The sequence below is a fragment of the Schistocerca serialis genome, chromosome 1 (genome assembly GCF_023864345.2).
Source record: "Schistocerca serialis cubense isolate TAMUIC-IGC-003099 chromosome 1, iqSchSeri2.2, whole genome shotgun sequence".
NCBI lineage: Eukaryota > Metazoa > Arthropoda > Insecta > Orthoptera > Acrididae > Schistocerca > Schistocerca serialis.
In genome coordinates, this window is record NC_064638.1 from 967,161,688 (window position 1) to 967,233,776 (window position 72,089).

Below are 72,089 nucleotides of genomic sequence, written 5' to 3' on the forward strand. Positions count from 1 at the left end.
ATTGTCATATCTCGCGACTCTCCCATGACCTGGGTTCGTGATGCTGCTTGTAGAGTCACCGAGGCAAAGAGCAGCGAGTGGAGTGCTTGGGGAAATCGGATCTGATCAGCTTCCCTGGACTTCTTATTACTATTTACTGCGTTCAGATTGCTACAATTTGTTTTTCCTGCCTGGTGGCTGCTAACGCCCTAGTTACCTGCCCTGGGGGTTATTGTATGTAACAGCAGTGTACGTTTCCTCGTCTTGCTGCTATTGTCCAGTAAGGCGTGTAGTTTTGATGGCTTTCTTGATTGTAGGCCGTTTGTGAGTCTTCTACTCTGGTGGTAGCGATTCCTTTCTCGTTTCAGGCGCTCTAAGCGCAGTATTCTGGGGGCATAGTGCAGTCCGCCGGTTCCGACTTAGGCGTATTTTTGCATATTGGCATTTGGTTTATTGGACATCAGATAGCCTCAGCAAGATTATCATTAGTTATCCGTTAGACTGCCACTTGTCTGACCGTCTTAAAAAGTAAATGCAACTCTTGGCTGCCTATCTCATCACTCATGAAAGTGTTTTCTTGCCAGACTTACTCAGAGATCGATTCATGGTGCACCGTCTGTGACTGTCCCTTGTGTTTTATTATTGTATTTGCTGTTTTTTTGTACGTTTCTAAATTTTCTACATAATTGCCAATCTTGGTGTTACAGCGGGTTTAAATGATTGTGCTACCAAGTTTACCATCTTTTGTCTCACTTGTTTGGTGATCAGTGGCCTCTCTTTTTAAATTAAATGATTGTGCTACCAAGTTTACCATCTTTTGTCTCACTTGTTTGGTGATCAATGGCCTCTCTTATTAAATTAACGTTTGCTGTTGCATTGCTGTTTTACAGTACGTTTGCTAAATTTTTTTTATAATCGTCATTCTTTGCCTTAAAGGCCTTCAGCCGTGACTGTGGTCACTTGCCTATAAATTCTAATTAGGATCACATTGGCTTGTTTTTAAAACATTATTTGCTGTGTCTGTATTTTATGCTCATTTGGAAAATTGTAATACAGTGAAAGCACTATTATGTACATAGTTGTTTGTTCTCTCATTAATAATGTGTGACATATTTATTTATTGCTGAGTCAGGAATTAACGTTTTCAAATAAATGTGTGTAATTGCAAAAGGGAACCAATAGTAACTGATTAAGGCCCCTTCCACAATCATAATCGAATCCTGCCTTCCTTGACTACAAGGTTTCAACTCATAAGTGTTGCTAAGTTGAGAGATGAAACCTTGGAGTAAATTTTCACAAAAGTTTCATTTGTAGTGAGGGATATTTTGTATATAACTTCTATAGACTGCATTCTATCGACCCTCACTGTGGGCATCAAATTAACAGAATGATTATACATTGACGGAAGAAAATCACAAAACCGAAAAATAGTTAATGGAGCAATTAAATTTCAGAAATACATTTTACTATGTATCATATTTAATTGATTAACATTTCAAGATCACTGGTTAATGTAAGCACGAGATGAACCATTCGAAATTTCAGACGCTGGTACATTAATAACCGGTGTAAACGCCAGTATATTGAATGCAATCATGCAGATGTGCATGCATTGTATTGTAGAGATGCTGATGTCAGTTTGTGCGATGGAGTTTCATTCCTGTTGCATTTGGTCGGTCAGTATAAGGACAGTTATTGCTGTTTGTGGATGACGCTAGAGCTGTAACCCGATGACGTCATATACGTGTTCGATTGGAGACAGATCTGATGATCGAGCAAGCCAAGGCAACATGTTGACACACTGTGGAGCATGTTGAGTTACAACTGTGTTGGGCGAGCGAGAGTTATCCTTTCGAAACGCCCCCTGGAATGCTGTTCATGAATGGCAGCTCAAAAAGTCAAATCACCAGGCGGACGTACAAATTTTCAGTCAGGATGCGTGGATAACCATGAGATTGCTCCTGCTGCCATACAACATCGCTCCATAACTCTAGGTATAGCTACAGCGTGCTTAGCACACGGACAGGTTGGTTGTAGGCCCTCAGCTGACCTCCTTCTCACCAAAATGCGGCTATCACTGGCACCGAGGTAGAACCAGCTTTCATCAGAAGCCACAACATACCTCCAGCCTGCCCTCCAATCAGCTCTCACGTGACAACACTGAAGTGGCCAATGGCGGTGGTTTGGGGTCAGCGTAATGCACTCTCCAGGCCATCTGGTTAGGAGCTGTCCTTGAAGTAACCGATTGTTAACAGATCCCTGCGTCACTGTGGTGCGAAATGCTGCTCATTCTGTCATTCTGCTGCTGCAGACGCAGTACGATGCACCAGAACTAAATGCCGAACACGAAGATCTTCCCTCTCGATAGTGCCACGGGGCCACCCGGGGTCTGGTCATCTTGCGACCACATATTCTCGTGACAACCGCTGCCAGCAATCATGTACAGTGGCTACATTCCTGCTGACTCTTTCAGAAGGAACAGCCACTCCTCGTAGCCCTATCACACGACCCCTTTCAAAGCCAGTGAGGTGTTTATAACGGTGTCTTTGTTACCTTAAAGACATTTTTGACCAATATGAGCTCACCACGTCCAATCACAAAGGTAACTAACCCTGACGACTGTTACAGTGTTTTAGAAGCAAACTCTTCCAATCTCAAATTTAACTGAGGCTCACAACCGTTACAGCGCTTATTTAAAGCAAACATGATTGGCGTCCTCACAGTAACGCTACCAGCCCTTCTCTTATGCGACTGGCATGATATTTGAATATATATGTCATCATCTATCATATGTAGAAACACACCTGCCACGTTTTATTTATGTCTCACAACTCATTATTGGTGCTGTGATTTCTTTTCCCATCAGTGTATGTTTAGTGCATCACAAATTGCAAATGGTCCTAACTAAACAGTGTAGAAGTTCAACTGTATCTTAATTCTTGACATGCTACTTCAATAAGTGATTAAATCCTTTACACGTTTCACTGTATCTTAATTCTTGATATGTTACACAAAGGATTAAACTCTCAATACGTTTCAGTGTATCCTAACACTTGATAAACTATATCAACAATTAATTAAACGCTCACTACGGTCGCAGGTTCGAATCCTGCCTCGAGCATGGATGTGTGTCATGTCCTTAGGTTAGTTAGGTTTAAGTAGTTCTAAGTTCTAGGGGACTGATGACCTCAGAAGCTAAGTCCCATAGTGCTCAGAGCCATTTGAACCTATAAAACGCTCAACACGTATACCGCGAAAATAAATTAACTGGCCCTACAGAATACACACTGATGAGCGAAAACATTATGACCGACGCCGACAACGAGACAGAACACCATCTGTTAGAGCTGCTGGAACGTTGTTCGGTAAGGATCGTATATACGTGGTGCAGAGATGAATGAGGAAACATTCTCGCGACGGTACGGGCTGCAAATGGGAAAATTCACCGACTGAAACAACTTTTAGAAAAGGTTGATTGTTACGGTCTGGCTCGTGGTAACTAGCTTTCGAAATCAGCGTAGCTGGTCGGCAGCTCACGTTCTGTTGTCGTGAGAATCTACAGGAAGTGGTGGGAGGACGATGAAACCCCAGTAGGTGACAAGTTCTGGACGTCCAAACGTCATCATATTACGTTGAGATCAGGCGGCACCTGTGGGAGATCTAACGACAGAGTGCAGTGCTGATGCTCTCACAATTATTTCGGAGCGCACCGTTAAGGAAGCGTTGTTGAGCAAGAGTAGACGCGGAGACGACCGCTAAGTGATCCCGCTTTGACCCAGTGACATCGTGAGTAGTGAGTAAAGTGGAAAATGGATCGCTATACGACCAAGGATGGAGGAAAAGGTGTTGCACTAGGACGGTGGTCGTGTTATGTTGGGATATGTCAGGCTAACGGCTGCTCGAAACAGTCACCGTGCCATAGGCTATTGAGGCAGTATTATAATATGGGGGACATCCTCCTGGTCTTATCGGGGCCTTATAGTATGTATCAACAAAAGACACATTACAACTGACTACTTAATCATTTTTGCAGCCAAAGGAATCGCTTCATTCTTGAAATCTTCCCCGAAGGCGATTGCATCTTGTAGCAATTCAACAATCTGTGACACAACAGCTGAATCGTATTGCTGTGGGTTGAGGCGTTTGCTAATGAAATCATGTTGATGACTCTACCACCAAATTCGAGTGGTCTGAAGCCGATCTTACACATCTTAGGTGCTATTGGTCGCCATCTCCGCCCCTCAAACTATATGGTTAATGAGTTTGCTACTGAACTAACGTTCATACTCTGCAACCATATTCGCGAGGTTTGAGGCCGATCTAACACACTGTGGTGCTATTTGGCACCAACTTCGCACTCACAAACCATTCGCCTGTAATATACGGTTATCTCGTCACATAGGCGTAGACATCTGGTGCAATAAACCTACCATGGACTTGCCGAAATCACACCACGCACAATCGGTACTGTTCCATGTTCCAAGTGTGGACGAACACATTAAGCACAAGGTCAAAATGGTCTGGCTCACTTGGGTATTTCACGAACATCTTAGCTGTGATTCACATACCCTGTGCGTCCCTTTTCTTATGCTGCGTGAATTAAAATGTGAGTTAGTATGGATAACTTCTTGAATGCTTGCTTCCCCAGATCTGTGATCTGTTTCCTTCGTAATTTTGAAACGCTGGGAATTTATATTCTTTGGATCACTCCTAAATTTCATGAGTTGTTCCCCCGTCGTGACATCCTTTTGAAATGCAAAGCACTTTTTGTCATCAACATGTCATCAGTGAAGACTACTTCGGAACTCAGGTGTAATGTAAAAATGGTTTGATACTGAATACCAGTTTCTCAGTTACGTTCTCGATACGGTCTGCAAGGACGTATACCAAGATAAAGGACAACAGTAGTACGTTCTAAAGAAAGGAATAGGAAACTTACTGAATATCACTCGTTAGTTAGCAATCCTTATAACAAAGCTCTTTACTAATACATTACAAGGTACAAGCATGAATGGCTCTTTTCTTTAGAACGGTAAAAGCCTTTAAAGAATCCGAAGCATAAATGTCTCTTTCATTTAGAACACCATAAACGTTAAAGAACATCATAACCAAATTCACCCCCGTAATGTGCTCGGTGATCCATCTGTATCTCTTCCCTCAGATTCACGGATCTCGAGGACAGCGCCGCAACGGCAGACACCTTCCACATCATGGTATGGGCCTCAGGTGGTGGACGCGTAGGGGTACGACCGGAAGTCTGACGTCCGGTGCAGCCACAGCTTCCGGTCCATCAGAGCGTCCACGTTCCTGCTCCCCTCCCCACCCCTCGGCACCCACTTTGTCGTGCTCTATATTCGACGACCGCACGCCGCTTTGGGTGGAAGGAGGGGGAGGCGGGGGATGTTACGGCGTAAAGTCAGCGCCGACATGCTAGTCGATAGTCGGGAACGACAGAGAAGACACGGCTGTAAGAAGAGGTCAGCCAGTTGCACGCTAACCAGCCTCCCTGGAAGAAGACAACGCCGCAGCAGCAGCCCCTATGTGAAATGTACATAAGCGCCACGCCTGACTGTGGCGGCCCATTTCGATAGCAGCATCAATGTTAGCCACTTCGGTAGCTGACGCATCGTAGTCTCTATCAGTCGCTATCTCTATGTAGCACAGACTTGCATCAGTCTATTCTGAAGAAGACTGATAGTTTTGTATGTCGTCCTTTGCTTGCGACACATCTATCAAAGCTACATATTTGTAATTGTCTTACTGTAGTAAAACTCATTAATACGAATTGTGTGATTGTTTGTCTAGCGAACATGGTAGTCAAGATTCATAGACAAAACAATTTAAAAGTCTTTTCTTTAGAACCAACAAATTTTAACGAATACTATTTTACTCGAGCCTCAGAGTAATGTTTACCCATACATCACGATTTTCTGGTCACAAGAAGGATGTATATCTAACAAGAATTTATTACAAAGGGTTAAGCCGACGTTGCATCGATGTACAAACCCGCAGGTGGCACAATAGACTCAGAGGAAGACCTAGGGCACTGCTTCCTGGCCCCAACGTGACGAATACAGTAGTGGTGTAACTGCAGAACACATAGCTAAGCTCTCTTACTATGCGAGGACATAATAGTAAACCAAATCGCCTTAACAAATTAACTCTGGGCTTCATAAAATAGCTTCCACAAGCCACTTTCCACCTTAACCGGCGCTAAATGAACGGTTCTAGGTTAACAGGATACTCTAGAGAAACTTTAGGCACATCAGTTACCTTTAGAAAACAGCTGCTGGAACTATCAACCAGAAATGTAGCAGGTGTTAAGACTTTCGGAGCGTTAAACAGAATCTATTATTTGGCCGTTCTGCAAGGTGGCTGTGGCACCTTAAAACACACATTATGCTACTACGCACAAACAGAATGACTGCCACAAGGCACAGTGGACCTTTCTTCTTAATACAACATAATTGTAAGATAAGATCCCACTACTGCAGAGCCCAGCTCCCGAGGCCTTAAAATAAAAACACATGTCACAGTCATTAAATCTTAATTTAAAACAGTGCGCCCATAGTTTTAGTAATAGGAACGGACTCGAATAGGTAAATCAATTGCTCTACTGGGGAGAGTTGGCCACGTGTTAGCGATTCGTTTGGTTAATAACCAATCGATCATCGTGCGGTCGTATGTCTATTAACATCTAACCACGTGGAGAGGGAGGCACTAACCTCCTCCAACACAACGAGCCGTCAAGGACCGAGGTGAGTTTTTCGAGAAGTAAGTGGTAACATTCTCGCTGCTCTATTCCCGAGCAGGGAACCCAAGGAAGACGCAGGTCTGATGCAGCGGGACATCAGTCGCACTGGCAAGAACGTCGCGACAGCAGCCACACCGCTCCATCCTGCAAGGCCGGCTCGAAGCACTCCATCACGCTTCCCGAAATGGATATTCCATAAGGCTTTGGCCTCCCGTCGGGTAGACCGTTCACCTGGTGCAAGTCTTTCGAGTTGACGCCACTTCGGTGACTTGCTTGTCGATGGGGATGAAATGATGATGGTAAGGACAACGCAATACCCAGTCCCTGGGCGGAGAAAATCTCAGACCCAGCCAGAAATCGAACCCGAGCCGTTAGGCATGACAATCCGTCGCGCTGACCACTCAGATACCGGGAGTGGACACGCCTCCAGAAGGAACAAGCACATTGTCCCTTCCTCGTCCGCGTACATCGACCGCTGAGCTTCGACTCCACTCCCCTCCCACACACCCCATCTCCAGTCAATCAATCAAAGATCAAGGCATGAGCTAAGACCGTACAACTCAACGGGCACGAGGTATCCTCCACATCCACATGTAAGTAACAGTAAGCTACCAGGCTGTTTTCAACACTGTCAGCGGCAATCAGTAAGCGGTAGCCGATTTGCAACACTGACCGAAACGCCGAAGAATTTTCCATATCCACACCACAGAATGATAAACTTTATTGACATCAAAATTCGGGTTGCAGTCTCTTCTAAAAGAAACAAAATTTATTCACGAGGGAGCATGTGATACCGTATTATAAAATCACTCCAAAATTTGTTTTATAGTCCCAACACAACGGCCGTCTATCACTTGAGCGATGCGAATATGAACATTTCTCCTTACTTGGACAAAAGCTCTTATGCTAGGTAATGACAACGATTCATCATCCACGAAATTTAAGAATACGTATGTTAGGACTGCTCGAGAACGATACATTGTAATGGGGAATTATTAGATCTACATCTGATTCTACATAGATACTCAGCTAGTCACCGTACGATGTGAGCATTAATTTCTCGTATCTTAATTTCGTGGTCCTTGCGCGCAATATACACTCCTGGAAATTGAAATAAGAACACCGTGAATTCATTGTCCCAGGAAGGGGAAACTTTATTGACACATTCCTGGGGTCAGATACATCACATGATCACACTGACAGAACCACAGGCACATAGACACAGGCAACAGAGCACGCACAATGTCGGCACTAGTACAGTGTATATCCACCTTTCGCGGCAATGCAGGCTGCTATTCTCCCATGGAGACGATCGTAGAGATGCTGGATGTAGTACTGTGGAACGGCTTGCCATGCCATTTCCACCTGGCGCCTCAGTTGGACCAGCGTTCGTGCTGGACGTGCAGACAGCGTGAGACGACACTTCATCCAGTCCCAAACATGCTCAATGGGGGACAGATCCGGAGATCTTGCTGGCCAGGGTAGTTGACTTACACCTTCTAGAGCACGTTGGGTGGCACGGGATACATGCGGACGTGCATTGTCCTGTTGGAACAGCAAGTTCCCTTGCCGGTCTAGGAATGGTAGAACGATGGGTTCGATGACGGTTTGGATGTACCGTGCACTATTCAGTGTCCCCTCGACGATCACCAGTGGTGTACGGCCAGTGTAGGAGATCGCTCCCCACACCATGATGCCGGGTGTTGGCCCTGTGTGCCTCGGTCGTATGCAGTCCTGATTGTGGCGCTCACCTGCACGGCGCCAAACACGCATACGACCATCATTGGCACCAAGGCAGAAGCGACTCTCATCGCTGAAGACGACACGTCTCCATTCGTCCCTCCATTCACGCCTGTCGCGACACCACTGGAGGCGGGCTGCACGATGTTGGGGCGTGAGCGGAAGACGGCCTAACGGTGTGCGGGACCGTAGCCCTGCTTCATGGAGACGGTTGCGAATGGTCCTCGCCGATACCCCAGGAGCAACAGTGTCCCTAATTTGCTGGGAAGTGGCGGTGCGGTCCCCTATGGCACTGCGTAGGATCCTACGGTCTTGGCGTGCATCCGTGCGTCGCTGCGGTCCGGTCCCAGGTCGACGGGCACGTGCACCTTCCGCCGACCACTGGCGACAACATCGATGTACTGTGGAGACCTCATGCCCCACGTGTTGAGCAATTCGGCGGTACGTCCACCCGGCCTCCCGCATGCCCACTATACGCCCTCGCTCAAAGTCCGTCAACTGCACATACGGTTCACGTCCACGCTGTCGCGGCATGCTACCAGTGTTAAAGACTGCGATGGAGCTCCGTATGCCACGGCAAACTGGCTGACACTGACGGCGGCGGTGCACAAATGCTGCGCAGCTAGCGCCATTCGACGGCCAACACCGCGGTTCCTGGTGTGTCCGCTGTGCCGTGCGTGTGATCATTGCTTGTACAGCCCTCTCGCAGTGTCCGGAGCAAGTATGGTGGGTCTGACACACCGGTGTCAATGTGTTCTTTTTTCCATTTCCAGGAGTGTATGTAGGCGGCAGCAGAATACTTTGTCTGTCAGCTTCAAATGACTGTTCTCTAAATTTTCTTGACAATGTTTCGCGAAAAGGACGTATACTTCCCTCTAGGGATTCGCATTTGAGTTTTCGAACCATCTCCGTAATACTTGCACCGTTGTTCGAACCTAGCGGTAAAACGTCGAGCACTCTCTCTCTAAATTGCTTCGATTAACCTCGAACCTTCAACAGTAACGCGCTTGGGGTCAAATACATAAATCCGTGGAGGTGGCTATTACACAGTTAATATCCTGAAACAGTTTTGGAGCTACGATATCGAAAAGCAGTAATTCATATATCGTAATACTGTTTGATAAGCACCGATGTTAAGCATTACACGAAACTTCATTAAGAGACAGTCGTAAATTATCATATTCACCATCCGCATTAATGTGATAATAGAATCTGTAACTATTTGATGTCACTTATATAGATCATGGTCGATCAAACGACATGCATGAGATAATAGCTTACTATCATTACGCTAAAACGAATGTTCGCTAAAAAGAATAAGCCTATTAAGGAGTAAAAGGAAAATCAAGTACATGGCCCCATTGGAAAGTTTCACGAAGGCAGCACAGTACTCTTTCTTTAAAGGTTCATATTCCATAAAATATATATTTCCACTTTGCAGGTAAAAAGTGTTTTAATGGTATTACGCGAAACGTAGTTGACAGCAGTCACAAAAAATATAATTTCTGTCGGTTCTGGGCGCACAGTCCAGAAGTGTGAGACTACTACGGTCGCAGGTTCGAATCCTGCCCCGGGCATGGATGTGTGTGTGATGTCCTTAGGTTAGTTAGGTTTAAGTAATTCTAAGTTCTAGGGGACTGATGACCATAGATGTTAAGTCCCATAGTGCTCAGAGCCATTTGAACCATTTTTGTTGTTCAGTGTAGTCACGTAATACAAGTTACCTCTGTCTGTTTTGTGATCAACGCTCGGCCTAAGGCAAAATTATAGAGCCAAGCGGGTACCAGAATACCAGCTCTGGGCAATGAAATCATTCAAGTTCGCCTTCTCAAAACGAAATATGAAAACTTTAAATTCCATGTGGCAAAAGAAATTCGCTTTATATGTCTTGTTAGTTAGGTATCCTAAGCAAATAAAAGTTACCATCCTCGTTAACTGCATGCTACTCAAACACAATTCGCAGTGTGACACCACGTGAGAAAATGCAGTGATACTTAAGCAACAAGAAATTTTACTTAGTCTTGAAACCTCAGTGTAGTGGAAGGACTACGTCGGATTAGCTAAAGCAGCACAAAACGTTAATTCTTCTGAGAATAAATACCAGTTGGAAACTCTACTTTCACTACAGCAGCACCACAGTAAAACATTTTCTAAAACGTAATTATTTCGAAAAGAAATCTTGTGTTACTAACCACCTTTGATAAGTCACAGTTAATTTAATGAAGTTTCCACGAAAAATGTTTTCTTATCCCTTCATGATGAAGCAGACAAGGGTTTTAATCCTCCTGTAAATATTATGACAAATTTTATAGAGAACCGACAAGTTACGCCAATGGACGTGTTATTCCATGGACTCTCGCTCTTATATGCATGAACTATCTTTCCTTTGTCATTCGCTTATCTTATCTTCTTGGATTCGGACCTAAGAGGACTTTCTTGTGTAAAGCTCATCTCCTGTACCAGCTAATAATGTAAGTTGTACATAAGACCAGAAAAATGTAATGGTTATTTTGTCAAAAGAATTTGTGTATGCAATCAAACAATTTGTAATCTGATACCTGATTTGTCCTAAGTAGATATAGGCCTTAACAAACAATTTTCATTGTTAGGCGCCATCTTAGAAAGTCTATAACGTTTTTCTTTTACCTCATCTACGAGACGTGCCTTCGGTTATTGCAATTAGCTTTCTCCAAAATCCTACGAGCCCGGCAGCCGCTGATAATAATTTAACAATTTTTACTTACATCGTTTCTTTATACAGGGTGAAAAGTATTTAAACCGACAAACTATGGGGCGTTGTAGGGGACGTCAGAACAAATATTTTTCCCTAATGTCATTTTCTCCTGTGAGGAGTATCTAAACCGGTAGAGGAAGATTTCTCTGACGGCAAATTAATTAAACCAACAAAAACTTTTCCATTTTTTTATGACCAAGACACAACACAACCCAATTCCAGTTACAACAGATTTTCAGAAATTCCTTCACTGACACGTAAACAAAGGCTGCACCGTCGGATCATGTTCTGTCTGACACGGGTAAAAGCCCCAGGAGTATCCTAAATTGTTTCTGTTGCTGCTAATATCCGGGCAACCAGATCCTCTTCTGATGCAACAGGAGTTACGTAAACAATGTTGCGCATCTCTCCCCACACAAAAAAGTCCAGAGGGGACATATCTGGGGATCGAGCAGGCCATGGTACAGGACCACCTCTGCCAATCCACTTTTCTGGGAACCGTCGGTCCAAGAATCGACGCACACGACGAGTGAGCGACTGAAATGTGCCGGCGCCCCGTCATGTTGGAACCACATGCTTTGTCTTATAGGGAGAGTGACGTCTTTCAGCAATTCTGGAAATGCTCTGGCGAGAAAATTGTAATAGTGCCTGCCATTTAATGGCCTAGGTAGCAGATACGGCCCAGTTAAACAGTCCCCAACAACACCGACACAAACATTAACGAAGAACCGCACTTGATTAGCGCTAGTAACTGTGGCATGTGGGTTATCCTCACTCCAAACTTGAAGACCCCATCACGCCCGAATGTTGCTTCATCGGTAAACAACACAGAGGGTGAATTTCACACTGTTCCAGGTACCACTACGAAAACTGTGCTCTGAGTGAATAATCAACTGGTTCCAGTTTGTGGACACGCTGTAAGTGAAATGGACGTAATATTTGCTCTCGAAGGACTGTTCTTACATTCGTCTGATTCGTCCGCAGGTTACGTGCAATTGCACGAGTGCTGATTGAAGGATCCCGCTCCACATGCTGTGAGACAGCTACCTTAAATTGCAGAGTTCTTACCCTGCGACGGCGTCCCTGTCCAGGTAATCTGCTAAATGACCCGGTCTCACGAAGACGTTGGTACGCAGCAGTAAAGGACGTATGATGCGGAATACGATGATTAGGATATTGTTGTTGATAAATCAGCTGTGCAGCTCGTCCGTTGTCGTGCGCTAAGTAGTACGCACCAACCATATCAGTGTACTCACCCTGGATGTATCGCTCCATTTGTAAACAGAGACAATGCACTACTACACTAGTGGACAGCAGTTGCCTACAACTGAAGAGCATAATACACCCTCTAACAACTGATGACCGTAATACGGTCTCGACCGGTTTAAATAATCCTCATAGGAAAAAATAACTTTGGGGAAAAATACAACCTCCCAGAGTTTGTCGGCTTAAACACTTTTCACCCTGTATAACGAGATAACATCCCAGGCAGAAAAGGTCTTGTCACTGGATTCGAGTTCCGATATAGGATTTCATTTGTAAATGCAACTCTTGTTATCTTGTATTGGGGAATCGAGACGAAACCACGATATTAAGTTACGTATTGCAGGAGTTTACATCGAAAAGACTTGTGAAACATTTTCTGATGCAATACGCACACAATTCCTCACGAGCCTGGAGTAATATCTGTGGTGTTGGGTAGAGAAGGAAAGGACATTTAACCATCGACGACCCTGAGAACTGAGCTAGTTAAAAAATGTAGCGGGACTTTGAATTTCGCCGCGCTACACTCGTTCCCTCAGATAAAAAATATCCCGTCGCAGCGGTATGAGCGCTCGACGGCAGAGAAACTACTAAAATTGTAACTCTTATTTTGTTTTCTACCCGTTTCAATTGTCTCTTGATAGCCGAAGCTTAAGGCACACGTGATCTGATTAAGACGAAAAAACTTATTAATGTGTAGACATTGTGGAAGTTGTTATGAAATTCGGAGGATGAAAAGAAGCAACTAAAATAAATTGCATTTAATATCAAGACGGTTTTTGTGTACATTAGAAATTCCTGGACAATGAAACTTATTGCAAGATTTCGGAGCCGACTTTTCGCGCAGAAATGAAGGAGATTTTTGAAGACCTGCACGCCGCACGAAAGAAGACAAGTTAACCTGGTAAAGGATGATTTATCTACGCCACTTACCCCTGTCAGTTACGTTTTGTTATTCTCTGTTTCTTTTCACTAAGTTTTGTAGTGCAAATTGGTTTAACTTTTTCTCAAAAACGCCACAAGGACCACCCCAACAATTGCTTTTCCGAATAACGAAGTCCTATCTGCATTTCTTTCTTTCTTTCCCTTTTTTTCACGGTCATTAACGATTTTGAAAAAACCATTTTTATTCACGATTTCTTCCACATTTTCAACCTTTTCTTCTCTTCTTATTTTTCTTTTTGTTATTAACCACTACAACTGGCTCCCGCGACAGGACGCAATTTTCGGATGTGTCGTTTTTGAGCAAATTTAAAACTTTAATTTGTATTTTTTCCCAACAGAGAATTTCAAAAAATCCTGAACTTTAAACGGTAACTAAAACTCCTACTTTATTGTACCTAAGCAAATGATTATACCACAATATTGTAAAGAATTTTTGTAACTAATTCAATCTGTTTTTCTTTGCATGGCATATGTTGATGCAAAACTGTTATTTTGAGGACCTTTGGTGATTATCCGATGGAGATGTATTAAGAAAATCCATATTTTGACGAATACGATTTACGGAGAAGTGTTTGACCAGCCGCTGCAGGACAGAAAATTTAATGGTGAGTCACACAATTATGTTTCATTCAAGCATTCAATAGCCAACTGCAGAATCAATTTTTCCCTTTCCACACATCCTGTAGTTTTCTTCCAGATTTTTCCAAAATTATCAATCTCTATTGTAGTTTGAGGTAATTATAGTATTGTTGTAGCATATGAAGATCGTGAATTTGACCGCCAAACAGTCATTTGTTACGAAAAATTTTGTCCGCCCAGCTGCAGCTTTCTCAATCATTGTTTGCAATAGAGCAATCATTTACATTGACGAGAAAATATTTCAAACTAAATTTGAGTCAAATTTTTATTAATCAGACTTATATTATTCCCTTTTTGACTTACGATTATACATTCTATTACAATGTAACGCGGTTTCGGCAGATGAGTTATGTGAAGTAGATTCATCTTTCAACCAACAAGAAAGTCCGCGTTTCCCTCCATGGACCAGTTCACAGATCAATGCAATGATTTTGCCTCAAACTCGCAACATTTGTGATAATACACAGATGGCGACTCTAAGTGACGAAATGTGGAATGGACGCGAGACTAGACCGTCAGCGCCATTGTTAACATCAATGTCAGAACCGAATATGAGACAAATTCACCAATGTGGCACAAATCGGACACAAGAGACTGACAAACTGGACCGACTATTAGAGTTATTTGCAGACATGAAGCGAGACGTTAGTCAGAAAATTGACGCAAAGCTGGACGCACTTGGTCAGGACTTTAAACAAAGGCTAGATAAAAGTGACGAAAAATTTGACGTATTAAACCGTACTATGACCGAAAATTTTGAACGAACGACAAAACAGATGACAGAATTAAATAACACCACTCAACAGCTCAGCCAGCGATTTGAGACATTGTCCGACCGAGTAACTAAACAGGAAGAAACTTTGGTTACATTCACACATGAAACAAAAAAACGATATCTCACGATGTGAGAATCAGTTAACTCAAATAGTTAATGTGCAGCAGGAAGTGAACACCCGTGTGGAAGAGTTAGCTCAGGCCCACACTTCAGCTAGCTCCACCAAAGAAAAGCTGACTGAAGAAGTGGGAAATATTACCCAACAGCTCACAATGGTAGTTCTTGAACAAACCCACCCCAATGAAAAGATAGAAAAATTAGAAGATCGAGCGGACCTTGCGTCACTAAACAACGACACCAACATGGCCGAAAGAATTGTACACGAATGTAAATTGTGTGATGACTATCTGGACAAAAAACTTGAAACAATTACAAAAGACATACTTTCAAAAAGAAAGACACATGTTAATGACGAGACAAAACACATAGAAGACGAAGTGACAAAATTACGAGACAATGTTGTGCCGTGTTTGGCGATTGGTTGAAACGCATCGCTAGGAAACGACAAAGCAGCTAAAACCGTGGCTAATGACACAGACAGAACACCTATTGTGAAATCACCTATTTCAAATCAAAATTACAATGTGCCGCTTTCTTTTCCACCGAACGAGCAATATTACGGTACCACACCTAAAGTAGCAACTGACCTAAATCACATCAATACAGTTATGCCAACCGGCATGGCCGAGGACGCGTTTGTAAGACATGGGTATTTCCAGACACTTTCCAGTGAGGACAAGCACAAAGTCCACCCTATTGTGTTTATTAGATCATTTGACGGTGTTTTTCCACGTAGTTGGTCAGAAGTCGATAAAATCAGATACGTCACCAATCTCATGAGAGGATGAGCAGCTAAGTGGGGTGCCGCTATGAAACGGTGGTGCCTTACTTTTGAACAGTTCGAACAAGCCTTCTTGGACGAATTCTGGTCCGAGAATGAGCAACAGAGTCTAAGGAGAGTAGTGTGCAACCCCGAGACCTATGACCCTAAAAAAGAGACATTAAGACAATACTTTGAGAGGTACCTAGACAAGACACTGTACTGGTCCAAACCATCCGACTTGCCAGCTATAATTGACACTTTAAAGAGCCACTTACCCTTTCCATACCGAGACAGATTAATAGGAGTACCGGAGAATGACGTCTAGACTTTCTTAAACTTCTTAGATCAAATGGACGTAGTTTACAGAGGCGATTCACGCCATTCAAATTTTACGCATATTAATAAACAAAATCAGTACCCACCCCAAAGGAATCGTAGTGACGGTGGTTGGTGGAACCATCCGTCCGCGCCGCGACACAATACGATGCCTGCGCGCGAAACATACTCAAGTGGAAACGTGTATGACGGTAGGAACAACCGCAGAAATTCGTGGAATAATAATAACAAAAATAATTATCACCCATATCAAAATGGTAACTACATGCAAAATGAAAATCACAGACAGTACAACAACAACAGCAATAGGAGACGTGAGAAGAACCGGTACAATCCGGGCTACTTTGACAGGAACATGACATATAACAGACATAATTACCACCAAAACAATAACAATCCCAACAATCACCGACAGAATATGTGGAACACACAACATTCACGAATGACAAATCATAACCCTCCACGGAAACCGCCGCCGTTTCCCAATATAGTTATGCACTCCCCACCGGGAAGTAGCAATAACAATTGCGGCGCGCCATCAGCTGACGCGTGGGCGCCAACCGGCCGGAATGTAAACATAGTGGAGCTTGTCAATGAACCCGGCCAAACACAGCAGACGACGGAAACAGTCGACGACCGAGCTAAGCGCTCGTGCTTCGGTCGTGAGGTGTTGTAAGAGCACAACGGCTGAGACGGTTTGTTTCCTCAGGTACGACCACAAAATGACAGCTATTAAATTCAGGTCCTTTCAGAATAGCAAGCATACCTCACCCAGGTTGTTACTCCCTAGAATATCCGTTATCTCACAAGCCGAGGGGGCTGCATCCCCACAGAAATTTGAAATACTTTGTGCACTAAAACAACATAATATAATGACAACTAATTTGAACATGAGCAAGCTTCTGTGAAAACGAAATCATAAATATTTGTATTGAATACACGAACATTAAGTTGTACAGCCTAAGAACACAAACATTCATTTATGGAAATTATGTACTGCAGTTACACTTGTACACATAATTATGAAGAGAATGTAAACCCAGGTGATTACACTTACTAAATGAGAAAAGATATTCATGTAGGAATGATATCTACACAGGTTACATTTGTTGTTAATTGTAAATTATAAGGTGAATCAACAATTAGTTAGTTATTTCAAGGCACTCCAATGACAGGAGATAATAGCTGTTGAAATCAGTAATGACATAGGTGTGTAGCAGAATGAATGAGGACGTAAGAATGAATGATCAGTATGAATGAGTTAATATTTAGGTTAATATAAGAAGGTAAGTTACTGTGAAGTAGTTGATGGAGACCGATTATTTGAGGAAAATATTATTGGAGTTTTATGAGAATGGATGTGCCAAATGGCCCCACGTATGTGATATATTAATGTTTGATGAGGAATACGTTTAATGTATGTATATATATATATATATATATATATATATATATATATATATAATGATGAATATATGAGTAAGGAATGAGTGAGAATGTTTTGGAAATATTGTGCTACCTAGAGAAGTGAGTAAATAGACTACATCTTTTGATTACATAAGGATTTCAGTTTGAAAGAAAACATTTGTGATGAGTTAGAACACATGAGTACAAGACACTAAATGTGAATCTATTTTCTGTGCCCTTGAAAATGAACGAATGCAAGAAAAGCAGAGTGAACATAATGATGATTACAGCTGTGGAAATAAGTGTGATAAGAATGTAGCTTGGAAACACATTAGCTTTAATTTATGGCAGAAGTGTAACTTGGTAACCTTTTATTAAGTTTTTTTAAGCCACTGTGTGGAAGAAAACATTTATAGTTTGTGTTCAGACAGGAGAATGATATTTTAAGGAACTTAAGTTGAAATATAGTTTTTACACAGCCCTCATGTGAATAAATTTGTATAGAAAAAAATTATTTTTACACAAGACAGAAAACCCTGAGGAAGCAAAAGATAGAGTTATTAAGGCCGTTTTGCGATTCGTACAACACCTCCACTTAAGCGGACAGATGACAAAATTACATCTACGTTGAAGAAATCTGACTTTTCAGGCTATGCAAGGTAAGTGCAAAGGAGCAGTGAGCACCCGTGCAGCCGACGTCGAGCAACGGACACTGAGAAAAAGACATTTTACTGTCAATTATAATACTATGTTCTTTATTTATGTTTTATAGAAAGAAGTGATATATATACACCACATACATGTTGTTTAACCTTCACTGAAGTAGAAGAAAGTTCATGGTTGAACTCTTGAGAGGAAATTTGATATGTTATTATATAATACACATTATGAGAGAGACAATATCTGTGAGATATATTTTCCATTTGTATAGACGGTATCCACAAGAAGTGGAGATATCGAGGAAGTGCTGAGCAGTGATTTACTCATGCAAGGATTTGTTAATGTATAATACATTTAGTCATATGAACAGTCAGAACCCAAACAGAGACTCTGTCATGATGTTACACTACACAGACTTGACCTAAGGACACTTACATTTACCTATGATTTGGTAAATGGTTAGCACTTCCTTTCACACACCCCTTGAAGGTGATGCAAATGTTATAATGTATTATGTTCTCTTTGTATGTAGTAGCTGTAGGATTTGATAGTTTATAGGTAGTGAATAGTTTCTTCCATTCTATCTTTTTTTTTTTCTTTCTCCATTATCCTACCACCTCCTGCAGCTGGGTATTGTTTGTTTATGGAATGTAAGAATATATTGTGTGACAGTAAACTTTCAGGTATGAATAAAAAGACATGAAGAAAACTGAATGTTGATGGCATCACAAGCCTGGTCAACCACTAGCCAGCCAAGATATGGAATCAAAAGAAAGAAAGAAATAATAAATGAAGGAAAGCCCGAGCTTTAAGTATTAAGTCTGATATCCCATGGCCCGCCCAAACCGGAATAAAAAAAATATATAATAATAAATAAAAATAAAAAAAATTAATACCCCAATAAAAGAAAGCCAATGGGACTTAGTATAATTTTATTTTAGTGTAAATATTTCACATGCATATTCTTCTAAATTTATATGTATTTGTATATGTGTTAAACTTTGCATATTGTCAACATATTTTGAAATGTGACCACGAAATGTAAGCTTTCATAATTAACTATGTAAGCATGCTGGGACACCGTGAACTTTGCTAAAATGTAAATGTGGCAAAAGGTGTTGCAAAATGTTTAAAATAATGAACGTTATAAACGACGAATTTTGTGTTGTTTGTGAAACATATGGTGCATAAACCAAATAACTGTTTGTAAAGCGATATAAACTGCAATTTACTTCGACGATAATGAGGATTTCCACACTGCAAATGAACGTTTGTTGGCGAGTGTAAACAATGTGGTGAAACACCTACCTTTGCGAACATCGACGCCGTTGTTCCTGGCCGGCCTTCAGATGCTTCGAGACAATAAACTCAGCACCTGTCGTAGGCGATGTGGAGGCTAAAAACTACATCGACCATATATGCCCCGGGAACAATAGTCATGAAAACGCACAAGGACCTGGAGTGTTGTGTCGTAACAGAAGACACGGACGTTGCTTCAGATAACGCACACGCTCAATCTTATGGTGTCACCGAACTTAACACGCCGTTTATGCTGGAATAACAACTTGTAATGAACACTATGTGAAAGTGAATACTGTGCAAGATTGTCATAACACAGCGATTTTGAAACTGCCGCACGCGAAATTCAGTGATGCTATTGCGCATGCGCAAATACTACATGCTGCCAGAGATGCATTGGGAAACCAACGCTGGAAGCCAACGATTGCTTGAAGCGCTCAACATTAACTGCGCTGGTGAGCAGCTTGCTCAAACACACACTATGTAAGCATATATATATTAATTGTCTAAAAAGGATCAAAACTGCAACAGGTGTATGTAGTATATAGATTTAGAAACCAAGTAGTGACAAAGATAATCCTCTAAGTATGCACGTGGCGTTTCCTGGGAAAATATGTATAATAGACATTTAGGTATATCTATTCTATTGTTTGCTAGCCTGCCACGCTAAATGTCTTAGCGCGACAGTCGAGGGGGCGATGTAGCGGGACTTTGAATTTCGCCGCGCTACACTCGTTCCCTCAGATAAAAAATATCCCGTCGCAGCGGTTTTCTACCCGTTTCAATTGTCTCTTGATAGCCGAAGCTTAAGGCAGACGTGATCTGATTAAGACGAAAAAACTTATTAATGTGTAGACATTGTGGAAGTTGTTATGAAATTCGGAGGATGGAGAGAAGCAACTAAAATAAATTGCATTTAATATCAAGACGGTTTTTGTGTACATTAGAAATTCCTGGACAATGAAACTTATTGCAAGATTTCGGAGCCGACTTTTCACGCAGAAATGAAGGAGATTTTTGAAGACCTGGACGCCGCACGAAAGAAGACAAGTTAACCTGGTAAAGGATGATTTATCTACGCCACTTACCCCTGTCAGTTACGTTTTGTTATTCTCTGTTTCTTTTCATTAAGTTTTGTAATGGAAATTGGTTTAACTTTTTCTCAAAGACGCCACAAGGACCACCCCAACAATAGCTTTTCCGAATCACGAAGTCCGATAGCTTTTCCGTAATACTAAGTCCGATTTCCATTTCATTCTTTCCCTTTTTTACGGTCTCTCCTCTCCATTTATTTTTTTAGTAACCACTACAAAAATATTGCACTATTGAGAATATTCTTGTGAGTAATTTTCAGAAAAGTGTTTTCAACCACTACTATAGAGTCATTAATAATACGATTAAATGGTTCAAATGGCTCTGAGCACTATGGGACTTAACATCTGTGATCATCAGTCCCCTAGAACTTAGAACTACTTAAACCTTACTAACCTAAGGACATCACACACATCCATGCCCGAGGCAGGATTCCAACCTGCGACTGTAGCAGTCGCGCGGTTCCGGACTGATCGCCTAGAACCGCTAGACCACCCCGGCCGGCCAAGAATACGATTACATTGGCAGATTGCCGTATATATTTTTTTTTTTCGTATCACTGTATTCATATTTTTACATTACAAAGCATACTTCAAAAGTAGATGCAAAGTACTTGTTTGTATGTTATTAATGTGAGTGCGGACCTCTCCTTTACAATTCAATTCCTATAGGATTTAGGCCATCAAAAGAGTAATGGAATAAAGCTGGAAAAAGTCCGCAACATTAATTTATGCGTACTCCCATTACGTCACGTTGAAACAAAAATAAAAATCTCTAACAGGAAAAAGAAATAGGGATGATAGAATACTAATTACGGATGTTAACAAATATATCACTTTAGTTCCCCTCAAAGTGGAGAAACAGTGTAAATTTTAAAAAAAGGCTCCACTCAGCGTCGATTACATTTATAAGACTTTCCTTGTTTATAAAACCTCATATCGTCTCACGTTAATGGATTTATTGCATTACTATTATGATTTCTGCATCACAGGTAAACCCCTAAGACCACGCTGCCACTGCTCTGTATAAACAACGTTTAGCAGCCTGGAAGTGCATTAAGGTAAGCTTAATCTTTGATATTACTGTGAGGCATGCTAACTGCGGAATGCATAATTCGTAGCTCTGCGACTGTATGTGGCACTGTATTACACACAGAAGCTTTTAGAAGGTTCCAGTCCTGGTGAGAACTTTTATCGACCTTGAAATTTCATACTTCCCCCCCCCCCCTCTTATAGCTCAAAAAGAGCTATAAGAAAAAATGATAAAGAGCCATTTCAGTGACATGTTTTGTTTGTAGCATTGCGTTTGTAGTTCCAAAACTACCGGTTAGTGGTTGCAAAATAATACACTTTTCCGGATGCCGATTCTCTAACTGATGCAATCCTACACTTCTAAACTTAATTTGGATGTTAAAAATTAATGGCAATGATATAAAATTCTCATGCTACCAATGCATCTTTATTTGAAGCTGTAATGACTCAAAGCAGTTGAAAACAAAACGACGTAGAATGTAAAGTAACAGGAGGAGGTGGTCTTTCAAAGTTAATAGGGAAAAACAGACAGACTAGGTGAGACCTGCTCCAGATCTCTTTTGTTGTTGGATTAGAAATGGGTTAGAGACACGTAGTGCTCGTCACTGGTAGCAAGCCTCACTGGAATAGTAACATATAGGACAGTATTCGCCGTCCGGTGCTGCCAAGCGGTTCTAGGCGCTTCAGTCTGGAAGCACGCAACCGCTACGGTCGCAGGTTCGAATTCTGCCTCGGGCATGGATGTGTGTGATGTCCTTAGGTTGGTTAGGTTTAATTAGTTCTGTGTTCTAGGGGACTGATGACCTTAGATGTTAAGTCCCATAGTGCTCAGAGCCATTTGAACCATTTGGACAGTATTCGCGTAGAAAGACATCTCCGTAGGCAGCAGTGAGCCAAGTGCCATCTGGCAAGAGCCCAGGAAAATTACCATACGTCAAGAGCGTTGGGCAGGACAGATACACACGGGAGTACAGGCGGACTACTAAGGACAATCATCGTCCAACACCAACGTAACTATGACTTCAGCAATTTGTCGTTACGACCGTTTAGCATTCAAAGGGAGGGCATATGCACGTCGATTAATTACAAACCAATTTGTGCTAATGCGTGTATTAGAATCTGTGCCTATTCATAATTACGACCGACAGTCCTTAGGTTAATGAAAGCAACAGTACCTTCATGCTCACTTATTTGCCTATACAATAAGGCTAACAAACTTTGTCTTAAATTTCAATTGAATCAGTGACACTCTTTTAAACTGATTATGTTTCCTATTAATTTTTCAGGACGAATATTTTCATTTATTTTGGCACAATATTGTTGATGGTAGGATTTAATAGGATTTGCCTTTTTGTGGCCTAGTATGCAGTTTTCGGCGTAGAATTGCCATTCTAGGTGCAACATTATTTCATCCATTATACAGAAACGTTACTTTATCAGTTTTGGTTAGATAAGGTATTGTAATGTAGAAATTGGATGTATAATTGTATCGTAACGAGTTAGTATTGTCGCGTGTTACAGTAATTACAGTTACAGTAATTACAGTCACATTAATTAGGCAACAAATTATAGAATTAGACTTCTTCAAAATTTTGCAGTAAATCTGTGTCTATATGATTAAGTGCCTCGCAGAGGGTTTATCGAACCACCTTCAACTGATTTCTCTGCCGTTCTACTCTAGAACGGCGTGCGTGTAAAACGAACCTGACTTCGTGAGAGATTTGATTTCTCTTACTTTATTACGATGGTCATTTCCCGCTATGTGGGTGGGCGACAATAAAATATTTTTGCGTTCGAAGGAGAAATTTGATGACTGCAATTTCATGATAAGGTCCTGCCGCAGCGGAAAATGTCTATGTTTTAATGACTGCAGCCCCAATTCACACATCAAATCCGTGGCACTCTCTCACCTATTTCGCGATAATACAAAATGATTAGCCCTTCTTCGAACTTTTTCAGTGTCCTGCCTCAGTTCTATCTTACGTAGATCCTAGACCACAGAGCAGATGTGGTCGAACAAGCGTTGTGCAGGCAGTCTCTTTAGTAGAGCTGTGGTATTTCCTAAGTGATATGCCGACAAACCGCCGTCTTTGGTTCTCTTTCTCCATATTATGTGATCGATCCACTTTATCATCATCATCATCATCATCATCATTTAAGACTGATTATGCTTTTCAGCGTTCAGTCTAGAGCATAGTCCACCCTATAAAATTCCTCCATGATCCCCTATTCAGTGCTAACATTGGTGCCTCTTCTGATGTTAAGCCTATTACTTCAAAATCATTCTTAACCGAATCCCGGTACCTTCTCCTTGGTCTGCCCCGACTCCTACCCTCTACTGCTGAACCCATGACTCTATTGGGTAAACTTGCTTCTCCCATGTAACATGACCCGACCATCTAAGCCTGTTCGCCCTGACTGCTACATCTATAGAGTTCATTCCCAGTTTTTCTTTGATTTCCTCATTGTGGACACCCTCCTGCCATTGTTTCCATCTACTAGTACCTGCAAGCATCCTAGCTACTTTCATGTCCGTAACCTCAACCTCGTTGATAAGGTAACCTGAATCCACCAGCTTTCGCTCCCATACAACAAAGTTAGTCGAAAGATAGAACGGTGCACAGGTAACTTAGTCTTGGTACTGACTTCCTTCTTGGAGAAGAGAGTAGATCGTAGCTGAGCGCTCACTGCATTAGCTTTTCTACACCTCGCTTCCAGTTCTTTCACTATGTTGCCATCCTGTGAGACTATGCATCCTAAGTACTTGAAACCGTCCACCTGTTCTAACTTTGTTCCTCCTATTTAGCACTCAATCCGTTTATATCTCTTTCCCAATGACATTGCTTTCGTTTTGGAGATGCTAATCTTCATACCATAGTCCTTACATTTCTGATGTAGCTCTGAAATATTACTTTGCAAACTTTCAATCGAATCTGCCATCACAACTAAGTCATCCGCATATGCTAGACTGCTTATTTTGTGTTAACATATCTTCATCTCACCCAGCCAGTCTATTGTTTTCAACATATGATCCATAAATAATATGAACAACAGTGGAGACAGGTTGCAGCCTTGTCTTACCCCTGAAACTACTCTGAACCATGAACTCAATTTACCGTCAACTCTAACTGCTGCCTGGCTATCTATGTAAAGACCTTTAATTGCTTGCAAAAGTTTGCCTCCTATTCCATAATCTCGTAGAACAGACAATAACTTCCTTCTAGGAAGATCTATAAAGCATAGATACAATTTTTTTAATGCATTATTGTAATCCCGAAGTAGTTAGGTGAATTCACAGCCGTTAGATTTGTCTGATATATTAAGTAACCGAACTTTAGCGGATTCCGTTTAAACACTCATGTGTATGAGTTCACACTTTCCATCCTTTAGAGTGAATTGCCACTTTTCACCCCATATAAGTATCTCGTCTACATCATTTTGCAATTGCTTTTGATTATCTGATGACTTTTGCATGACGGTAAATGACAGCATCAACTGCGAAGAATCTAAGGGGACTGCTCAGATTGTCTCATAAATTATTCATGTGGATTAGGAACAGCAAAGGGCCAAGAACACATCATTAGAGAAGGCCAGATATTACGTCTGTTTTACTCCAGGACTTCCAGGCAGTTACTACGAAATGTGACACTTCTGACAGGATATCACGGATCCAGACGATACTCCGAAGACACACAATTTCATTGGACGTCACTCCTGATGAATGGTGTCAAAATCCTTTTGGAAATCTAAAAACCTTGAATCAATTGGACGTCCGTTTCGATAGTACTCATAATTTAGTAAGGATACATAGTTGTGTTTCACAAGAATGATATTTTCCTAATCCGTGTGGGATATTTGTCAAGAAATCTTTTCCTTCGTAGTAATCCGTAATATTAGAACATATTATATGGTGCAAAATTCTACTGCAAATCGACTTTAGTGATATGGGTCTATGAATCAGCTGATTGCTTCTGTACTTTTCTTCGGTATTGGTGTAACTTGTGCGTCTTCCCATTCCTTTAGGTACAGATCTTTCGACGAGCGAGGGGCTGTGCACGATTGCTAAATGTAGAGCTCTTGTATTAGCATTCTCTGAAAGGAACCTGTCTCTTATACATCTACGTTATCTACTACGTCTAAGTTATTTATGTTGGAAGCTGTTCTTCATTTGGATTGTCAAAAATTTACTTCATCTTCTATGACAAATACATCGCGGAAAATCGTGTTTAGTAACATTGCGCAGGTGGCACTGTCATCAGCAACATTACCATGCTATCACGCAGTGAAGATATACTTTAGATGCGACCAGAAGCTCTTCGGATTTTCTGCCAGATTACGGGACAGAGTTTCGTTGGGGAAACTAGTAAAAGCATGTCACGTCGAGTTTCGGCTTAAATTTCGAACGTCTGTAGGACTTTACCATTGTTAAGCATATGTGTCCTTTTAAACTTGGCAGGCTTTCTTCGTTGCCTCTGGAAAAGTGTTCTGACCTATTTTGCGTTCCAGGGGGGGGGGGGGGGGGGGAGGATCAGTAGCATATGTTATTAATTTATTTAGTATATATCTCTCAACTGCCGTTGATACTATTTCTTTGAATACAAGCCACATCTGGTCTACTCTTAAATGTTAAGTTCGGAAGCAGATGAGGGGTTCTCTTAGGAAGGTATAAGTGAATTTTCATTTACCTTTTTAAGCAGATATATTTGGCATTAGCATCTGATGGGTTTCCATGCTACGTTAATCACTCTCTCTACTATGATCTTTTACTCACTAGTCCCTATATCCGTCTTGTTGGTACCTAATTGCTCAGTATTGTTCGCTTCTGAGAGTTCAACTAACTAATTGTTCAAAACAATTTTCTGAAAGAAGATTCAGTACGATTTAGCACGACGTTACGTGGTTACCACTGAGTTTAAATACAGGGTTATTACAAATGATTGAAGCGATTTCACAGCTCTACAATAACTTTATTATTTGAGATATTTTCACAGTGCTTTGCACACACATACGAAAACTCAAGAAGGTTTTTTAGGCATTCACAAATGTTCGATATGTGCCCCTTTAGTGATTCGGTAGACATCAAGCCGATAAACAAGTTCCTCCCACACTCGGCGCAGCATGTCCCCATCAATGAGTTCGAAAGCATCGTTGATGCGAGCTCGCAGTTCTGGCACGTTTCTTGGTAGAGGAGGTTTAAACACTGAATCTTTCACATAACCCCACAGAAAGAAATCGCCTGGGGTTAAGTCGGGAGACCGTGGAGGCCATGACATGGATTGCTGATCATGATCTCCACCACGACCGATCCATCGGTTTTCGAATCTCCTGTTTAAGAAATGCCGAACATCATGATGGAAGTGCGGTGGAGCACCATCCTGTTGAAAGATGAAGTCGGCGCTGTAGATCTCCAGTTGTGGCATGAGCCAATTTTCCAGCATGTCTAGATACACGTCTCCTGTAACGTTTTTTTCGCAGAAGAAGAAGGGGCCGTAAACTTTAAACCGTGAGATTGCACAAAACACGTTAACTTTTGGTGAATTGCGAATTTGCTGCACGAATGCGTGAGGATTCTCTACCGCCCAGATTCACACATTGTGCCTGTTCGCTTCACCATTAAGAAAAAATGTTGCTTCATCACTGAAAACAAGTTACGCACTGAACGCATCCTCTTGCATGAGCTGTTGCAACCGCGCCGAAAATTGAAAGCGTTTTACTTTGTCATCGGGTGTCAGGGCTTGTAGCAATTGTAAACGGTAAGGCTTCTGCTTTAGCCTTTTCCGTAAGATTTTCCAAACTGTCGGCTTTGGTACGTTTAGCTCCCTGCTTGTTTATTCGTCGACTTCCGCGGGCTACGCGTGAAACTTGCCCGCACGCGTTCAACCGTTTCTTCGCTCACTGCAGGCCGACCCGTTGATTTCCGCTTACAGAGGCATCCAGAAGCTTTAAACTGCGCATACCATCGCCGAATGGAGTTAGCAGTTGGTGGATCTTTGTTGAACTTCGTCCTGAAGTGTCGTTGCACTGTTATGACTGACTGATGTGAGTGCATTTCAAACACGACATACGCTTTCTCGGCTCCTGTCGCCATTTTGTCTCAGTGCGCTCTCGAGCGCTCTGGCGGCAGAAACCTGATGTGCGGCTTCAGCCGAACAAAACTTTATGAGTTTTTCTACGTATCTGTAGTGTGTCGTGACCATATGTCAATGAATGGAGCTACAGTGAATTTATGAAATCGCTTCAATCATTTGTAATAGCCCTGTATATGTTTTCACCAACAAAATGGCTCAAATGGATCTGAGCACTATGGGACTTAACATCTGAGGTCGTCAGTCCCCTAGAACTTAGAACTACTTAAACCTAACTAACCTAAGGACATTACACACATCCATGCCCGAGGCTGTATTCGAATCTGCGACCTAGCAGTCGCGCGGTTCTGTACTTAGCGCCTAGAACCGCTCGGTCACTGCGGCCGGTTTTCACAAACACATCGACAATAGATCGAAGCTACCACCGACTATAATTTTCCTAGTGGAGTACTTTTTAGGAATGAGAGTTAAGTTTACTTTGCACTGTACAGCAGTTGTGCCATCTGAGTCGGAGGGACAGGTAAAAGGAACCAATTATGAATGTGTTCCGGTAGTGATGTACAACTTCTACCCATACCGACTCACAGGAGCTACTTACATCAATTTCGCTACACAATAAATTACTTCTGAAAGCAATTAACACGCCCTCGCCAACTGCATGTACTGCATCCCTTCTGAAAACGGCTAGGTTCATTATAAAACGTTTGGCTCAACGTATTTCGGGTTTAGCCAGCTTTCGAACCTGTAGTGATTGCGCGCTTCAGTACTTTCTATTTGCGCTTGTAGCTCTGATTCCACCCCTACATAGCTACGACAGTTGACAGGTACAATACGGATTGTTTGAAGGTCTGCCCTCGTCCTGCTTTTGCCTGTTTCACTGACGTCCTTTTAAGCTGAACCCGGAAACCCACCACCCTGTGGCGCAAGTCGATCAAACTGTAGCCGACACGGTCTCAGAACCGTCTGAGACTCTGATTCACACACTACAATCGGTTCTGTATCAGAGACCCACAGTCGATGCTGCAGATGGTGAGCTCCGCCTTCGTCCCGCAAGAAAAAACCGGCACTCTTTATTTCAGCTGGCCACCAGAAATCAGATAGAATCTCTTCCGATACAAAGCTCCACATATCGTAGATACCGACATGATCCACCACCTACAGTTGGCTGCAGTCTTCCTCTTCAAGGCATCTGGGAGGATAAGTTCCACACCGGGAATTACTCCTACCGGTATGCACATAGAGTTCACCCTGGATTCCACAAAATGTGTTTCTTTAAACAAAGTAACGTAATTTCGAATCACATAGGGAAATTTTTCTTGATTTTCGAAGGAAATACGAATTAATTAATACTAATTAATTACGAAATGGAATTCTCAGTGGTAGACTGCCTTACGTCTTCTTTCGGTAATAAATACGTCATTCCTTCGGTTCAGTGAACAGTTAGTACTTCCACCATTTCAGACTGATAGTCATCTACACTACATTTATCAAAAATGTTACCTATCTGTACCAGAAAATGAGTAGCAGAAAGGACCGCCTAATTCGAAAATAGATATCCAGTTTCCCATCTCGTGTCAGTTTGTTTTGGAACCATTCACCTTGTTTCCGAATTGACTGACTCGTGGTCAGACACTCGTTGTAATTTAATCGATCGGAGGGCGGGGATGTTTCAATGAGACTGATCTGTTCTAAAGTAGAGAGTTACTATTACTTTCTGGACGCCAGCTACTTGTTAGCATCTGACAGAGGGTTCGAAAACGAGAAAATGCTCGTGGGAATGTGTTTTGTCCTTCCATTCAGCGATCCGCAAAAGAGTAGCTTTCTGCTATCGCTTTAACCCTGCGAATAAACCGAGGACTACCCTCGCAAAAAGGACACGAGAGTAAAAGCGCTTTTGGAAATAACTCCTGACAGCTGCTGAGCCTCTGGAAAATTGTTTTACGTGCTAATTGTAAGTTAGTAACAACAAACAATTCCGAAGGTAAAGCGAAATGAAAAACTTTCCGTTTGTACGTTTCGCGAACACAAAGGAAATGAAAACATAAACAACATGTGATGCTTTCATATTCCTTTACGTTTTGAAAAGCCGACGATTTTATGGGTGTGAACCTAATACACAATGATTGAGAAGCTCGGAAGCTTTATTTTGTTCTTATTTAAGAAAAGCCGTGTGTCTGTGTACAGAACATTTCCAATGAGGATTTCCCGTCGCTTCAAGAAGTTCGATTTACGGTGTTCGACAAGGTGCCTTTAAATAAATGAATGAAGCCTCCGCAAATATTGTATTCAAAACTTAGTTATACGACTCAGGCGTCGTTGCCGAACGGAAAAATTTGTGAATGAGATCTTGTTGAAAGTAACTGACAACGACGGCAGTCGAGGAGCTGGAAGTGGTAAGATACCAGGTCACACAAAACATAACATACCACTCAGAAAAGATAAACTAATTTCATTGAAAAAGTTAGCAAAAGTTATTACGAATTTTTTAACATATGAAATTTGAGAAACTCAGATGAATACAGTTATTCATAAAGATCCAAGAAAATCAACGATACAGGTACAGTATTTGAAATTTGATCAATTTTAATTTGAAATTTCAAATCATGTCATTGCGTAGAGTTTCAGTTAGTTCTGTTGTTTCTGTTCCAAAATAAATTCAGTAAAATACAGTATGAGCTCACATACTACTTGAAAACAAAGAAACACATCTGAATTAAGAACTGTACCAGAATAACAGATCAACATCAATAAAAATTTTGCTTAACTCGTGAGTTATCATCTGCTGGCGCACCAGATCACAACAGGCAATGTGTAGGCCTAACTATAAAAACAATATGAAATGTGAACTTCACGTAAATCAGGGGAATATGATTTGAGCTCGGATATATAACTATCGGTTCTCCAATTAAAGAGCCCAACATTAGGAACAAATAACCAAAGATGGAATTAGGCAGAAAACAGATCTCAGGCAGGAGTGACTATGCCAATGCATGTAGCTCGATTTCCAGTTTTTCGTACTCAGGCTATTTCTATTAAAGCAAATATTAATAAAATTTAACCAGGAACGCCCACACTACGCATACTAAAACGCCAAATAGTAAAAATGAATTTACATTAATCCTGAGTTCAAAATAAATTACACAAAACAAGAACATACAACATACATAATTTACCAACAGGGCTCAAATATAATAAATGGGAACCAGAAGACCTGCCCAGAATAGATATGACATAAACAATTTCAGCGATGTAAGATAGCCAAGTTATAACCAATAATATCTTTAAATAAAGTCGGTTTTTTTCTAAAATAGTATAACACATATACTTTAAGGAACCCTACAGATGGCGGTTAGTTCCAAATAACAGTCTGCATAGTATACACACTAACATGGTCACCAAATGAGTCCAATAAGTACGAATGAGTACGGCTCACTAATGTCACTTTGCGTGTGGAGTTCGTAGACAGAAATAGGTGACGAGTTTCCAAGGCTGTCTTCCACTAAATCCGAGTGACGTCCATCTCAGGTATGTAAGATGGTGGAACAGATAATTACACACCAGCTCAAAGTCACATTGAGCTTTGCCCACTGCTAGTAAGATCCACATGTCTCATCACTGACAGCATTTGTCTTTGGAAAGCAATCCTGCATTTATTTGTGTTTAAGGTGTGAGACCGAGGTGAAGCTTGTGGAGGGTACGCATGCCATTTGACGGAATGTGAAGACGGTGAGTACCTGCCTACGCAGGCGAAAAGATTACAACTGACTTTAGAGTTTATATCAAAGCACCAACGGGTATATGGTACTTGCGCCAAAATTATTGATACCATTTTCTTTCGGATGCAAGTTTCAACATAAAATAAAACTTACGCACTTTCTATTAGGCCCTAAATCTTTCACCAACTGTTAACGGGAAGGAGTCCAATAACTGAACGGCGAACCTGCCCCAGTGTTAAGCAGACATGTTATGTTCACTGACTCCATATACTCTTAGAGCAACTGCAAAATCGACACTTGCTATGCACTGTCTATTTGCAAGACAACATATGGATAAACACACACTACTATTCTTAGTATTACTTCCTGTTACTTCAACTTGTGTACTTCAGAGAAAAAATATGAAATTACGTTAGAAACAAATTACACAAACACGGGATGCAACACCTGACATTGGTTCGAGTTCGGTTGTTCTAAAAAGAATCTAATTCGTAAGGACCTACTACGATGCTTTCGGTTTCATAGAACATTCAATATTCCGTTTTGATTCCCATTCTACAGACTACATAGTTATCAAGACGGCACAGCTGGCTTGGTACACTGACACTTCTGTTTCGCATCCCAAACTGACGTACATCTTTGGCCTCCAATTGCGTGAAGGTAACCGCCGGGTGCATCGAGGAAATGTTTCTTAATTTCGGTAACACAGCGTGAAACAGAGCTCCACAGGTCCAACAAATAATATTTAAAATTGTATTCAGGTCTATTTCACACCGACGTTATCACTCAACCACCTTAACCTATTTATCCGCTATATAACGTGCATGATTTTGCTACCGTAACCCTCTATTCTACATCCTAGAATTCCCGACGATCCCTTCATTTCGGCCAGTTTACCACCTAGCGATCAGTGTTTGCTCACTTCAGTCATTCGCAAAAGCTGTCAAATAATTATAGGACGAGACCACCATGGCTTTCGCTTCTATGACCGTCACGCACCGATTTATGAGTATCTTACACAGCAAATTAACTTGTAGCTGGCCACGTGGTACTGCATCCTTCCTCTGTTCTACGTATCTACCACGTCATTACCCAATATATCTGGCACCACATCGTAGCCTGGATACCCGACACATCCAGTTTCTACTACTCAAAATTCTTGAATGCTTAGCTTTCCATATCACGTACCTTATTCACTTACCGTCATCTTCTTAAATCCTTTACCAATTCTTCCAAGACTCTCCACACCGAACACGTCCCAGTACGCTATACGTCCTATAAACTTGACACCTCTTCCGCATCTCCCAGTAATTATTAGCCGTGTCGTACCGGCAACCCTTTACCTATACATCCCCCCCCCCCCCCCACTCCACAAATACACACACTCCACATCGCTTCCTAATGTACCTTTGGTTGTAAACACTTGTATGCAACGAAACCCTTCCTATCAGAAACAGCCCACTCTTTCACCTCCCCTACTTTCCCACGTGCCACGTACCCCTGTCCTAAATTCAGTGCCAAGTACCACCCACACTCTCACCCTACACTACACTACACACTCAAAAAATACACACACACACACACACACACACACACACACACGTACTTTAGCACCAATTCCTTACAGCTCCACTTAACCCACATATCCACCCTTGCTGCTGCTTCTGCAGCTTGGCGTAATGAAGGGAAGTGCTGTTTTATCACAAATTTAGATACTGCAAAAGACGTTAAAAATAGTTTAACATTTTGCGTATATGACTTTCGTTTCATCATATAAAATGCCATGTACAAATTGTACCGTTTTGGTTTTTAAAACCCTATTAGGCTATATGTCCAGATGCTCTTGAAATGCGGTAATATAGTGCCAACAAAAGAAAAAACTATACTTTTTGAATCTTTTCTATCATTCATTTTTAAAAAAATTCTGTTTCAACTGTCTTCTTCCTTACTCTTTAACCTATATTCCTTATGGCGTGTTGTAGAGCTTAAGTCAAAGGAAGTACTTCCTCAACTGCAGCGTGATTTGAAATATGACTATTGCTGAACAAAAGAATTATCCCTTAAACACATTACTTCTGGTTCTTACCTGCATTCTTGATTGGCTACACTGTCCGTTTTCTACACCTAAGAGATGTTAACGTCGTTTTGTCCCTCGTGTCGGCCGGTCAACAGCCATGTAAGTAGCAGGTGAGTCCAACAGGAGAGTTTAGTAACCTTTGAACTGATAAAAGTGAGTATGTGATGCAAAAGCATAGATACTTCCTCCTTTGTCACTGCTTCCCAAAGTGTGCGCTGACGTATTGGCTAATGAGTGAGGCTGAAAACTGAAGTTGCAACGTAAAGTGGCATAGGAGGCCTGCGGCCACTGAGTCAGTCGAGAGTGCTGCTTGAATCACTGTTGAAGAACTTGCTTACATCTGTCGAGTTTCTGTCGTAGCCCATCAACAAATTTTATACAGAATGTCTTCATATAAAGCACAGTGTCACATAGGTAAGAACTCACCACAAACAAGTATTATGGAGATACTGTGGGAACTCACATGTGAATCTCTGCAGGGAAAGGGATGTCCTTTTCAAGGAACACTTTTGATAAAATTTGAAGAACTGGCATTTGAAACAGTGCAGAACGACTCTGTGGCCACCAAAACACACTTCGCGTAAGAGCCATGAACATTACAAAAATTAATAGGAGTGGGCAACAAGGGTGCTGAGAAATTTTGTAGGTGCTGGTTGCATACATTCAGCGGCAAGCATAAATGCAACAGCAAACTTGACTGATTTATGACTTCCTCCTCCTCCCCTCCCCTTAACCTATTGTTCTGTTAATTGATTTACGACCCCTTTGGGTAACATGTCCCTCTGAAAAAATTGCCCACCCCTTTCCCTCCAACTCCACCGCACCCAACCCTCTGGAAAATCTCCTTAGCGATTGAAGCATACCTTTAATGCTAAATTAATTCAAGTAATTATTAAATCGATCAATTAATTAACCATTCATCCATCTGCCAGATCGCCCAGCCCAATTCTTCTACCCACCCCCTCCCCTCCACAATCTAGCGGTTTGTGGGAAGAGTACTCAGACTGTCTTGGAGGGATCGCCTGATACGAAATCAAAGTCGATGCGAATTATATAGAAAAGAATATATTGTTCATTTATAAAATTCGGTTGTTAAGCGTAAAATCCCTTTATCTGGTGGGAAAAGCTCACAACTACGTGTCCTAATTACTTAATTACACTGATGCAGACATGAGAAGTTACGTTGTTGGAAAATTTACATGTGTGTGTGTTCACCTCGACACACAAAGATCGACTCAGCTATTGCACAATGTCATTACCATGGAGTATACTATCCCTCCCACTCCCACTCGCTCCTCCCTCCCTAACCCTCTCAGAAATAACTGGCAGGAAATAAACTCAGTCTATGTTGGAAAGGAAGGATCTCATGAGATGAAATTCAGATCAGTGACAATAATATATTTATGAATATTGTTTATTTAATCAGTCATCGGGAGATACTGTCCCTTCATTTGGGTAGAGCTCACATTAACACTCCCCCTCCCCCCTCTCCGCAGTCCCGCTTCCTATGATGTAGAAACTGTAAGCGCCGAGGAATGGAATGAAGTGCGGTTTAAAAGCCGCCATTTTTGGTCTCCCGCACATGTGTCAGTCGTCCGGGCGCCCCCACTGAGGTGTAAAACCGCCCAAGGTCCTAATTACAGATCATGATATAATTAATATTCGCAAAATAGAGATACTTTGGATGTGAACTGACTTTTATTTATTTCAAAGTTTAATCCATTGAAATTCTCATCCTATTTAAGTGTTAATTTTCTCGTTCAGCAACTAAGGAGCGCAGCCATTAGCGTTAGTGGTTTACAGCGATGTTTATTAGTAAATGGTAGAAAAGTAGTAACCAATTTTCATTGAGGAGATTTTCAAATATTAATGCATAATGAGGCTAAAGCAAAATGATATATTATTTGTTTGTGGTAAAACAGGATCTGAAGCGACCATCCCTAAGTGATTGTCTCACGTCAGCCACGATCTTAGTAAAATATTGCAGCGGCAGTATTCAATAGAAATTTTATCAGGCACAAATGTTGCTGGTTATAAATAATTACTATAATAATTGTGGATTGGTGGCTCAGAACCTACTTTGCAAAGACAAATTCAACTTAGATTGAATGTTTAAATAAAGTGTAGATAGCACGTTACATTATTTAAATTCTTATCTGCTGATGTATGAAGCCTGATTATGTCGCACTACATTCATGAAATAATTTAACAGGAAAAATACATCAGTGTTGGACGCGTGTAGTATTCTGTGACAGACAGTTCATTCTGCTAAAGAGAAGTGCTTCCAGTAGTATTAAATTTGATAAACGATCTGCAATTTAGTGCCATTTACACTACTTTACAGACAACATTGCTACACAACAATCAGGTGTAGATATCTTTAGCAAAGTGACGATTATTAGCCGGGAAAGACAAACGACTTGTTACGTTGATAATAGATAACTGGTTATATTGGTGATCTTGCTGAAATAGCACAACATTTAATCAAGCCACGAATACTGATCACGCTACAATCCTCGATCAACTTTAACTATCTGTGTATTTACCGACCTAATTCTACAGGCATGGCACTCCATCCCACAAACTGTCGTCTGGCGTCTGCACAGGACAATGCATGCACGTTTGCATACTTGCATTCAACTTTCTGGCCGTTACGCTGGTTAGTAATGTATCAGCGTTTCAGAATTGCAACTTTTGGTCTGGTAACTACATTAAACTATGATCCTGTAATGTTAATGAATTAAATATGGTACGAAGGTAAAAGTGTTCCCGAGTTTTCCTTGCTCTACGTTAACTGTTTTTTGATGTTGCAATTCTTTCCATCAGTGTGTATTCGTTTGGTCATTAATGAGGAGGATCCCTCGACCATTGTGGAGGGTAGTTGTAAATAGTCGCACGAAATCTGCAGAAGTTATCATCAGCGAGTATCACGCGCTACATGTTGTCTCAATCCGTTGGAAGGTTTTGGGTTTGTCAAATGCTTGGAGAACATTAACTTTCATTCTATGTAGTGCCAACAGTGGTGTTAGGGTATAATTGTCTTCTTCAGTGTTAGGGTGTAGTTCCCTTATTGTTCATACGAAAACTCTAAATGGGGAAACATAGAAACAGATTGTACAACATTGTTTACTGAAATCAGTTGAGGAACAGTTTGAAGATAATGATTGTATCTGCATGACTGTAGCTTTGGTCATAAAGTAGCGCTTGGGACACTATTGTTAGTGGGCAATAACATTCCTGAAATGGATTGTCCTGCCTAGAGTAGCCACCTGGCCCACAATGAATCTCGTCTGTGATGATAGAGAATATCGACGTCACTCTAGACCCCTGCATCCAACATTTCTACTTTCTCTGGTTTCGATCTTGGGGAAAAATGTTCCGCCATTCCTCCAGAGACATTCAGAAACTTCGTTGGGCTTGTCCCCATCGGAGTTCATCACAAGGGCGAATGGGTGAAACGCCACGTTTAGTGACCACTACTGAGTGTCCGGATACTTTTGATAAAATCGTGTATACTGTATGATGCTGCAGTTAACAGTTAAGTGTTTGACACATGGTGCATAGAAACATTTTCAGACTCTTCCTCTACCGATCAGTTCTCGAACAGCACATGACAATATGACCTAGATGTTCAGCACTCATGCCTAGGCATGTAAACATTAGTTACCGGTGATTATTGTGTGGAATCTGAATACAAAAGACTCTAGTTAATACTGTAAGTGATCACTTGGTGCTACACATAAACTTGAATTGTTCAATTAGTGAAACGGTTTAAGTCAAGAATATCCTTGCATGTCACAAGGTCTAAATATAAAAAGAACTTCGATGCGTAGTCGGTTTTCAATGCGTAGTTGATGTATCACACAGCACACGATATAAATTCACGCGGCTTTTTATACAATTTCACGTATTGACCTTTCGTGAGTACGTTATTTCAAAAGAAAGAAGAATCAGTTCATTCATCAGGTACATAAAGACAGTTTCTATCAGATATATCCATCCAACAACAACGTGTAAATGTACTTGCACAAGCAAATACTTGGTCAGGGCTTATTTAAGTGATCACTTGGTGCTACACATAAACTTGAACTGTTCAATTAGTGAAACGGTTTAAGTCAAGAATATCCTTGCATGTCACAAGGTCTAAATATAAAAAGAACTTCGATGCGTAGTCGGTTTTCAATGCGTAGTTGATGTATCACACAGCACACGATATAAATTCACGCGGCTTTTTATACAATTTCACGTATTGACCTTTCGTGAGTACGTTATTTCAAAAGAAAGAAGAATCAGTTCATTCATCAGGTACATAAAGACAGTTTCTATCAGATATATCCATCCAACAACAACGTGTAAATGTACTTGCACAAGCAAATACTTGGTCAGGGCTTATTTAAGTGATCACTTGGTGCTACACATAAACTTGAACTGTTCAATTAGTGAAACGGTTTAAGTCAAGAATATCCTTGCATGTCACAAGGTCTAAATATAAAAAGAACTTCGATGCGTAGTCGGTTTTCAATGCGTAGTTGATGTATCACACAGCACACGATATAAATTCACGCGGCTTTTTATACAATTTCACGTATTGACCTTTCGTGAGTACGTTATTTCAAAAGAAAGAAGAATCAGTTCATTCATCAGGTACATAAAGACAGTTTCTATCAGATATATCCATCCAACAACAACGTGTAAATGTACTTGCACAAGCAAATACTTGGTCAGGGCTTATTTAAGTGATCACTTGGTGCTACACATAAACTTGAACTGTTCAATTAGTGAAACGGTTTAAGTCAAGAATATCCTTGCATGTCACAAGGTCTAAATATAAAAAGAACTTCGATGCGTAGTCGGTTTTCAATGCGTAGTTGATGTATCACACAGCACACGATATAAATTCACGCGGCTTTTTATACAATTTCACGTATTGACCTTTCGTGAGTACGTTATTTCAAAAGAAAGAAGAATCAGTTCATTCATCAGGTACATAAAGACAGTTTCTATCAGATATATCCATCCAACAACAACGTGTAAATGTACTTGCACAAGCAAATACTTGGTCAGGGCTTAGGTTTTGCTTATCATGGAACGAAAAATGCATGCTTTTTACCATTGGTTTAAGTTTATGGATCCTAACATTCTGTTGGGATGTAAGACAACTATTGTCTGGTCTTTCTCTGGAGGAGTTATTTATGTAAGTTGAAAAATAATACATAAGCGATTAGTAGTGATTTAAATTTTCCACCCATCAGTGCGAACAGACATTTTGCCTTCGGATAAGGAAAGTTCGCGTGACTATCTGAACAAGTTATACTACCTATCTTCTGATGTTGTGCCATTACTCCCATACGCAAGAAGAATTACATTTTGCATTAAATTAGCAAACACTTGGTGCGCTGGTGACTCCGCTTTACCTGATCCTACAACCATATTCTTTGTTTATAACAAGAAAATTGATCGATACAATAGCATACTTCATGGATAATATTTCTGCATTTCGTCAGGGTCGATAAGGAGCGAGGTTTCGCTAATTCTCTGGACTCTACTATGGAGCACCTTTGGGCCTCTTTTAAAATTGGCCTAGGCATTTTACTGCTCAATACATAAAACTTGTAGTAGAAGGTGGGCTTTGTTTACATAACCAGAACTACGTTATAAACAGTTATTATATGGCAAAGTACACTTGCACTCATCTACTAGGACGTCATCTAGGAGGCACAGCAATATGTTCATTCAAAAATTCACTAACGGTAGTTTTGATCAATTTTAACAGTATATAACATAAACTATTGATTGAAGGTGTTTGACTATCGTATTCCAAAGCGTAAGGCTGAAATAGGGTTCAGTTATATATCTAACACGAACACATAATATATGCCTCACAGTACAAGATCACTTCCCACCTGTGTTATCGTTTTGATAACGAGCTTATATCGACCAAACCAACAGTGGTTATATTCAGCAAGAAGATGAGAGTAGTTTTTAAGTTTCCATATGACAGTCCCTCTGTAATAAATACCACACAGTGAATAAAAGGTCGCCAAGATTCAACTGAGCCAATTATGTTCATTGCATCTGAAATATACTGGATAACTGAGGAGCAAAAATTAATACATGAACGTAATTATACTCAAAAACAAGAGAAATGCAAGCCATATTGTTTAATACATAGTAATATCGCTACCATGTCTGAAAGCTAAGATTGAATATTTATTAAAATTAGTTTATATTAACTTGAGGATCAACTTCAAACTAATTTAACATAAGTAATTAAAAGGCAAGCAATTGCAACTAATTGAAATTTAATTTTGGCTGATGTTGCCTGTAAGTTCGTCGTTATTTTTATGACTATGAGTTGTCCTATTATGTATGTACGATTTATAAAATGATAATTTTAACTCTAATCAGTATCTGAAACTTGGCAAAGAATGTGGAATCATGAAATGTCTTTAAGGAAAATGATTTTTAGTACTACTTGGAATATACAAAACTATATCCTTTAAATAAACCAATGTTCAATGACGCAGCGAAATGTACACGGTTAATTGAAAAAGCAAGTCAAAGTTCTTTACTTGTAATTAGCGTACCGTCGTATTTTTTGGTGGTAACCAATTTTTCACATATTTTTCACGTCTCTGAGAATGTAAATTAATATAGCTTGCCATGAAGCCTTCCAGAGCCATTGTTCCAACTGAAGCAGTGGCTGATACATATTGCGGATTTGTATATCCGGGAAGTCTAACATCCTCGACAAATGAATGAGTAATCTATAGCCACACCGCTTTATACATGTCTTGACGCCAAATTAAGCAGATTTTTAATTCACATCTCTGGGATTCGACAACACTTCACGTTCTGTCCCATCTCCCTGCCTCCAGTCAACTGCATGTTCCAGTAGGGTCGTCACATTCTGCTAATAAGGCGTCAATGGAATACCAACTGTGATTCCGTGTCTTACCTGAATGAATGTTTGAAAGTAGAATTTTGGAAAATACAGTTTCTTGGGCGGATAAAAGTCACTTATATTTTTATAACCATTGTTTGTATAATATTCCAATTTCTATTCAACAAATATCAATATTCATCTACATATTTTGAATAAAGTAATTTAGTATTTTAGTCCATGTCATATGAAACACTAAAACGATTAAACTGTTGACATTCCTACCAATGTGCTGTGATTCTTGTCAGGGAGATTAACTGGAAAGGACCACAGGACGTCGGAGGAACACTGGCAGTGTATTTGCTTTAGTGTTTTATAACATCACGGTTAAATACCCAAAACCATTATATTCATAATGACATTGATTGTGGAAACCTACGGACACACTTCATTAAATTAGTTTCATATACAGTAAAATATACTCTTGTCGACTTTTGGTGTGATATGAGGTCGATGCGTAACAGCTTAGTCTTAATTTGAAGGCACAGATTGTTTAAACGTCGTGATACCGAACAAACTTTGTCATTTACACTTCTTACGGAAACGGTTGTATGTCATCATGGTGTTACTGATAGTTACAAGAACGTAGCACACATTATGTTCGCTAAAACAGCGGAAAAACATTGGGACCTAAACTCAAGCCTGAGAACCCAATCCAAGAGCATATGTTCACATGATTACTCCCGGCCTTATCAGTGACATCTGTTCTTAAGAGAGCAAAAGTAAACACTGTTTTATAAATTCAACTGTTCAATTTTCGTAAGTACTATATCGATAACAACAGTATCAATAGGCCCATGGACATTAATATACGTTAAAAAAGGGTTACTTATCTACCCATGGAATGTTTGACAACATCCCTCACTTTCATTAACACAGTTGCTGTGCTGTGGTGTTCCCTAAATTCTGATTAAAGTTCATTTTAGTAATAATAAAGGGTGGACTATCAGCTCTTCATGAAAATTTTACTCCAAGGCGATACATAGCGTGTGCAGTATGCTTCTCTGCCTATAGTCGCTTAGCGATTTTGGTATTACAGACTTCTGCACTGGTTGAATTAGAAATGTTTGTATTCAGGAGGGTATATATCCCTAATGAGAGTGAGGCTGACGATGTCTGTACGAACTGGCAATGATCTCAATCATAAATACGTTCATTCCATCACATGCAGTTCCCTAGTGTCTCAGAATATATTACGCTTTCCACATTGTTCGTGTAAAGATACGATTTAAGAAAGACGCAGGTGTTTCATATATTTTATCTTGTGGCTAATAATTTATCATAACTTGAGATCCGGCAACAGTTGAGAAAAAAATTTTGTTCTTCTGTCAAGGCTGCTGCAGATTGAAATACTTCATTATATCCAGGCTTTCCTATGTGGAAGCTGCGCAGTTTTTTCCCCCACAGCTTTATAGAATTAAACTCGATGCACAGAGCAGGACAGACATGCCTGATTTTGGCGTTTCACATGGTTTGCTTCCCTTCGTTTGTAGTTTGGTATATGCTGTTAAAAGCTGAGGTGTTGGATTTTACATCTGCAGAGTTTCGTTTCTTAAATACCTCACGTACTTCCGTAGTAAGCCAAGGAACAGAAGCTGCCTTCACTCTGACTGAACGTAGGCATATTTGTCAAATAAAGCAATGAATATACAGGGGAATTCCCTGTCTGTACAGTCTAATTTATTCATTTTACATATCTTAACGTAGGATATGTAAACTGCTGTACACACAGAAAGGGATCAATATCTGAAACGTTCATCATTGGCACAAACAATAGGTTTACCATGCTACCTCATTAAAGTAAGGAAGAGGCTCATGGAAATGAAAATGTAGTTACTACTCAACAGAGAACAGTCAACACTGCAGTTCATCACTAGTTAACAGAAAGCAGGAACATGGATGCTAATCGCGATACGGGGTGTCCCTCAAATGACGCAATAGAAAAGAAGCCAAGCACTTCCACTTTTGTTGTACAAAGCCACTAAGCTACTGGTGCTATGAAAAGCTGCGTGAATCGCTTCACCTCTGCTCGTTGGCTGCGCGCACACAGGACGTCCCATTGAGTTTTGCCGCCACGAGCCGTGTGATTGACGACCTTCCGCATAGCGGCTGACTCGACCCATAGCCACGAACATGATATCTATCAGTCTTGGCAGTTAACAGGAGTTCCCAGGTTTTGCCGTGCGATAAAATATGGCTAAGAATGCGTGATTTCAAGGCAGAACTAAAATATGACGTGACGCTCTCTTTTTAGGTCGCAGACAAGGTACTCTACTGTGCTGGGAAGTTACGTCGTAGATTATGTTGAATTGTCTGAGAACGGCGAAGAAGAACTAGTCGTTTTGTACAATGGACATTCGAAAATAACTTCAATAACGGGCACGCGATACTGAATAGATTTCCACTTTTAACGAAGCATTGTTACTGTTACAATTTCAATTCCAGTGACATAATGAAATGATTAAGATAGTTAAACTGAAATGAAGCAGAGTACAGCTGCAGTCACTTTACAATCAAAATGTGTACTTTTCGCATGGATTACGTAAACACTCTATGCTAGTTGTTCACATTGTACTTCAATTCTCGTGGCTCATATACTCCCTATATTTAAGCTGAACTGAAGTAATATAGCTATTATACGACTGACAAACTTTGTTTGGACTTTGGATGCCACAAGCCACGCCAGCTTATCTATGACAGCTTCACCATGACATCGCAACTTTAGTGTCCCTGTTATTGTGCTCATGGGTTCATTGATCTGGGCGTCAATCTTCTTTACATGGGCACTCCTACTACACACAGGAGCACAGTACTCTGCCACGGAATAGACGTGTGATATTGCTGCAACACGTAGTGTATTTGCATCCGCTCCCCATGTGGTAAGTGCTATTCTCTGGATGATGTTATTTCGGGTTTACAATTTCTGGCTTGTTAGTTCCAGGTGTTTCTTGAAGGTAAGTGACCAGTCAAGAGTTATACCTAAATATTTGGGATATTTGTTACGTTTAATTTGTTTTCCGCAGAAAGTTATATTTAATTCTCTGCCTGCTAGTCTGTTATTTAAATGCAAGGCGCAGATCTCTGATTTATTTGGGTTTGGGCACAGTCTCCATTTTTTGTAGTACTGGTTTAGTACTTCTAGGTCAGAGTTCTTTCACCGTATTCAAGCCATTTGCTTTGAGTAACTACAGCCATCTAATCATCGTAGCAAAACGTACTTGACTCAGTATCTATCATGTCACTGATGTAAACATTAAAAAGCAGTGGAGCCAATACAGATCCTTGGGGAGTCCGTTTTTTATTCTTTTTGACTTGCTGCTTTGTGACTTCAGGTTTACTCTGAAATATCGGACTTTCAGCATTTTTTCCAACAGGTTTGTCAATTTCAAGCATGGAATCATGTTGGCAGATTTCAGGATTAGATCATCTATCCATACCGTATCATAAGCTGCACTGAGGTCTACAAAGACTGCTGGCGTTTTCAACCATTTTTGGAATCCCGATTCTATGTATGATGTGAGGGCTAATACTTGTTCGCAGCAACTTCGATTAGTTCTGAACTCGGCTTGTTCGTGAGGCAGGTGTTTGTCTATCGATGAGTATATACTATTGTAGATCAGTCTCTCCAGCAACTTATAGCAAATGCTCAATAATGTTATTGGGCGGTAGTTTGCAGGGTTTTCACCAGATCTCCCTGGTTTAATGATGGCCAGAGTAAAAGACTTTCTAAATTCCTTCGGGATACCTTCAGTTTTTAGTATGTCATTGAAGTAGTCTTTATGCCAAGTTCTTGCTATTTGTCCCAGACTTTTTCTTATAAATTCAGGAAATATATTATCAGCTCCAGCTGCTTTCCGTAGGTTGAGGGTTTTTATACCTTTGTTTACCTCCCTGATAGTAAAAGGTTTTGAAAACTGTCTGTTTTCTTGTAGGGTGCTCTTTACTTCTTTGAGTTACTCCTTAACGGATGTTCCATTACATTTTCAGCTCTCTCTTTTATATGTGAGGCAATCTGGTTTGGTGATATTCGTGGTTTCGGGGATGGCGTATGAGTAACTGCAACCAGACGTCTTAACAATGACCAACTTTTCCGGGTAGACTGCGTGAAGTTCATATTTGCGGTGGTTTCTTACCATCTTTTCTTCCTTTGCTCATTGAGCGACTCTAGCAATTGGCTTCATAGTTGTGGGTTACTTGTTTCCCGGTATTCTCTGCACAGTTCTTCAGTTTCAGAGTTCCAGCATGGTATGTACTGCTTTCTATATCCCCTTGGCATGTTTCTCTTCGCCGTCGCTGCTATAAGGCCAGCAAATCTTGTATAATTATCTCTCTTTGCTGGAATAAACCATATGTTGGTATCAATTTCTCTTTTATATGTTGTCCAATTTGCTTTTCTAAAGTTCCATCTTGTCTTCTTGACTGATTCCATCAGTGGGAATTCTCTGCCCACATTTACTAAGGTTGGACGATGTTGAGTGTTGGGAAAACCTGGCAGTACTTTTCTCGTGTGGACTATAGGAATTCCCTCATTGTTGGTGGTCACAATACATAGGTCAGGATTAGTATCTGTCTACCAGCGTGCTGAGTGGAAGGTGTTTTGGTCTTTAGCGTCATAGCTGAGGTATAGATTTTGTTCTTCGATCCACTGCTGTAAAGCTTCACCATTCTGCTCACTAGTACTGTATCCCCAGTTGGCGTGGCGTCTATTGAAGTTCCCAAGGAAGATTGTTTGTTTATCTTCAACTTGCAGTGGAGGATTTGGCCACGTTGTGTTTGGTGGTTTGTATACTGACACCAACTCGAGCTTGGGAGGTTCTAACGTTATCGTTTCAGTATTGCAGGTGTTGGACTTCTTTACCACTTCATAGTTATTGATGCCATTACGTTTGCATATTATTGACCCATACGTTTCTCAGAGAACTGTTTACATCACTGTATATCCTCGAATATTGGCTCTGGTTAAGATATCTGTTTCCTCAGCTAAATGTGTTTCTCGCAGTTCAATTACGTTAACTTGGTGTTCCTTAGCCGTTCTACCTAGGTGCTCACATTTACTGCGACTCATGCCTTCTATGTTTAACTGCATAATATGGTCTGATGGTCCGATATTAATTGTCTTAGCGCTCAGACGGTTTCTCCGTTGAGGATGCACTTACTGCTGGTGACCGTGACTTGATGATTAACTTTCTAAGAAAAGAGATGAAAACGGCTTTACAGTACGGTTCAGGACAAGACCATGGGTAAGAAAAGTGGTCCATTAAGTTATTAAAGTGAGGCCTGTGGTTAGAACAACTCCCATGAAGCGACAATATGTATATATTGGGTTTCGTTCCGTTTCAGAGAGAGACTATCTGGTAGTGAGGCGATACGTTCAATGCCAAGACCCTGGTCATTAGGCAATACATTGGGATAAACAAGTAGCAATTTGTGGACATTGTCGAGAAGGAGGCCAAATCAGAAAAAACTGGAATAAAATCAAGCTAGCGGCAATAATATAATGTAAATATAGGGGTAAAAATGCACAGGGAACAGAGACGAATGTCTCAGGAATCAATCCTAACGAGACACATTTTAAGAATGGATTGTGGGTAGGCGTCTCATAACACTATCAAACAATGAAGACTCTAATGACATTGTCATGTGCTGACTATGTCAGAAACATAAATCACCATCGGGGAGGAAGAGGGGCGCCGAAAGAGCGAGGAATTTCTCGAAAAAAGTGAGCAGTATGTACCATAGAACACGGCATGCAACAAAGGCCGTAGCAGAGCACCATGCACCTAGAAAAGCAGGAAAGAAGTTTTTGGCTAAAACTCAGTTCTGTGTTGTATAACATACCAGCAAGGTCGGATGTAGGAGTGACATATGATATAGGCGAGCAAGATTTGGTGACACATACTTGGCAGTTGTGCGTAGAATGCGACAGCACGCACCCTGGGGAATATATTGCGCTGCTTACAGAAGTAAAAGAAGAATCGCCACTGCAGGATATGGATCTGCAACGAAAACAATACGAAACCCAGAGCCAGAGAGAATTCATCTCAGAGTTAACAATCTGCCAACAGAAGTGAAAAAACTGGCGAAGCTATTGAAGCAGGTTTCTGCCAGAAGAAATGTTCAGCTATTTTCAATCTATCTCTGGGATGTTCGATAGGGTTTGGAGAACATGTTGGCCACTCTAGTCGAGCGATGTCGTTATCCTGAAGGAAGGCATTCATAAGATGTGCACGACCGGGGTGCGAATTGTTGTTCATGGAGACAAATGCCTCGCTAATATGCTGCCGATATAGTTGCACTATCGGTCGGAGGATGGCATTCACGTATCGTAGAGGCGATTCGGCGCTTTCCATGACCACCAGCGGCGTACGTCGGCCCGACGTTGTGCCACCCAAAACAGCAGGGAACCTTCACCTTGATGCACTCACTAGATAGTGTGTCTAAGGCGTTCAGACATACCAGGTTGCCTCCAAACACGTCTCCGACGATTGTCCGGTTGAAGGCAAATGCGACACTCATCGGTGAAGAGAAAGTGATGCCAATCCTGAGCGGTCCATTCGGTATGTTGTTGGGCCCATCTGTACCGCACTGCATGGTGTCGTGGTTGCAAGGATGGACTTCATCATGGACTTCGGGAGTGAATTTGCGCATCATGCAGCGTATTGTGCAGAGTCTGAGTCATAACACGACGTCCTGTGGCTGCATGAAAAGCATTATTCAACATGGTGGCATTGCTGTCAGGGTTCCTCCGAGCCATAATCTGTAGGTAGCTGTCATCAACTGCCAGAAGATTCCTGTTTGATCGGTGTATTTACCTCCACAATTTTCGATAGTTCTGAGCCCCTCCCAGATCTTATAGAACAAATCCCCCGTCCGTTTGTTCTATTTAGGGATTTCAGTGTCCGTCAAGTACCGTGGGGCTCGATGTCTACTTGCCCTCGGAGACTCTCATGACGTCTCATCAGCTGTGCATCCTCAACACGGACGCTAACACTCACTCCTGTGCCGCTAGTGAGTTATCCTAAGGTATCGAGCTCTCTTTCTGCTCACCAATCCTCGTGGACTCCGTTCAGTGGTACGTCACTGATGGCCTCAACTCTCGTGACCACTTCGGATTCTCCTGCTGGAAGAACCCTGCCATAATGAATTATCAGCAGAGCCAACCGGACAGTGTTCAGTCAGCTGGCTGTGTTCAAACGTCATGACAGGTGTGGGTGAGCCATATCAAACGAGTGATCCACCATCCACTGACGACTCATCCCGACCTTCTGTGGTCATCTTAGGAGACAACGTTTCCCTTGGTGTATTGATGAGTGCCGTTAAGTAATCTAGGTGAGACGTGCGGCTCTCTGATGTTTAAGGACAGCACAAAGGCGGAAAATCTTGCAACCTTTCCATTGGCAAGGGCCAACGCTTGATGTATATCCAACGAGAGTAAGAAAACACCATGGAGAGCACTCCTAAATTCTATCAAGCATTCCATTTGTTCTACAACGGTATGTGAAGCCATCTAGAAGACGTCCAGGAAAGGCAGTCGGTTCCTGATAGCGGCTTGGTTGAAATAGGGATGTGTCCAAACGACACATACAGTCGTTACACAGACAATGGCAGAGCATTTTACACTGACCACCGCCACTGCCAAGCAGGATCCCGTGTTTCGTCGTTACCGTGCCATTGCAGAGAGGGTTAAGATTGACTTCCACTTCACCAATTCAGAGTCCTACAACTGCTCAGTCTCCATGTCGCGGCTGGATTCGACGCTGTGTACCAGTCCTGATATTGCGCACAGTCATGGCCAAATCCAATACAGCGTGCTGTAACTCTTGCAGACGGTGTCGAAGGAAATCCTCTTACGATGTTTTAATTCAACGTGACTGACAGGCCTATTTCACAACTCATGGCGACTGCCAATTTCGTTACCTCTCCTCACATCAGGAAAGTTCTGAACATGTCGTAGCAGTCATCAGAGCGTCGCCTTGAGGAGATATGTAGGAAAGGCCCTAGACCTCTAGGCCAACCATCGTTTGAGTATTACAGACCAGACAGCTCCTTAGTTGCTTTCAGCATTGATTCAGGAGAGGTCGACAGTGTCTTCCTGTTAGGGACGAAAATCCAGTTGGCCTTACTACGTAAAAGCCTGGTCTAGGAGTATATTTTGACATCAGTAAGGCGTACGACTACTTGGAGGGAAAGTATTCTTACCTACACCAGAGGGGATTTTGTGGCCACCTCCATATCTGGTGTCGAATAGTTTTGAGCAAGGGAACGATGTTCCTTAGGGTAGTGTTTTAAGTGTCACCCTCTTTGCCATTGCCATCAACAGTATAACGTCCATAGTGCCGAGTCCTGTCCAGTGCTCCTTACTTGTGGGTGGTTTTGTGGTTTTCAATTCTCCTTCCAACACCCAGCAGAGAGTCCACAGCTTCAACTTACGCTGAAGGTTTTGGAGGATGATTTTACATTTTCTGCAGAGAGGTGCGTGTGTGGACGTTTGTGTGTGTGTGTGTGTGTGTGTGTGTGTGATTTCATTTTAATCATCTTCATTGACTTTCTTATTTACTAGAGTTGTTGTATGTGTGACACTGTTCTCATGCTGAAGACGCTATGAGGTTTCTAGGTCTTATTTTCGACATCAAGTTGTCGTGGTTACCACACCTCAAGGACCTGAGGGCAAGGGCCCAGAAGGCAATGACCATCTTGAAGAGTCTTTGACACTATCTTGGGGGGCATACAGGACGCGACTCCTGAGATTTATACGATCTTTGTGCGAACGTGACTGGACTATGGGGACATGGTTTTTGGGTCAGTGTGGTACTCCTCCATGAAGTACTTATAGTACCTGCCCCTTACCCACTCTCTGATGAAGTGCCACTTGCCATGCGGCGGGAACTTGGTATGTCAAGCGTGGAAGTTCATCACAACTCCCACTCTCCCAGTGTAATTTACCGTTTCCAGTACTGCTATAGAACACCTCTTTACCAATCGTCCACGGGCAAAGAGGCTGTTTGGGATCTGTCAGACAGGTGCGCTGGAGTCCCTTGGAGTGGAGAATGTACTGGCTCAAATCCATGGTTTTAACTGACTGTGACCCTCGTTACTGCAGAGGCTCAGAGGGACTTTCGGTACAGCACAGTACGGGAGAATTTGCATTCCTGCTTCTGTTTTTAATATGATATTTTCCGAAATTTTAATTGAACGCCACTACAATGTAGCGGTATTCACGGGTGGGTCTACAGAGGAGAATTCCGTTGGCTGCTCTGTTGCTTTCCCAGATCGAATCCTGAAGATTCGTTCGCCCACATACTTCACTGTCTTCGGCGCTAAATTATCCGCGATCGTGAAGGCGCTGGAGCATATGAAATGCGCCGTGCCTGGTAAATTCCTCGTCTGCTCCGACTATCTCAGTAGCCTTCAGCCTCTGCAACACCTGTATAAAGCCGAACAAATAGACCAAGATATTCAGGACGCACTCCTCCACTTAAAAACGCATATTTTTCCGCTGGGTGCCAGGGCAATTAGGTATCGCATGTAACAAAAGGTTAGCCAAGGAGGCACATCGTGATCCTCAATTAGGTCACGGTACCATCCCCCTGCATGCTATCATCTCGCTGTTGAGTTAGAGAGCCATGTGTCCGTGGGAAGAAGAGTGGCTGGAAATAACAGAAAATAACCTGTATCTAGTAAAGTCAACAACGCAGCCATGACGTACTTCCTTCCAGCCGCACATGCGGAATGAAGTCTTGCTAACTTGTCTTCGGATGAACTTGATGAAGAATGGCTTCTTGCTTTGGAAAGAAGACCCCTCCAGTGTGTAGTGTTTGAGTCATACACATTAGAGTGTACCATATTTTACTAGTGTGTGTTTTATTTTCAAACAAGACGGCTGATGTGAATATGCTGGCAGATCTGGTCTCTATTTTAAATGGCAATCATACGAATGTCGTTAGATTTGTAAAGTTTTGTGATATGCCGAACTTGTTCCCTAAAATATTTGGGAGTTGTTGTTAATGTATTAAGAGGCTGACTGGGTCACCTATGTTCTTTGAAGTTGCCAGTCAGTTGCATTTCACTGTGCTGTTATTTTAGCTCCGCCGTTTTCTTTATGTTTTAATCCCTGGCTTAGAGCTTTTAACCCTATTTCCCTTGTCTTACGACAAGTGAGATTGAGAGATTGTGCGTTCCAGTGCGAGTGAGGTGGGAGTGAAAGGATGTCATTTCGTAGGTTTACGCTTCACGGTGTGATAACATATTTAGACCTTTTATCCACATTCGTTTCTTTTAGTAATTGTAAGGGAATGATATCCTCTCCACTAATTTCACGTCAATTCCGAAAACACACACAACTTCAGTACATCCATATGTATTCCTGTTTATCTTTCTGCACACTGTCTAGGTGAGACATTTTCTAACCCTTCAAGGTTTCTCCCCATCCGTTGATGAACTTCGATGGGCGCATGATGTTTTTCAAGCCTTTTTACTTGTTTGAGAACAACCTAAGGCTTTCCTCTTAGTCGAGGCACTACATTTGTCTCGTGACTGATGCTCTCTCGTCTTCCACGTCTCCAGCTATCTCGATTAGCGGCGTGGTGGCAATCAGTGCTGCGGTTATCGTATTGACCATTATTTCTCCATAAGGCATCTGCGACCAGACTGCTTTCCTCATGTTTAAACTGAATTTCATGTGCGTAATATTTTAGCTTCGGTATACACTTCATTAATGCTGAAGAATATTTCCGATGCCTGTTAGCGTCTTATGATCGGTACATATCGTAAACGTACGACCAAAGTAGTAGTCATCGTTCGACAGTGCTGTAAACTGTCTCCGTGTCGTGGATGAATATTCTAATGAAGTTCCTTTCGCTGCTCTTCACGGCTTGGTACTGTAACAGTAGTATCTTGGCTCGAAATTCGGCTACAGTAAGATTGGTGGACACAACAGATATTCCGCTAAGTGCTAAAATATGTTACGCTCCTTCGTTGTCCATGTAGCAACATTTTGCTTTGATAATGCTTAACATCTATCTTTAATTATGCATTTAGGTTGAAAATGGTTTAAATGGCTCTCAGCACTATGGGACTTAATATTGGAGGTCACCAGTCCCCTAGAATTTAGAACTATTTAAACCTTACGAACCGAAGAACATCACATACATCCATGCCCGAGGCAGGATTCGAGCATGCGACCGTAGCAGTCGCGCGGTTCCGCACTGAAGCTCCTAGAACCGCTCGGCCACCACGGCTGGCCAGTGCGTTTAGGAATCGGGCTATTTTACTGAATACTTCGGTAAACCTTCTGTAGTATCCTAATTAGACTAGGTACACTTTAAGTCGCTTCGTCGTATTTGGTGTCACATATCCTGTGGCGGCTTCTACCTTATTCTAACCTGGTTTTAGTCATTCTACTAATGACACATTTCCAAGATAAGTGTCCTCTTTTTGAAGAAATTCGGCTTGATATATTCCTACTTTGAGACGAAGTTCCTTGACTTTCATGAGTCAGATATTGTATTCCTCTAACAATGATTCAAAAATTACCATACCATCCTCAAGGATAATCACCTTCTCTACTTGTAATCGCAATATTAAAGGATTCATCAATTTTTCGAAAGTTGTGGTATAGACAAGAACATCAGTCCCGTTACTTTATATTCATAATGACTATATGCTGTACTCGTAAACGATCCCTCCAATCTCACATGTCCTCGGCCTGCTACATTTTTGTGCAAGAAATTGCGTATAATCGATACTAAAGTTTTCGTAATGGTGTTTGTTTCACTATTAGGTAATGACATTGTGGCGAAGTATATTTTACTCATCTGACGTAGGATACGAGTAACTTCCACGTCTAACCAACTTTTAGCAAACGTGGTGCACAGTTCAAATTTGCCGCTTCTTACACATGTATCGGCTCCGTTTCACTTCATTTTACCACTTTTATTTTAAGTGGTATAAGCAAGTTATCAATCGAAATCTTCATTAACTTTGGGTATATTACTAAAATAAAATTCATTGTTTTATGGCAATCAATTATTTATTTTCAAAGCACAATATGACTATAATACACCCACAGAAATATTACACAGCACTGATGACTTTAGTTACACTTACATAGCTTGGTTCCGTCCACCAAACGACAGTAGTGATATTAGAAGACTAGCAGAGATCTAGTATTAATTTAATGTATGACAATCCCCCTGAAATAAATGTTAATCTAATCAAAACGGTCGTCAGCTCGGAACCAAAAGTTTATTTAACACTTCTGAAGTTTACTTTGAAACCGGAAGCCAAATGTTTTGCCTACTCAGTTTACCCGAAAACAAGCAAATGCAATCCGCAGGGTTTGCGTAACGATGCGGTCACTACGCATGAAAAAAATTTAAGAAAGACTTATTAGTGAAAATAGCTATAATGAATGTAAGTGAAATTCGAGCGGATGTACCATTTATAAGTAAAATGCGAGCACAACAATTAGTATTTGTGTAAGTATTGCTTCTTGAGCTCATGAATGCTTAATAACCGAAGACAGTATTTGAAATTGCATATTCAATATAAAACATGAAATCTGTATAGAGGATAAAGAAATATCCTCTGGTACATGTAGGTAAGAAATCACAAAAACTGTAAAACAGTATATTCCTAATGATTCAACTATATCTAACAAAAATGTTCAAATGTGTGTGAAATCTTATGGGACTTAACTGCTAAGGTCATCAGTCCCTAAGCTTACACACTACTTAACCTAAATTATGCTAAGGACAAATACACACACCCATGCCCGAGGCAGGACTCGAAACTCCGCCGGGACCAGCCGCACAGTCCATGACTGCAACGCCTAGACCGCTCGGGTAATCCCGCGCGGCAGTATCTAACACACGCTGTGATTTACTTGCCCACTTCTAAGCAATATAGGTACGATCAAGTTCTTGCCTTGAAAGATGCTGTGTCGTCGAAAACTGTGATGGTAGATAAAATTGGACGAGGTCTTCACATTTATGAACACGTTGATTAATAAATATTCACCATGACTCCTATAGAAACCATTGTTTGTACAGAATTATAGTTAAAATCCTCCAATTGTTTTTTGACGGAAAATCCTCCGATGCGTGGCTCATAATTTCAGAGACGACTTCTCTGTCAGTCCTTAATATCTACTCCACAATGTATAATATCGTCGTACTATTAGGCACTTTACAAACACACATCTCCAGACACTGACACCAAGTGCACGTCCGCACTCAAAGAAACCCTGTAGGTTGTAACGCCGGATATGCATATCCTCGTATTTCCATCTATTGTACTATAATTTTTTTTCCTTATTTTGTTACCTGAGTATATGACGTTTCTGTGGCTTTGTATATTGTAATTGTTTTACTATTTGTATATATATATATATATATATATATATATATATATATATATATATATATATGCATTTATGTCGATGTATAATTGGTTTGTTGTGTAAAGATTATTTGTATTTTTACGCTGGGTCTGGCCTAGGGAAACTATGCTATCGAACCATTACATCGATAGGTCGTGTGGAGAACCAAAGTGTTTGATATCTTTAATAGTGTTAACTCTGCCGCTGGAGTAGTGCAGCGGAGCAGGTGTGTTGTGTGACGCTCCCGCGAGTTGCCGCGCTTTCGGGGTTTGGCAGCATGTAATTGCGCTCGACTTGCTATGATAGTTTCTGACACTGTGTCGCGGACGGGAAGCATTAGCTGGCACATCAAGAGCCCGTTTCGCCTGGTGGCCGTGTCGAGAAGAAGGCGCTCCAACATCCAGCTTCCGCAACAGCGACGGCCGACAATGGATGACTGTCGCCACCTCCTCGATCGACGGCCTCAAACCTGCAATCAACCAACAAGGAAGACTGGAAGCACGTAAAGTTTTAGAACTGTATGGCAGACCTCAGCTTTTAAAATTGTTCCACTTGCCTCGCAAAATTACAGCAACTTAGCATGAACCTTTGTTGCTCATTGTCCCAATTGCATTACCAAGCAGGGTCCCTTCCTTTTCCGGAATGAACCCGAATGTCATTGAAATTCAAACGCCAGCATCATTCGATTTCACTGCTTTCATTTCAAAGTTCAGTTAAGGTATTCATAGCTGGCTACAATATTTAGATTACACAAGCACAAATTAAGAGTGCGAGTTTCGTTACCGTATTTTAGCTTACCTGTGACTGCAGCTCAGCTTGGTACGTACTAAATTTTACTATTGTTAATTGTTCAGAATCATTTAATTCAAGTTCAAAGTTAAATCTCTTATTTCTAAATTGTGTAGATTCAAGTAGCTTTTGAAATGATTGATGAGGTAGTCCAAGACTAACCGTATTTTACTAAATTTCGATGTGCTTCATAATGAAAGCTCACTATTAGCTTAAGTCACTAAATTAACTTCCGATTTCCCGGTTTTATTAATTCTTTTGCTAAATTAAGTCAAAGTGTAGCGAAATTTATTACTTCTGACAAACTTTCAGTTTTCACACTACACGTGTCAGCCTTCAGTTGCCACGCTTCTAGTGCTAATTATATGTGTAATAACCTTTCTTTTTCAATTACTACAGTAATTGCCCTTAGGACTGGCGACCGTAATTTCTTCCAAATTTCAAATATCTAATTACCGCTAGTTAATTGTTAACGTGACGGCTGCACATTTACTTTCTTTATTAACTTTACCCCTTTTCAAAATTAATTTCCACCAATTTCATTTGGATTTTTCCTTTCATTAGATGTAACCCTTTCCTCCCTCTTTACCGACAAATTAACTTCCGTGACGATTGCTTTTCCCAGATTTCCATTAGGTACACGCGGTTTAATTTTTCACTGTCATTAAGGTCGATAAGTGAGGCTGAGGTTACACGTGGCGACCTGGTGACAGGACAATCTTCAGATTTGAGGTTGTTCTGGACACGAATTTTGTATGGTGCAAATGTCATAACGAAGTATTTGTTACGAACAGATAGTTACGTCAGTGAGATTAAGTAGTGGGAGGAATCCTAATTAGATTTGAGATTTGTTATTTATATTGAAAATTATTAAAATGAGTGTAGGCAACGATTACCAAAATTTGGTAGACTTGGATACGGAACAATCGTTCGAACAGTGGGAAACGCGCACCGCGGTACCCATTGTTCAGGGGCAGGCGGCTAGCATGAAAGACGCGACCGCCGAAACGCAACAAAGAGCAGAAATGGAATTCCAAACTTTAGAAAATGTTTCAGAATCGGAAGTGAAAATCAAATCTGAACCACTTGATGACGAATACGGGGGGACAATTAAAGAGGAAGCCGCTACGGGAGTAAAACTTGTAGTTTCCGGGAATTTAACTGATTTATTGAAGGTTTTGATTAATGAAATCAAGAGTCAATCAGCAGAAATTAAAGCTCAGGCTGCCAAGCAAGAAGCTCAGGCTGAAAAAATTGAACGGAAGCTAGACAATCAGAACAAAGCTATTAATGTTGTTAACAACAATGTTGGAGTTGTTAACACAAAGGTCGATAAAATGAAAGAAGATATTGTTGTAATTAATACCGAAATCGGTAATCTTAAACAGGAAATCGTAAGCGTTCAGGCGGAAATTGCGATCATAAATACTCGTTTTAATTCCGAAATTAGCAGAATCGAGAAAAGTGTAGGAGAAGCAGTTGCTCCGATCATCGAGAATAAGTTGACGGAACAAATTAAATTAGTGAAAAAAGAGGATCAAAAGAAGGTGGAAACTTTAAAGGCTTTAGTATCCGAAGTAGATACCAAAGTGACGAAGTAGGCTAATACCTGCGAAGAAAACAAAAGGGAAATAGAAACGCTTGCGACAACCACTTGCCAAGTAATTACGAGAGTGTCGGAATTAGAAAAGAAACTTGACGACAAACAGAGCTATGTGCCAATCTGTGCACATAGTTCGGAATTGTTGACGAGAGAGGAGCGGTTCGACCCCTTGAAAAAAGGCGGTATACACTCGACGGATGTCATTAAAAATTGTGAAAGAGTTTTACCCAGATCATGGACTAATGAGAGAAAAATTAATGCGGTTATTGATGTGTTGGCTGGTGATGCCAAGCGTTGGGGCTTAAACCTCAACATTACGAACCTGACTTTTGACGAGTTTAAGAATTTGTTTCTGGCTGAATACTGGTCAGAGCAAAAACAGCAAAGAGTCTGGCGCGAATTTGTCGTATCGAGGCCTTTCGATGAGAATTCGCGCGGCTCGATGAAGGAGTTTTGTGAGGGCTGGATCCGCAAGTTGGAATATTTGCGTGGTCGCCGCACGGAATCCGAAATAGTCTGGGAACTCTACAAGAAGCTTCCAGATGATACAAAACGCTACATCGGAAGCAATTACAGGACAATCAATGATATCCTGGAAAGAGTTGAGGACGAGGACTATTGGCGCAATAATCGCGACAGTGGTAGAGGCCGTGGTAACAACAACGGGTACCACAGCAACCACAACAACGATAACTATGGGAATAATGCATACCGTAATCTTGGCAGCAATAACAATAGTGGTTCGGACCATAATGACAATCGGTACAATGCAAATAATAACAGGAATGACGGAAACCAGTATCATACCATCGTGATACGGGCTTCGCAGAATAGTAATAACGCCAGAGGGTGTGATCAGCCGCCTCAGCAGCATCCGGGGAGCGTATCTGCTGGGACGAGACAGGGACACCATTAGCCGCGCCGGTGAGGGGCCGACAGGGCGTGGAGAAATTTTGGCGGCCCAATAACATTCACTGTCGGTGAGAACAATTTAAGTAGTGTTCCGGAAATCGATTATAAAGTGGCAGCTGTAACACCCACAGTGGAACTGGAGATTGAGTCTAAGAATGATTCGCAATTATTGAGAGAAGATCAGATGTCGGATAACACGTCCGTCATCGAGCGAGGGGATGCAGAGAGGGATGAGGTCTGGTTAAGGCAGTTCGGTCGCTCATACGACGAACTAAGAGATTATAGGGGCCTGTATGGGAGAAGTGTTTATGCGGAGCGCGTGCAGGATTTGCCGCGTCTCGTCTCGCAGGAAGATAGTGTTTGTGAAGTGATAGGAAGTTCTGGCCCTAACCGGCAGACTTTACCAGAAAAATTTGATGTTAATGGGGAGCACGAACAAGATTCGTCGTGTTTCGTCCCACAGGAGTTGGATGTTGAAGTAGTAACGGAAAGTTCTGGCCGTAACCGGCAGACCTTACCGAAAGTTGTAGTGGTAGAAGTAGGCGACCCATCCGACGCAAACCTCCAGTTTAAACATTGCGAAAGTATTAAGGAGAAATATTACGAGAATTTTAGTGATAGCCGGGCACGATTGGTAGAAAAGCACGTAGATTACAGCGTGTATGAGGTTGGAGCTGACGTTATACGGTCGGACGGTAGCAGTGTGGGTTGCGCAGATCCAGAGGAAGTAATTGCAGATACTCCCGGGCACGTTCCTCCAGGTGGATTGGCAGATGAGATCAATCTGGCCAAAGAGGAATCAACGAAGGTGACAATTAGTGAAATGATAGCAAAGCAACACTCACTAGTTGACGAGTTACAGGAAAAGGTTTCGGTATTGGAGGCGAAGCTACAGACTAAGCCTCAGGACAAACTTGTTGAAATTATAAACTGTTTGTGAACAGAGGCTGAAAAGGCCGCCAGATAAGCCGGATTTAGGATCAAAGCCGGATGGTTTTTTTCTGGAATAACCTGGATATAGACGAGGATTTACTGTGGGAAAATAAAGAAACAGTCGAGGACAAGTGTAGACAGATAGTAGAGTCTGTTAACATGCATGACCTACAACTAAACGTGTTGATTGACACCGATGCAGAATTGAGTGCTGTATCTGGAAAAATATTTGAGTTACTGAAAGACAGATCTGGTGTCGTAGTTATGCCAGTAACAGGAGTGAAAATTATCGGTGCTACCGGGAAGGCCAGTAAACTGGTCACAAAACAGATTTTTGTCAACTTCGAGATTTGTGGGGCACGATTTGAACAAGAGTTTGTCGTCGTGCCAGACTTAACTACGGAAGTAATTATGGGGTTAGATTGGCTATTAAAGTACCGTGCAGGGATTAATTGCGAAAGCAAAACTTTGACATGTACGTCACAAGATAAAACAATAGTAGTTAGTTTTGACGAGGCAGGAGACGGTGTGCATAGGCAATACCAGCCTAAACACATTGTTAACTGGCCGGATGGTATTGACGTAGGTATGAATTTGAACTACTGTAATGTGAGAAATCTCGGCATTGACAATAGTGTAGAAAATGAATTGGGAAGTATTGAAGACGGTGTGTCAAACGTAACACACGAACAAAGACGAGGCCTGTATGAAGTAATAATGAGGAATAAGAGTGTGTTTTCAGACAAACCGGGACTTGTGGAAGGATATAAATCCAAGTTGCATGTAATTCCGCACGAACCATTCTTCGTGAGACCGTATGCTATACCGCTGTCCAAAAAGGAAGCAGTGCAACGGGAGGTAGATAAGTTGATAGAATGGGGAGTGATTAAAAGAAGTACGAGTCCATACAATAACGGTTTGGTCATTGTAATAAAACGGGATGGTAGTGTGCGTATTGTGATTGACGCACGCACGTTGAATAGAGTCGTTCAACGCGAAACAGACAGACCAGAGAGTATGGAGGAGATTTTGCAGCGTTTTCATGACGTTAAGTTCATGACTAGCCTCGATCTGACGGCTAGTTACTGGCAAATAGAACTCGAAGAAGAATCTAGGCCATACACCGCCTTCTTGTTTGCGGGCAGGTGTTATCAGTATAGAGTACTGCCGTTTGGACTTAATATATCTATGTCCGTATTCATCGGGGCCCTAGATAAAGTGCTAGGACCGCCTTTGAGTTCAAGATTTGGCCAATGCCACTTGGCATGACCATTGTGACCTGTTAGATGAAGTTTTTAGAGCATTGCGCCGTGGCAGAATGACTCTAAAGCTTAAGAAATGCGAATTTGTGAAGCAGGAACTGAAATTTTTAGGGCTTGTAATTACCACTGCTGGTATTACGAAGGACCCAGAGAAACTAGAGGCAATAAGGAATTGTCCTCCACCCAAGTCTAGGAAACAGTTAAACAGTTTTCTAGGGCTCACAGGATTTTACCGTAAATTTGTAAAAGGACAAGTGTTTCATGATGAAAATTTGAATAACCTCTTACGCAAAAATGTTCCGTTTGTGTGGCCTGAAGGGTGTCAGGCCGCTTTCGAGAGATTAAAAGACGAGTTGTTAAGATCTAACATACTATTTCATCCTGATTTATCGCTACCCTTCCATCTGGGAACGGATTCGTCGAATTACGGGGTGGGGGTAGAACTGTTCCAAGAAGTTGGTAAAGGAGAGGATAAGGAACACCGGACGATAGCGTTCGCGAGTCGAACTTTATAAAAAAGTGTGCGAAACTACACGATTTCTGAGAAAGAGTGTCTCGCTATCGTGTGGGGATTCAAGAAGTTCAAGGGTTACCTATGGGACCGTAAGGTGATTATTCATACGGACCATAAGGCGCTCACTTATCTAAAGGATTGTAAACTACTTCACGAAAGACTGACTAGGTGGTCGCTGTATTTACAGCAACTATGACATCTGTTACGTAAAGGGGACCGACAATTGCGTAGCGGATGCGCTGTCGCGGTTGCCCGAGTCTAATCAAGACGTATTGAAAGATGAGTTAGATGGAGTGGTCAAATTATACTATTTTAAAGAAGTTGAGGGACGCAAATTATTAGTGAACGTCTGTAAGAATCTGCGTCGTCATCAGAATTAGGATGGTTGTTTAAATATGGTGAAAACCCGATATGACGAAAGGAGTCCAGAAGGAGAGAAATTATGGAAGTATTACAAGATATACGATCATATCTTGTACATACGTAAGGGTGAAGATAGTAATATTTGGCGGGTATGCTGGCCCACCAAATTCGTCACGGATATAATAGACTACTACCGTTTGGCGTATGGTCACTGTGGACCAAAGAAATGTATGGAAAATCTGAGTGAAGTAGTGCATTTTAACAACATGTTAAAACGCGTTACTAACAGAATGAAAACTTGCGATTTATGTCAGAAGGTGTAGGTTACCAACTGTACGAGTCGTCGTCCTATGCAAAATATAAGGCCTAACGACACTTTTGAATTACTGTGCGTGGACTTGTACGGACCTTCGCCCAAGTGATCAGGAAACTTTGCCTACATTTTAGTAGTGCTAGAAGCTTTTTCCAAGTTCATCAAGCTATACCCGATTATGAAAGCTACAGCCAAAGCGGTCTATAGCAAGCTTGTGAACGATTATTTTGTTCATATTGGTAAGCCCAAGGCGATTCTATCAGACAATGGGGCACAATTTACTTCTAAGTTGTGGAATGAAGGCATGGAAAGTAATGGGCTCGAGGTGATCCATATTTCAGCTTATTGTCCAGCTGGGAATCCCGCTGAGAGGTATATGCGCGAGCTAGGCCGACTTTGCCGTACCTGTTGCCATCACAACCATAGCGCATGGGGCAAATATGTAGCAGTATTTGAGAGAATTATAAACACCTTGCGACATGAATCGACGGGATTTTCTCCAGAGGAAATCGTGTTGGATGACAGAAGTAAAAGTTTAGTGGAAGAGATAATCAAATTCCCTCCACGGATTGACATTAGTATTGGTGTGAAAAAAGATCGTTTGCGAGAAGTAATGAAGCTAAAAGGCGATGCTCGCCCACGTCGTCATGACGCTAAAGCGCGTTTTGCTAAGTTTGCAATCGGAGACTTAGTATTTGTAAAAGCTCACGAGAAATCGAGCGAGATAGACAATGAAATCTCTAAATTTAAGTTTGTTTATAATGGACCATATAAAGTCATTGGTATACCTCACACAAATGCTTTTTGCTTAGAGTATCCAAGCTCTGGAAAACTATTAGGTATACGGAACATTGTAGACTTGAAACTGTACCAACCTAGGATTGATCAATACCACAGAATGGGTAATTTGTACAATATGTAAATATAGAGTGTTAGATTTAAACGATTTGCTAGATTGCCATGCTGTTGCCTGACCAAGAGGACATTAACGAAGTTGTAATTAATAAGTAATTAATTTTGACTAAATGATTTAAGAGGAATTTATTAATAATCAATCGAAAAATCCAATCTGCTATTTTAAGTTTTCAGCTGAGTTAGTAGATTAAGGAATGTAAATATGATTTTGTAACTAGCTGTAAGATTTCATAAATATGTGATTTACTAGTCATTACCGATGTACTCAGAAGCTGTTTTAAGTTTCAGGCTAGTACATGCGTGTGATGATGGACAGTGTTGGGTTATCCACTGTGATAGTGTTAATGAACTCCTTGAGATTACTCGGGAGTGTGTTTTTCCGAAAGAATTCAGTGAAACGGACGTTCTGAAAATCCCGTTATACAGGCCAGTGAGATCAAGCGTGCCGCACAGGCGGGCGCAACAATACTGGCGAGGCGGAGCCGCTGTCGGCTCATGTGCCGCTCTCGGCATTCTTTGCACTTGCGAGTACGGAAGGCGGAACTGTTTTTCTTCCCGGACAGCTGAAAGAATTCTGCTGTCAATATTTATGTTTTTTTCGATCTGCTGTATATTATTTTCTTGTTTAGCGGACTCTCATGACAGAGAATATTAATTATGAAAAGTATATAAAATAAGTATTCTATGTAATTAATTATTAATTTCGTATTTTGATATACCCGTTTATTATGACCATGTACTCTGATTAATTTTGTAAATAGTATTCCATTTCTTGATATTGTTAGGGATTTTGACGATTTTAGAATAGCTAAACCATTTTCTATGTTTTCTATGAATTTTAATATGTTGTCAACCTGTTTTGTTTTGTGTAAGATGACAGAATGGAATTAGATTAGGAGTGTCTCCACTCAATTATTATGGTCTAAAAATTGATTTATAGTTAATCAGCCTCATGCTAAAATTTCTTGATGTTTTGAGTATATGCATTTCCGCAGTTCTTTTTTTTTTCTTTTTTTTTTTTTTGGGACATTTTCTGAGTCTGTTTAGGTTACACGAACATCCTCAGACAATGTGGGGCACGTGTAACGCCGGAAATGCATATCCTCGTATTTCCATCTATTGTATTAGAATTTTTTTTCCTTATTTTGTTATCTGAGTATATGACGTTTCTGTGGCTTTGTATATTGTAATTGTTTTACTATTTGTATATATATATATATGCATTTATGTCGATGTATAATTGGTTTGTTGTGTAAAGATTATTTGTATTTTTACGCTGGGTCTGGCCTAGGGAAACTATGCTATCGAACCATTACATCGATAGGTCGTGTGGAGAACCAAAGTGTTTAGGATCTTTGGTAGTGTTAACTACGCCGCGTGGAGCGCGGGCAGAGCAGTGGGAGTCTGGCTGGAGTAGTGCAGGGGAGCAGGTGTGTTGTGTGACGCTCCCGCGAGTTGCCGCGCTTTCGGGGTTTGGCAGCATGAAATTGCGCTCGACTTGCTATGATAGTTTCTGACACTGTGTCGCGGACGGGAAGCATTAGCTGGCACATCAAGAGCCCGTTTCGCCTGGTGGCCGTGTCGAGAAGAAGGCGCGCCAACATCCAGCTTCCGCAACAGCGACGGCCGACAATGGATGACTGTCGCCACCTCCTCGATCGACGGCCTCAAACCTGCAATCAACCAACAAGGAAGACTGGAAGCACGTAAAGTTTTAGACCTGTATGGCAGCCCTCAGCTTTTAAAATTGTTCCATTTGCCTTGCAAAATTACAGCAACTTAGCATGAACCTTTGTTGCTCATTGTCCCAATTGCATTACCAAGCAGGGTCCCTTCCTTTTCCGGAATGAACGCGAGTGTCATTGAAATTCAAACGCCAGCATCATTCGATTTCACTGCTTTCATTTCAAAGTTCAGTTAAGGTATTCATAGCTGGCTACAATATTTAGATTACACAAGCACAAATTAAGAGTGCGAGTTTCGTTACCGTATTTTAGCTTACCTGTGACTGCAGCTCAGCTTGGTACGTACTAAATTTTACTATTGTTAATTGTTCAGAATCATTTAATTCAAGTTCAAAGTTAAATCTCTTATTTCTAAATTGTGTAGATTCAAGTAGCTTTTGAAATGATTGTTGAGGCAGCCCAAGACTAACCGTATTTTACTAAATTTCGATGTGCTTCGGAATGAAAGCTCACTATTAGCTTAAGTCACTAAATTAACTTCCGATTTCCCGGTTTTATTAATTCTTTTGCTAAATTAAGTCAAGTGTAGCGAAATTTATTACTTCTGACAAACTTTCAGTTTTCACACTACACGTGTCAGCCTTCAGTTGCCACGCTTCTAGTGCTAATTATATGTGTAATAACCTTTCTTTTTTAATTACTATAGTAATTGTCCTTAGGACTGGCGACCGTAATTTCTCCCAAATTTCAAATATCTAATTACCGCTAGTTAATTGTTAACGTGACGGCCGCACATTTACTTTCTTTATTAACTTTACCCCTTTTCAAAATTAATTTCCACCAGTTTCATTCGGATTTATCCTTTCATTTAGATGTAACCCTTTCCTCCCTCGTTACCGACAGATTAACTTCGGTGACGATTGCTTTTCCCAAATTTCCATTGGGTACACGCGGTTTAATTTTTCACTGTCATTAAGGTCGATAAGTGAGGGGGAGGTTACAAGGTGACGATCGTTTCGCTCGGTCCACCACGCGGCACTACATCAGCAAAAGCAAAACGAGGATAATGGAATGTAGTCGAATTAAGTCGGGTGATGCTGAGGGAATTAGATTAGGAAATGAGAGACTTAAAGTAGTAAAGGAGTTTTGCTATTTGGGGAGCAAAATAACTGTTGATGGTCGAAGTAGAGAGGATATAAAATGTAGACTGGCAATGGCAAGGAAAGCTTTTCTGAAGAAGAGAAATTTGTTTATATCGAGTATAGATTTAAGTGTCAGGAAATCGTTTCTGAAATTATTAAAATGGAGTGTAGCCCTGTATGGAAGTGAAACATGGGCAATAAATAGTTCAGACAAGAAGAGAATAGAAGCTTTCGGAATGTGGTGCTACAGAAGAATGCTGAAGATTAGATGGGTAGCACACATAACTAATGAGGAGGTATTGAATAGAATTGGGGAGAAGAGGATTTTGTGGATCAACGTGACTAGAATAAGGGATCAGTTGGTAGGACATGTTCTGAGGCATCAAGGGATCACCAATTTAGTACTGGAGGGCAGCGTGGAGGGTAAAAATCGTAGAGGGAGACCATGAGATGAATACACTAAGCAGATTCAAAAGGATGTAGGCTGCAGTAGGTACTGGGAGATGAAGAAGCTTGCACAGGATACAGTAGCATTGAGAGCTGGATCAAACCAGTCTCAGGACTGAAGACCGCAACAACAACAACATTTAGTACATATTTCTATACCTTCATTTAGGTGCTTCCAGATATTCACAATATTGCTAGTAATTAAGTACTAATACCTCGTCGGATAAATAATTATCAAAAGTATTTTATGGTGTTTATTTGTTAAATGTAGGTTTTACACTGCATTCTGAACGGACTGTTTTCTCATCAATTAGCACATGATAATGTCCCTTAGCTGAATCTAATTCCTGAATGTACTTGGTTTCCCAAGCCCATGTAAAATTACTTCTTGGTAAAGGAAATACTGAACTGCATGATATGTCACTGGCCTTATGGTAATCAGTTACCACTCTCCACTTGTTCTTTCAACTGATGTCCATCTTCTTTGAAACTATTGCTTGTGGGAAACTCCAGCCAGTCGTGCTTGGTGAGAGAATATCACCCACTTATATTTTTTCCACCTACTACTGTAACATCACATTTTGTGCGTGGGGATTTTAATATAATCTACATTTTATTGCTAGACGCTATGCAAAATATGACTCTGAGCACTATGGGACTTAACATCTGAGGCCATGAGTCCCCTAGAACTTAGAACTACTTAAACCTAACTAACCTAAGGATATCACACACGTCCATGCCCGAGGCAGGATTTGTACTTGCGTCCGTACCGTGCGCACGGTTTCAGACTGAAGCGCCTAGAACCGTTCGGCCACTACGGCCGGCCAGACGATATGCTCTGGGAAGAAGTTTAATTCCTGCTTTATACTATCAGCGTACGACCCTGCATCATTTGGCAAGTAAAACTCGTAGTTGTAAGCTGCAAACAACTCTGAAATTTGATTTCTCTCTTCACAGTCTGAATTCGTGGTTCGTATGTTATATTTAAGAAAGCTGATTCTAAATTTCTCACTTTTATTTCTTGGGTTAGTCTTTCATATTTTCCTTATGCTCTGTACTCCTACCTGTACATTCAAGTTTTCTAGTTGTGGGCGTATAAATACTACATAGTTGTTGGTCGTGTTTAAAAGACACGTTTCATTGTCCATGGATATTACTACTCCTGATTCGTATATTCCTTCATATTCCTTTCCTTTGGCGATCGCTCCCTTCAATCCTTGGGCGTCTGTCTTTATTCTAACAATTCACGACAGTTTCCTTATTTCTTTGCTGTTTGCAGTTAATGCTATTTCTTGAACATTCTAATTTGACTTACTGCAGCTAACGTTAATTCTTGCACATCGTTCGCCTCTTCTGGCGGATTCGTACTTTGTCTTATTTCTTCCCTTACATCGGGTAGTGTTATTTTTTCGTCACTCTACACCATTTTCAGGGAGTCCGCAATCTTCCTCAGTTCCACATTCATAGCAGGTAAAGTCATTTTCCACCCATTGCTCCAAGTTTTCATTTCTAATCGTGGTATATCTGCTGTTACCTCTGCTGTTATCTTCCTCTGGCTTCCTTAGTGGTATCCTTTCTATGTATTATGTCCTTTCTGGCTTGTACAAGATTCAGTTTTCCATTAATTTTACTGACCATTTTTTTCCTCAATATCATTTTTAACATCTAGTGCCCTTTTGCGATTCCTACCTGATGTGGAGCTGCCTCTCGCTTCATTTTCTGAATAATTTTTCTTCTTGGAATGTCAATTGTGTCAATGGAGCACTCTTTCACTGCTCCGCTGGCTAGGGTAACAAATCTGTTCTACAGAGATCTATTCTCAACAGCTTATAATACCTATCCTGATTGACGAAATTTGCCATTTATTTTCAAAAATACAGCCTATGGGATCGATGTACTGTATGGGAACATTTACTTAAATTTCATTCTTTTCCAAGCGTTCTTTTCAGTTTTGGGACTCCATTTTTGTCTGTAATTTTAAGGTAGTTAACGATCCTATAAACTTTATTTGTTTCGTTTTGTCGCAATTGGCATATATTTAGCATCATGCAACATATGGTTACAAAATTTTCTAACAACATTTATTTCCCATCTGCTTCGCGTCTGCTGTGCAGCGAGCTACGTTAATTTAATTACTAACTGTATTTTTCTTACTTGACACTTCTTCTTCCGTGTGTTTTTGCTTTTAGGAAGCTTTAATTGTCAAGTGCTAGTAATAGTGTTCCATAGATTTCGTGTTTGTTTTGAATACAGTCAGAGAGAGTCCCTTTAGTCAGCCATAGTGCCAGTAGTGCTAGTGTTTGTTTTCTATACAGTCCAGAGACAGGTAATGCCACTTTCATTGTTTTCTACAGGAAGTGTCAAGCAACCACAGTTTAGTGAATTAGGAGTCTAGTTAAAGTTGATTAACTCTCTACAGTAAATTGATTTCTTAGAATGGACAGTATGTGTGACTGCTGTGTATGGACGCAGGAGGAGCTGGCCACTGTCGCGAACAGCTGAACGTGTTGATGGCCGCGGTTAGCCGTCTTGAGGCTGCTGCCTCGGAGTGTAGCGGCAGTGGGGAGTCCGGTGCGTCGCATGGTACACCCCAGGTGTTACATGCTTCACCCACTGTCCCTGCTGTCGAGACATCTTCGCGGGTACCGGGCGCGGTTGGGCCACCCTCTCCCCAAGTGGAGTGGCGGGTTCAGCGGCTTTCGCGGCGCACGAGGCGGAGGGTCAATGTGGAAGCTGGCCGTGTGGCATCACCCGCTCTGCCTGTGAGTAGACATGTGGCCGCTCCTTCAGCAAGGTCCGAGCAGGTACACGGGGGGAGGGGTTTATTAGTTATTGGGAGCTCCAATGTTAAGCGGGTGATGGAGCCCCTTAGGGAAATAGCAGAAAGGTCGGGGAAGAAGGCCAGTGTTCACTCTGTCTGCTTGCCGGGGGGGGTCTCATCCGAGATGTGGAGGAGGCCCTGCCGGCGGCGATAAAGAGCACTGGGTGCACCTGACTGCAAATTGTTGCTCATGTCGGCACCAATGACTCCTTCCGTCTGGGTTCAGAGGTCATCCTCTGTTCGTACAGGCGGTTGGCGGAATTGGTGAAGGCGAAAAGCCTCGCTCGCGGGGTGGAATCTGAGCTAACTGTTTGTAGTATCGATCCCAGAACCGATCGCGGTCCTCTGGTTTGGAGCCGAGTAGAAGGCTTAAACCAGGGGCTCAGACGATTCTGCGGAGATCTGGGGTGCAAATTTCTCGACCTCCGCTATCCGGTGGAGAAATGTAGAGTCCCCCTGAATAGGTCAGGCGTGCAGTACGCGCCGGAAGCGGCTACAAGGGCAGCGGAGTACGTGTGGAGTACACATGTGGGTTTCTTAGGTTAGACGATTCCCTCCCTAGGCCGACAAGACGCCTCCTGAGACGCGGCAAGGTAGGAGTAGGCAAAATGCAACAGGGAATAACAATATTAATGTGCTAATAGTAGACTGCAGGAGCGTCTATAGAAAGGTCCCAGAACTGCTCTCATTAATAAACGGTCATAATGGCAATATAGGACTAGGGACAGAAAGTTGGTTGAAACCAGACGTAAACAGCAATGAAATCCTAAACTCAGATTGGAATGTATACCGCAGATACAGGCTGGACAGTGAAGGGGGAGGCGTGTTTATAGCGATAAGAAGTGCAATAGTATCGAAGGAAATTGACGGAGATTCGAAATGTGAAATAATTTGGGTGAAGGTCACAGTTAAAGTAGGATCGGACATGGTAATAGTTGGATGTCTCTATAGGCCGCCTGGCTCAGCAGCTGTTGTGGCTGACCACCTGAAGGGTAATTTGGAAAATATTTCGAGTAGATTTCCCCACCATGTTATAGTTCTGGGTGGAGATTTTAATTTTCCGGATATAGACTGGGAGACTCAACCGTTCATAACGGGTGGCAAGGACAAAGAACCCAGTGAAATTTTTTTAAGTGCTTTATCTGAAAACCACCTTGAGCAGTTAAACAGAGAACCGACTCGTGGCGATAACATATTAGACCTTCTGGTGACAAATAGACCCGAACTATTTGAAACAGTTAAAGCAGAACAGGGAATCAGTGATCATAAAGCGGTTACTGCATCGATGATTTCAGCCGTAAATAGAAATATTAAAAAAGGAAGGAAGATTTTTCTGTTTAGCAAAAGTGACAAAAAGCAGATTACAGAGTACCTGACGGCTCAACACAAAAGTTTTGCCTCAAGTACAGATAGTTTTGATGATCAGTGGACAAAGTTCAAAGCCATCGTACAATATGCGTTAGATGAGTATGTGCCAAGCAAGATCGTAAGAGATGGAAAAGAGCCACCGTGGTACAACAACCGAGTTATAAAACTACTGCGGAAGCAAAGGGAACTTCACAGCAAACATAAACATAGCCAAAGCCTTGCAGACAAACAAAAATTACGCGAAGCGAAATGTAGTGTGAGGAGGGCTATGCGAGAGGCGTTCAATGAGTTCGAAAGTAAAGTTCTATGTACTGACTTGGCAGAAAATCCTAAGAAATTTTGGTCTGATGTCAAAGCGGTAGGTGGATCAAAACAAAATGTCCAGACACTCTGAGACCAAAACTGTACTGAAACAGAGGATGACAGACTAAAGACCGAAATACTAAATGTCTTTTTTTAAAGCTGTTTTACAGAGGAAGACTGCACTGTAGTTCCTTCTCTAGATTGTCGCACAGTTGACAAAATGGTAGATATAGAAATAGACGACAGAGGGATAGAGAAACAATTAAAATCGCTCGAAAGAGGAAAGGCCGCTGGACCTCATGGGATACCAGTACGATTTTACACAGAGTACGCGAAGGAACGTACCCCCCTTCTTGCAGCGGTGTACGGTAGGTCTCTAGAAGAGCGTAGCGTTCCAAAGGATTGGAAAAGGGGACAGGTCATCCCCGTTTTCAAGAAGGGACGTTGAACAGATGTGCAGAACTATAGACCTATATCTCTGACGTCTATCAGTTGTAGAATTTTGGAACACGTATTATGTTCGAGTATAATGACTTTTCAGGGGACTAGAAATCTACTCTGTAGGAATCAGCATGGGTTTTGAAAAAGACAATCGTGTGAAACCCAGCTCGCGTTATTCGTCCACGAGACTCAGAGGGCCATTGACGCGGGTTCCCAGGTAGATGCCGTGTTTCTTGAGTTCCGGAATGCGTTCCATACGGTTCTCCACAGTCGTTTAGCGAACAAAGTAAGACCGTATGGACTATCAGACCAATTGTGTGATTGGATCGAGGAGTCCCTAGATAACAGAACGCAGCATGTCATTCTAAATGGAGAGAAGTATTCCGAAGTAAGAGTGATTTCAGGTGTGCCGCAGGGGAGTGTCTTAGGACCGTTGCTACTCACGATATACATAAATGACCTTGTGGATAACATCGGAAGTTCACTGAGGCTTTTTGCAGATGAAGCTGTGGTGTATCGAGAGGTTGTAAGAATGGAAAATTGTACTGAAATGCAGGAGGACCTGCAGCGAATAGACGCATGGTGCAGGGAATGGTAATTGAATCTCAATGCAGACAAGTGTAATCTGCTGCGAATACATAGAAAGATAGATCCCTTATCATTTAGCTACAAAATAGCAGGTCAGCAACTGGAAGCAGTTAATTCCATAAATTATCTGGGAGTACGTATTAAGAGTGATTTAAAATGGAATGATCATATAAAGTTGATCGTTGGTAAAGCAGATGCCACACTGAGATTCATTGGAAGAATCCTAAGGAAATGCAATCCGAAAACAAAGGAAGTAGGTTGCAGTACGCTTGTTCGCCCACTGCTTGAATACTGCTCGGCAGTGTGGGTTCCGTACCAGATAGGGTTGATAGAAGAGATAGAGAAGATCCAACGGAGAGCAGCGCGATTCGTTGCAGTATCATTTAGTAATCGCGAAAGCGTTACGGAGATGATAGACAAACTCCAGTGGATGACTCTGCAGGAGAGACACTCAGTAACTCGGTACGAGCTTTTGTTAAAGTTTCGAGAACATACCTTTACCGAAGAGTCAAGCAGTATATTGCTCCCTCCTACGTATATCACGCGAAGAGGCCATGAGGATAAAATCAGAGAGATTAAAGCCCACACAGAAGCATACCGACAATCCTTCTTTCCACGAACAATACGAGACTGGAATAGAAGGGAGAACCGATAGAGGTACTCAAGGTACACCGTAAGGTGACTTGCGGAGTATGGATGTAGATGTAGATGTAGAATTATGAATTGTAACAATTTTCCATAAAAACCAGTAAACCACTCACATAGAAGAAAGTACATGATGTTTGTTATTTCATCGATGTGGCATACTTAGTAAACCTTACAGAATCTCCGTTTGAAAATTATATTCAGTAATAAACAATTATTTTAATTTTTAGAAGTTTTGCTTATCACAAGAGTCATAATTTCTGGGTAACTGTTCACTAAAATAAATAGAAAATATGAACCATTTATTTCGATTACCTACCGGTTCTGAAACAATGTAGAACTCCAAGCTGTAATACATTATTAGGTTACCTGCCACAAATTATCAGTTTTTCTTAAGCTTTCAGGGAGGGCAGTATTTGTACTGGTCTCAGGTAGACAGTTTTTGTTTTAGAGTTGCACAGTGAATTAACTGCGGATCATGTATTTCATTTATTGAAACTTGCAACTTTTTACTTAAAACGTATAAGAAACGTAACACGATCTTGTCAGGTAGTGCACAATGTTAATTATAAAATTTATGGAAAACTGTGTTCAGCCAAGTGATAAAGTTGACACATGAAGCTGATTGGTCGCCATAAGTGTGGTGGCAATAAACAACAGTTTTGAAAATGTGAATAGTAGCTTCACTCATATTTCAAAGCGCTGGATCTGATCATAATCGCTTAAAAAAACGTCAAGAAGTAGACCAGAGCCACAGAAGCTTTGACAAAACAAGATGAGTGTAAGAAAAATCTTTCCACTCATTTTAACAACAATTTTAGAACTGATCTCCTGCATCGCTGTTTACCATTATATTCAACTACGCAAAGATTACAATAAGTGTGCTACCAATGTTACTTTAGTGTCTATTCGCGTGGCGTTCTCTTAGATGTAACCATAGCATTTGAAATTTCAAGTTTTCTGGCAGCGATATTTCTCAATCATCTGGAAAGTAAATTCTTTAATGAAAACAATAGATTCAAAAGTACAATAGTATATTACTGGAGAAATGTTGATGACATCTTGCTGTTCTTTGATGGAACAAAAGATGTCGAAGTACTACTAGCAGTATTCAATTCTTTCCAAGAAACATAAAGTTCATAATAGAACATGAAGACAACAAAAGCATAAGTTTCCTGGATCTTAAAATCACCAACCGCCAACAGAAACACAAGTTCAGCATATACAGAAAACGCACATACACAGACATAACATAGGACAACTCATCATGCCATCCCACCACACAGAAACATGCTCCATTTAGGTCCA